The sequence below is a fragment of the Podarcis cretensis genome, assembly GCF_951804945.1.
Source record: "Podarcis cretensis genome assembly, chromosome: 6".
Classification (NCBI taxonomy): domain Eukaryota; kingdom Metazoa; phylum Chordata; class Lepidosauria; order Squamata; family Lacertidae; genus Podarcis; species Podarcis cretensis.
The window spans coordinates 48216327-48288415 of record NC_137175.1 but is presented as its reverse complement, the minus strand read 5'-3'; the positions used below and the strand labels follow the sequence as shown (position 1 = coordinate 48288415).

The window sequence follows — 72089 nt, the reverse complement described above, 5'->3', positions numbered from 1 at the left end:
CAAGGACTATAGGGGGTGACAGGCAACGTAACACTCCTACAAACAGCAAACCCACTATCCCACATTATATTTCCCCAGGGAGACAGTCCCAAAGTATCTTCCAAGAGCTCAAAGATTTATCTCTCTATCTCCCACTGCAGCGTCCTCCGTCTCAAAAATTGTGGCTTCTCTCACTGTCCCCCAACCTGCTCCTCTCATACAGAGATCTGGCTTACGTCATCCTAGCTGGAGAGAGTTATGCCCCTACTGCATTCAAAGAAGACCCAGCTATTTCCTGGCTCCTGGAAAAATACCCTTCAGCCATTCTGGGATAGTAGCCAAGCAATTTGCCTGACAAAGGTATGACCAGGCCTAGCTGACAGATTTGCGCAGCATTCATAACAATGACTTGCGCAAGTGATCGGTGGCTGGTTAGTTCAGTCACATTCTTTGGGGAAAGTAGTAATCCTAAATGAACCTATCCCCATCTTTCGTGTTGGGGGCAGAATAGACACTTACAGATTAATCCTCTACATGCCTACTCAGGAATAATTCCTATTGCATTCAGCGGGCCTTATGCCCAGGTAAGTGAATGTATGATCGCAGCCTTAAAGACTTACGAGGCTATAAGGATTAAATGCAGCGCTGTGGGTTAAACCACAGAGCCTAGGACTTGCCGATCAGAAGGTCGGCAGTTCGAATCCCCGCAATGGAGTGAGCTCCCGTTGCTTGGTCCCTGCTCCTGCCAACCTAGCAGTTCGAAAGCACGTCAAAGTGCAAGTAGATAAATAGGTACCGCTCCAGTGGGAGGGTAAATGGTGTTTCCGTGCGCTGCTCTGGTTCGCCAGAAGCGGCTTAGTCATGCTGGCCACATGACCTGGAAGCAGTACGCCGGCTCCCTCGGCCAGTAAAGCGAGATGAGCGCCACAACCCCAGAGTTGTCTGCGCCTGGACCTAATGGTCAGGGGTCCCTTTACCTTTACCTTTTTACTGTTCAAATGTCAGAATGGAGGGAGAGCACTAAGGACATTTTTTGTTATTACTCTGAGTCACAGGACTTCTCTAGATGTCATGTTTATTCAGCATCCATCCTGATTTGCTTACACAAAGTTTACAGGGTGGTTAGACTATGAGCATTTATTCCGATTTGTTAATGGGGCAGTTATACAACACTCATGAGCATTTGTTCTGATTTGCTTGTGGGGTGTTTACACATCTTCCCATTCATTATTTGTTAATCCCACACATTTCAGTGGACTTCGCATCATTTTTCTTAAAGTTGTTTTTAAAAATGGATTTGTTCTGGTTGGGAAACCACTTTAATTCCACGAACCTGGTATGGATGTGAACGCCTCCCACAAAATAAGGACAATTGTGGGAGTCATAAAGCCAAGGCAGAGGCTTGTAAATACCACAGGGTGCCCCCTGACCTCGGCTGACCAGCACTCTGAGCTTTACAATGTATAGGAATGTATTGACCTTAAATAGAGTTGTGTTTCCTTATATGGAGAGGGGAGTGTCAAACCATTACCAGGCATTTAACGTGAGACATTGCAAGATGACCATGCTGTTGGTGAGGACAAAGGATAATAAAAGTTACCCGGGAAGGGAGAGGTTCGAAGGAGCTGCCCCTCCATTATGAAAATACTCGCTGCCTCTCTGTGTCTTCTTTCTATATATACTGTACTATGCTAAGCACCATCTATGACGGCAGGACTCCGACAGACAATCTGGAGGCAGCCATGCATTTTCAAAGTTCCATCTTGTTTTCTCAGTACTGAAAGGTGCTGAATCAAACAAGCTGTTCTGCTTGTTCCCATAATGCAGCAAGTGATTGACATGCTCCTGCGTGGCTGCCCTGCAGACAACACTGCTCCTGTTCCTACTCACCTGGGGCCAGCTATTCGATTTCTGCAGCTGCCCTCACTGAGAGCTGCTTTGCTCCCCTTAAACTATTGCACTCCTCTCTCCTTAAGCCTTTGCCAGGTCTCCTCACTATTTGTCAGGACGAGATGACATTTGCCTGTGCCAAAGAACTCTCCCCTTCTAAGTCTTCTTTTGTGCATGCGTACCTGTAGGCCCATTCATGAGACACACACTCATTCTTTCAGGTGCTTGTTTCATGACAGGGGAATCTGGGCTCCTACTTCAGGGCTGACCTTTTCCAAATGGTGTAAGAGACGCTTGGATGAGAGCAGTGATGCTGCAGGCGTTCACATCTCTCAACTCAGTGAAGCATCGGTTATTGTCAGGAATAAATCAACACTGCAAAGACCTGTTCAGCATGAAGAGCAGTTTCCATAGACTCACCTAAATGTGATTTTCCCATGGCTAGCTTCCCAGGGCTTCACCACCTAGGGGCATTTCCAGATGATTTTCAACAGCATATTAATTGCACTCTTGTCACTTGGTAGCTGTCAGGGATCTATTGCCCCCCCCCACCCAAAAAAGAACCCCTTTGAAATTTCTCATGGGGAAACTGCATTTTCCTTTCTCCCAGCCACATTAAATTGACCCTGGGAAAAGGCATTATTGAACAGTCATTCTGATTTGCTTGTGACATGTTTATACATCTTCCTGAAAGTCATTAATTCACCCCACACTTTTGAATGTATTTCCTCCTCACTTAAGAAAGTGATGTCCAGCTCTTTGTTAAAGTGGATTTGTTGTGCTATATGGCGACAAGGTCCTTTCATCCATTTTAAATGAGCAAACCTAAAGTTCTGGTATACATTTGAATCCATCCTGCAAAATAGTGATGGTCTAAGGGCCCCAGGTGGCGCTGTGGGTTAAAGCCTCAGCGCAGGTGGCGCTGTGGGTTAAAGCCTCAGCGCCTAGGGCTTGCCGATCGAAAGGTCGGCGGTTCGAATCCCTGCGGCGGGGTGCGCTCCCGCTGCTCGGTCCCAGCGCCTGCCAACCTAGCAGTTCGAAAGCACCTCCGGGTGCAAGTAGATAAATAGGGACCGCTTACCGGCGGGAAGGTAAACGGCGTTTCCGTGTGCGGCTCTGGCTCTGGCTCTGGCCAGAGCAGCAATGTCACGCTGGCCACGTGACCCGGAAGTGTCTCCGGACAGCGCTGGCCCCTGGCCTCTTGAGTGAGATGGGCGCACAACCCCAGAGTCTGTCAAGACTGGCCCGTATGGGCAGGGGTACCTTTACCTTTACCTTAAGGGCCCCACAAGAGCTTTTCTGCCATATCAAGCAGCCCAAGAAAGAAAGAAAGAAAGAAAGAAAGAAAGAAAGAAAGAGACAGGCACCAGCAACACTGAGTTTCCACTTGCAACGAAACTCTGATGCTCAAGATCTTTGTTAATTGTTTCCATTGTTATAGTTCTTTTCATGCTGCCCACTCCATCACTTCCTAATCCATTTCCACTGATTTGAAGAGGATCTTGTCAATTTCACACTCCCTTGCCTTCCTTGGCACAAGTTAAGCTGACAAAGCTCCGTTTTGGGAATAAAAGTGGGCACAGCAGCAGGGCAATCCCAGTGAAGGAAGTCCCTCCAAGCCAGATATTCCTCCTTCCCCATCAATATCCCAAACTGCGCAGACAGACAGAGCTGCATCTGGAACTGGGGTGTGTGTGTGTGTGTGTGTGTATGTGTGTCCTGGAAGGATCCTGCAAAACAGTGGCCAAAGCTCCTTCCAAGATCATATGGGTAAGCTAATCATGAAGCCGATGTTGTGATATGAGGCAAAGATTAACATTTCAATGACTTGAAAAGGCGAACAAAGCAGGGGCACTTTTCACCGAATAGGCAGAATGAGTAAGATCTCCTTGATAGATATTGAAGCAGGACACCTGACCAAGTGCAAATTAACCATTTGCCTTATATTTGAAACCCAGCCAGAGACAGCATGCCCAGAGCATGGAAGTATTTCCATTCTGTTCCCCAGAGCACATAATGATTTGTTCAGTGGGAGGTCAACTTCATTACCTCCTGTCAACAGATCAGGGCACACCTGGGGAACAAACAAAGCACCCATTAACCCAGCAGCACAACTTTCTCAAGCTGCTTCTAATGTTACAAAGTATCCCAGGCAGGTATTAGCATGGAATCTGCACATAAAAAGGGCCCTGATGAATCAGCCCAAAGTCTTCTCTTGTCACAGCATCATAGAACTGTATAGTTGGAAGGGAGCCCTAGGGTCATCTAGTCCAACCCCTTGCAATGCAGGAATAGTCCAACATCCTGTTTCTAATAATGCTCAGCCAGATGCCTCTGGAAAGGGCATGAGAGCAATAGCCTTCTCTTGTTGTTCCCTGCAACTGGCATTCAGAAGTCTACAGTCTCTGATCCTGCAGGTATAGCCTTGATGATTCATGGCCATGATTTTTTTCTAATCCCCCTGTAAAGCCAAATCTACAATGAGATTGTGTGTGAGGTCCACTTGTGACTTCTTCTGATCTATGTCTTCATGGTGAAGATACATCTAAATCACTTTCAGGTGAAATGACTTGGGCAGGGGGGTCCATAACAGGTCGTACCCTTTCCAAGAAAGCTAGATCGATATTGTGAAGGGCAAGCATGCACCCTTACGGCACCAACAGCACATAACATTGTGTGTCGGTACATACCCTTAGTATCTTCAGAAAAAAAACAAAACCCTGCTATAAGCATTTGGAGCTCACAAATATTTTAAAGTTCATTGCTGACCTCCTATGTTGCCAGAGAATTGTTATGCTTTCCAGAACTAATGAAACAAACCTGAGTCTACTCTAGATAATGCATTTGTTGAGCATTCATCTTGATTTGGTTGGACAAAGCTACACAGGGATTAGATTCTATCTGACCTGTATCGAGAATGTATTCTGATTTTCATTTTTTGTTTTTCAATGTATTTTGATGTCACTTTCCTAACTGCAAACAGTCTGTTTTTTAAAATGTGGATTTAATGTGCCAGAGTGACCGAGCCCTTTAATCCACCTTAACTGTGCAAACCTAACATTTTTGTATGTTATTGAAACTATCACATGTAATACTGGAGACATCCCTGATTGCACCCCTTTAACTGTATCTTGGTGTATTTCTACAGCAAGGGTGCAAAAGGCTTCCAGCCTTCCAACAATTGCTTGGAAACGCAAGGCTTTTCTCAAGGGTTTGCCCTCCCCGTATTTTTTCAGCTTCCATATTCACATGACACTTGCACAAACTCTCTCTCCTCTCTAAACATCATTTCAGATTCTGCTTTTCCTCCAACATACCCTGGAACTTTCCAAGGTTCCTTCAATTGGGTATCGTCCAAGTTCACACAAACCCATTTAATCCCGTTGTGATTGAACCTTAATAGGGAATCTTTTGGGTTTTTTTGTGCAATGCAGAGCACATTTGACCCAATGGCTACCTTTGTGCATATCGAGGAAGTATGTGGGCTTGTTTGATCCTTGAACTGTCTCTGACAACTACTTTAGAATCACACCCTGCAGACATGGAAGGCTGTTATTACATAATAGATAAGGGAGGTTTGATTTTAATCTCAGCTTTTTATATCTTCACCGTCAGTATTACTGCTGGTGAACTGGGCGAGTTCGATTAAGGACATGACAAAATAATGTCAACTTTCTTGACAAAATAATGTCCATTTTCTGGATGGCTGTGGGCAGTCCCAGGAATGGGCCATTTACCTGCAGGAGTGGAGCCTGAGACTAGCGCTCTGCAGTTGAGCAGGTAAGGAAGTACAGTTTGGAATATGGTACAGGAACAGAGCTAAGAGTTTCCAGCTAGAATTAGCTGGAAATGGGGGGGGGGGGGTGCGCGCGCATCTGGGTGCATGTGGCTGCGTATGTTGTTCCATGGAGATCTGCTGCCTGCTGAAGGAGTGCCTGCTTGCCTCCACTGTGTCGTGCTTCTCTGTAAGTAAACAAAATATACTCTCTCTCTCTCTAGCACTCAGTCACCCAAAAGAATCCAAACCCTGCAGCATGTCACCAGCACAGGGGTGCAGAACCCAGTGCCGGATTTATGTATAAGCTAAACAAGCTATAGCTTAGGGCCCCACTCTCTTGGGGGCCCCCCCAAAAAATTTAAAGTTCAACAATTACTTTGATAAAATACATAATATGTTATGTGCAAATGGCTTTAGATACATATTAGGTCCATAAATTACCATATGACATATATTCAACACAAAAAACAATTTGTTGTTGACAAAGGACAGCTGCACATATAAAGGGCCCCATTACCCTCAGTAGCTTAGTAATAATAATAATAATAATTTATTATTTATACCCCGCCCATCTGGCTGAGTTTCCCCAGCCACTCTGGGGCTTAGGGCCTCATCAAACCTAAATCCATCCCAGGCAGAACCTGTTGCCATCCAGATGTTGATGGACTCCAACTCATCAACAACCCCAGTCAAAAGGGCCTAAAGTGAGGCATGATAGGAACTGGAGTCCAAAAACATCTGGAAGGCCATAGATCCCACATCCCTTCCTGCTCTGTGACTTCTCACCAATCAGAAACCAGGGGTGTATAACATTGTTTAGATCCTAAACTTTAGGGCCTGTAAATGAGGAACAGACACATTTGGGAGCACTTCTGATGGAAATGATACGACCCAGAACATCTTTGTGAAGAGGTAGGTAAGATTCAAAAGGCATGAGCGAGTATTACTCAACAGGAGCCCATCAAGAGATGAAAAGTTCACAGCTCTAGCCTTTGGGACTCCGAGAAATCGAGGTGTGGGGATGAAATGGCATAACTTGTGAGAGGAGATGAGAAGCTTCTTGCATGTCTGGCGACAGGCCATGGGCCAGGTCTGCAAGCAGAATGACCCCCCTCACCCCCCCAAGGTGGCCACACGCTGAGTCTTAGGGAGTGTCAGAATTAGTTAAGCTTTCTTCGTAGTGCAGGAAAACAAACAAGCCAGTTTCCATGACAACCCAAGCAGACGATGGTTTCAAATGACAACAAAACAAGATAAAATTGCTACCAGAGGAGAGTGGAAATATCTGAGGGAGGAAGAGTGAGGGGGAGTGAATCAAAGTATTCCACTAAACACACATACACGCACGTACATACATGCCAACAACAAAAATGGGGTCCTGTCAACCATGTCGATTGAATGCATGTTGAGTTCTGTTGTGTAGCCATCAGCTTTCTATAGCACTCCTCAGTTCTGGGGTTGCCAGAGGCCTTCACATCACTCGTTTCCCTGTAAATGTGAGTCAGAGATAAAGAGAAATATGACAAACTCCCATTTAGGCAGCATTTCCTATAAGAAACTGCTTTGTTTCGAGTTGAGCACAGAAAAGAGATAGGAGCTCTTTGCCAATTTGGCTCGCCAGGGGTGCTTCCAGACAACTTCTTTATTGAGCCTTCATTCTGATTTGTTTGCAGGGAGGCTAGCCAACAGCATCCCACACTTTCCAGCATATTTCCCTGTCACTTTCCTTACAGCAAAAAGTCTGATCTTAATTGGGGAGTAAGTTTGCTGAGCAAGCTCTCCCCTGAACTAGAATTGCACAGCCTGAATTTGCTGGTATGTGATGGAATCCCACCCCAAAACACCAGCAGTCTGGAAATGGCCATAGCGTAATTTTCAAAACTGCAGGTCTATCTGTAGTGGGTCTTGAGACTCGCAATGCCACATACTTTTCTAGTGGGATCTTTCTAGTTTTCCCTTCATTTCCCCATAGCGACCTGAGTTGGGTTCATCTGAGATCAGATACTCCCTGCAGAAGATGTCCTCTTCTGCAAATGCTACATGCAACAAATGTGGGTGCATGTTAAAGAATCCTTGCTCCCAACAAAAGACAAATGTGAGATTTTGGGTTATCTTGGGCCAGTCACTGCCTCTCAGCCCAGCCTACCTGACAGGGTCATTGTAGGGATTAAGGGAGATAGAGGAGAACTATGCTGGGACACTCTGATCAGCCAAAGGAACCAGGAACAACAAAGGCTATTCAGACACAAGCACTGCCAAGGGAAGATTAGCCTTGCCTTGAATCCCAAGATGGATTTAAGTGCCCATTTATAGCTCACCAATGCATTCTGGCCTGAGTTGGGCTGATCTCCTTCCTCTACCTATACTCTCCATTCTCCTTCCTTTGTGCATCTTTGTGAGACTGATGGCAGGGCCTGTCTCTCCGTCTCTTTCTCCTAATGGATCCGAGCCACTTTGGGAGACAATAATTGCCTGCAAAGCGGGAGAAAAGATTACACTAAATAAACAAACAAACAAACGAGATCTCCAGCTACCTGCCCCATCTCTCATTAGCAAAAACAAGCAGCTTCCAGGGCTGGAGCTCCCTGCGGCAGGAGCGCAACCCGGCTCTGTGCTGCGTTACACTAATTTGTGCTGACCAGACACTTAATCCGCAGTGTTGCTGTGAGCCTAACACAGCCTGACTCTGATGCAGTGGCTGTAAAACACATGTTGGCACCGCTCCCAGGCTAGAGCTCTATCCTTTGCTTGACAGGGTCGGACTCTGCGCAGAGGGGCGGACCAGGGGATTAATAGGTGTGAACAGTTATTTTCTCAGCTTGTCTCTTTCAGGAATAATTGACTTGACTCGCCTCCCAACAAAAAATGGTCCCTGCTTCATAGCATCTCTGGCACCACTTAACACAGTTGGGCAAGGGCTAATGAAGCAGCCTGACCTTCCTGCCCAGGAGGATTGCGGGAGCTTTTTTGCCTGCAAGGAAGCTGCAAAATGGGGAGAACATGGACAGTTGTGGTGTTCCCATGGAAACATCACTGCCTGTGCATAATGCCACCTCCAGACACAACGAAGGTGTAACTCTTGTTTTAAAGCAGCGGTGGGCAACCACTGCCCGTTCAGAGATTGCCCCAGTTCCCATCGTCCCTGGGCACTGGCCAGGCCAGCTGGCGCTGATAGGAGCAACATCTGGAGGGCCCCTCCTGTTTCTAAAGCAACTCCAGAGTTGCCAGAAAATAATGTTTCATTTCATTCTACTACTAAAAATCCAGTTACCTTGTTTAGACAACATGGTTAACTTGAAAACCATGGTTAGCTTGCAAATGGTTTGCAAGCTAACCATGGTTTTCAAGTTAACTATCTTCCCTATCTTCATGAGAATCCTGTGAAGCATCATTCCCATTTCACAAATAGGAAAATAAGGTTCGGGGATGGTGACCAAAGGAACGCAGGAAGCTGCCTTGTGCTGAGTCTGACCATTGGTCCACCTAGTGGTCTGCACTAACCGGCAACACATCTCTGGGGTTTCAGGCAGGGAGTCTTTCCTAGTCCTACTTGGAGATGCCAGGGGTTCTCCATGAAAAGCAGATCCCTTATCATTAGGCTACAGCCAGTCTCAGACCACACAATGACAACATTTGTGGAGGGTAGCTTTTGGAGTCAGGTGTGTCTCAGGTCTAAGCAGACCATTTATCCATAGAAATGCACATGTAAGGCCTTCTGATTATCACTAAAAGTACGAAGCTACAGTGGTACCTCAGGTTAAGTACTTAATTCGTTCTGGAGGTCCGTACTTAACCTGAAACTGTTCTTAACCTGAAGCACCACTTTAGCTAATGGGGCCTCCTGCTGCTGCCACACCGCCGGAGCACGATTTCTGTTCTCATCCTGAAGCAAAGTTCTTAACCCGAGGTAATATTTCTGGGTTAGTGGAGTCTGTAACCTGAAGCGTATGTAACCTGAGGTACCACTGTATTTGCTTGTTGCATTGCAGCCTGGACACTCACTCCCCCCACCAATACACACTCTCTCTCTATATATAAATGCATGATTTAAAAGAAACATTAAATGTTTTTAAGGAACAATTCTCTGGCCATTTGGGTAACTGCCTTCTCTCAAGCCACAGACCTGCAATCCCTGGACCCCCAGTGCTTGCTGTGAGGTCTAATCATGAGATCTCAATCATTTTCTCCCCTGGTAAGTGATTAGCTTATTTTAATCAGTATTATCTTTCATAGCCTTCTTCCGCTAGCACTGCTTTTCCCTCCTGGTCTTTTCATATATTCAATTTTCCAATGAAGAAAATTAGCCCTCATGTCATTAAAGGGGGAAGAAAATCTCACTGGGCACAATCTGACAAAATGCTTCACTTTGACTGGATCCTGCCGGTAATGCATTGCCAGAAAGCCAAGGCGCAAAAGAGACACGTGTGCGGCTGCCATTATCATTCACACGCAATCCATTTGCACATTCAATTGTAAACGCTTTTGCTGGAAAAAGTAGCATGGGAGGCAGGCATAAGTTGGGCATGAAGCCCTTGGCAGTGGCTACAAGCCAAGACTGAGCTGTCCACTGGAGCCCACTGAAACTGTAGCAGGAGCCTTCAGGGAGGGAAGAGCGTGAAGATGGCCAGCAGTTTGCTGAGCAGACAGAATATGGTCCTCCCTGCTGTGCTCTGTCAAGAGTGAGATCAGGCACTCTCAGCCAACCCACTAAGGCCCTGATGACCCTGTGAGGGTCCAAGGCATTTACGCCACCCCCCCCCCCACCATGGAAACATCAGGTAGATGCCAGCATCATCCTGGGAGGGTGCCAGATAGAAGGGATGGCATTTGGAAACCCACCCATCAGGATCTGACCTTTAATAGAGAGCAAGGCTGACATTTTTAGCATGTCAGAAGATATCAAGCCTGCTTGACTAAGTGCAGGCAGGGAAGACGCGGGCCGAAATGGCAAAAGAAGTGATGCTATGGGAATGGAGAATGAAACGGGTGGGCACCTGCCATCTCCAGGCCCGGAAGATGAGCATTAGCTTACACAGCAGGGAATTTCAAGGCTATTATGACTTCTGGTGCCACGCAAGTGGGCTCTGATCCTGTGTTCTGCAGCGGTCTGAAGACAAGTGTTTGATATCGTATGAGCAGGCTCACCCTGGGTCCCCTTGTGCTTATTTATTTCTGATTTGATCGGAGTAACCTTCTGCCGAATGTCTCATTCTGCCCTGAAGTGCTCGTTTGTCCTGTGATGACACCTGGGTAGGTGGCAGGGCTGGCTCAGGATAATGCCAGCTTCCCTGAGGGATTCCCTTCCCTCTCACAATATGGATTTCCTGCACGCAAAACACTCCCATGTAGAAAACAGCACAGAACCTACCTACGTGCAGATTGTAAGAGCGAAAGAAGAGTCCTGGTGGATAAGGCCACAGGTCTGTCTAGTCCAGCATACCCTCCAACATTTCTCTGCAGAAAATAGGGGTGTCCTAAGGAAAAATGGGACATTCTGGGATCAAATCAGAAACCGGGATGGCTTCTGTAAATCTGGGACTGTCCCTGGAAAATAGAGACGCTTGGTGGATCTGCCATCACATACCGGGAAATTCATGTAGATTAAAGTATTTGGGCACAACAAGTTGACCTTTTAATTTTTTAGGGAGTTTGCATGGTAAGGAAAATGGCAGGCAAATGCTCTAAAAAGTTCAGGATCATATAGCCGCCACACCAACAAATCAGGATGCATGCCCAGTAAACAACAGATGTCACATAACCTCTGGACAGGCTTTGTGCGAACCGAATCAGGATGGGTGTTCAATAAACAGGTCACCTGGAAGCTGACAAACAGGCATTTTAGCCAGGTTCAGCAGCACAAGGAATGCACAGCAGCAGGACACCAATGAGACACCAAGTGGTGAGGAACAAAGAAGCATCTCAGAGCCAGCATTCAGGATAAATGCCCATCGATCTGTCCGCGGATGGCCTTCCTGGCCCCTGTAAATTGCTTTGATGCCTCTTGCTTTTGAATATAAAATTCCTTTGTTGGATGACAGTTAAAAGGGAAAAGAAAAACCTGCTGTTAGAATGAGGTTTATAACAAGATCACAGAAAAGCAAAGCAACAGAGCCAGTACATGTTTACAGCAATGGTCTTGGAAGATCAGAGTTCGAAGTCTACTTAGGGTGCCATCTCTAAAGCACCACTCCCAGCTAGCAAGCCACATCCACAGACCAACCTTCCATGGCAGCAGCAGAAGAAGAAGGTGGAGTGGAAGAGGATGACTGGGCCCGATTGCTGGTAAACAGCAGGTGACAGCAACAAAACCAGCTCAAGATCCAGCAGATACTGGGCTGGTTTGGCACCCCCACCAGAATACCCGGTTTTGTAAGAGAGCCTGCTGGGTCAGGCCAATGGCCCCTCCAGTCCGGCTTCCTGTTGTCACTATGGCCAACCTGTGGAGAACCTGCAAGAAGGATGTGAGCACAAGAGTGTTGTCCCCTCCTGCAGTGTCCAGCAACTGGCTCTCAGAAACAGACTGCCTCTGACTGCGGAGGCAGAGCACAGCCATCATGGCTGGTAGCCACTGAGAGCCTTTTATCTTCCATGAATTTACAGCAAGGACTTTTTTTCTGGCCTCCGTTGGAGTCTGGCTTAGCTGACGGAGCTGAGTGGAAAGGCACGAAATGCCGTTGGTGCTGGATTGCGATACCAGCCATGAAACTCACTGGGTGGACCGTTCACTGTCAGCCTAACCTACCTCACAGGGTTATACTGAAAATAAAGGCAGAGGGGAGGACTAGGCACATGACCCTGAGCTTCTTGGAGGCAGGCTGCAACAAGATGTTCCAGCCAACCAGCCATGGCATCTTCCAGGAAACTCCATTTCTCCTCTCCCTCATTCTTCCGTTCCCCCACCCCTCCAACAGGCAACCAGCAGTGGTCACTGACCGTGCTGACCGTATTGGGCAATTCTGGAGAGTTGCTCTCCTTTAAGGTTTTATTGTCTAAATACTTACAGTACTGTTCTTTTGCAAGGTTGGGAGAACCTCCAGCCCTGCCCAGAGCTTTCTCTTGTGCATTGATAGTTCTGTTTTTGGTTACATACGGATCCGTATTTGGAGAATGGATATATAAGGTTTCCCCTCGTTTCTCAAGCTCAGGACCAACCTGTCTTCTTAGGTCTGCCCCCTGTGGGCCAAAGACAGAGAGCACTCAAAGCCTGGACCATTGCCTGACAGCAAGCAAGGAGGACAGTGAGTTTTTCTCCCTGGGCAATGGAGATTAAAAATAAAGTTGGATACATATAACATCCTATCAAGTCTCATTAGCTGGAATGAGAGTGCTACTTGGGCTACATTAAGCTGAAGGGTAATGCAGATTTGCTTTCTTTTCTGCCTTATTTTGTTCATTCCAACAGGATTTAAACTGCCTTATTACATTTTTATTTTGTTTTATACCATGCATTGCATCATGTTTTTCTCAATGACAATCAATGGCTATGCAAACCCAATGTGATGGCAATAAATTTTCCAATCCTGGCTATGTTTCATCCATTGACAACTGTTTTGGGGAGCAGTGAGTAGGGGGAATTAATTTAGTGGGGAGAATTTGTTCCATCTCTTAGCACCCCCAGGTTTTTCTTCTTGGCAATAAGCAGAATGGCAGCTAATGCACAAAACTAGATTGATAGAGCCTGAGTTGTTGTTGTTGTTGTTGTTCACAAAAAATATACTGAAGTGGCTGTGTGATTGTTAAACCCTGGGCTGATTTATTTATTGCATTTATTTATTGCATTTCGATCCCACCCTTTACTCCAATGAGCTCCTCATTTAATCCCAACAACCCTGAGAGGTAGGTTAGGCTGAGAGGCAGTGACTGGCCCAAGTGGGGATTTGAACCCTGGTCTCCCAGATCCTAACATTCTAACCACTGCATCAACAGGAGCCTAAGGGGTTAAATGCATATTACAAGCAGTTATGTGTAGGAGAGTCCTAATGCCCTTGAAGCTGCTTTGGGAGAATTCAGAGTGAAGGAGTAAAAGGACAGGGGACCTTATTCCCTTTCCAACTCCCCACTGCAAATTGCCCCTCCAACCATTTTAACCCACCATGGGGTTATAGCCATGGATATAGTGGAGCCTTCTCCTTGTCATGCAGCTTTCTATGATGTCCCGTCCGCCCCCCATGGAGCTGCATTGCCCCATTTGCAACCTGAAATTCTACAGTCCAAGCAGGGGTTCACCACCTTTTCTGCATTTTGTGAGAATGGGGCATGAAAATGGTTTTGAAGGAAGTTTTCTGCAGGTACCTCCAGAAGTTGTCAGAACTGGTAGCTGCTACTGTCACCCAGAGTCTGAACTGCTAGGGGCTACCATCACCTGGACGCTTCTTGCAACATGGTGCATTGTTCAACACTTTCTGTGTGACCCCACAAACTCACAAATAAGTATTATATAAAACAAAAAGATCACCATGTGTTTTGTACCTCACTGTGTCCTTCAGGAGAAATATGAACATGTTGTAAGGTGGAGACTACTCCTTTGCACCCCCATAATACTTTTTTGGGAGAAGGGGATAGAACTAGAAAGAATCACAAAATTGTAGAGTTGTAAAGGAGCCCAAGGGTCATCCAGTCCAACCCTCTGCAATATGGGGATCCCAAGTAGATCATACATGACAGATGGCCATCCAACCGCTTCTTAAAAATCCCCAAGGAAGGAGAATCCACCAACTTTCAAGGGCGTCTGTTCCCCTGTCAAACAGCTATTACCACCAGAAAGTTCTTTGTGATGTTTAGCCAGAACCAATAACTTGAAATCATTGGTTCGGGTGCTACCCTCTGGAGTAGGAGAAAACAAGCTTGCTCCATCTTCTATGTGACAACCCTTGAGATATTTGAAGATGGCTATCATATCTCCTCTCAGTCTCCTCTTCTCCAGGCTAAACATACCCAATTCCATCAACTGTTCCTCATAAGGCCTGGCTTCCAGACAAACATGGGCTGAGTATTGATCTAGGTGTAGATCTCTGTACTGAAGCAAACACTAACTGCTGAACTCTACAAAAAATCTACTCAACTTGTATTCGTCATACGTTACTCACATCACACGAATTAGCCCCAGATCTGCTTACATTACCTGAGGCATTAAGTGAGGTGATCCTTGAGAAATGGCCAACTCATTCTTGGGCATACCACATAGGAACATGATAAATTAGGTGTTAGACCACAGGCCCTTGGCCAGTCTATGCAGCTCAGCTCATGATTCTGCTACATGGTACAATCCCTTTTCTTCTCTATACGGAGTTGTCAAACCCACAACTAATGTCATCTGCTCTGATGATCTTTCCTAGTAACACTTAACCCACTTTGTGCTTCTTTCCTCTGAAGCGACTCAATTTAAATTGTCACTGTGTCTTTGCTCCTACTTTGACTCTCTCAAATAAACAATTAATATTACATTGTTCTCTCTAAAGCATTCATCTCACTTCCTCTTTATCTGACACTGGCCTTGTACAAATAATCCTTTCTTTATAAAATGATCTCCGCTATGCCAAATGAAAGCAGTGGCAGACATCTAATCAGTTATGAGATTAAAATAACATGATTTAACTGGTCTTCCATTTTCTCACTGAATAGCTCTATGTGCATACCTTATTAGGCCCCCATCTCACACTCATCAAATGTACAGCTGATGGGGGGCAGATGGCAGTGAGGGGAGACTCAACTCTGCCTCAATGTGTGATGGGTGTTTAGATGGAACACTCCTAATGAAAGTTCTATATATTTTTTAGGATCAACCAGAGTTCACAATGAGGTGAGCAAGCTTTTGAGTTACACAGTGTTCTCCTCCAAGTTACAGAGTGTTCCTTTCTAGGCTCAATGTGAAAAAGATTATTCTGGAGGGAAAGCAACCTCTTAGTTATTTCCCAGAATAGCTGTCTCTGTAGTAAGACAAAAGGGACAGAAAGCACCCACACATTTTTCAGATTAAATGGTTTGCTACTCCGGGGCAAGGGATTTCTCAGCATCCAGTGGGCCCTTTTCCCCACATGCATGACCAACACTTGACCATTGCAGCATCAAGTGGAAACTTGAAAAGATGTATGAGCACAGATGCTGCGAACCAGATCCACATCGTTGCTCAAACACAACAGCGTCAGCTCACAGATTCAGCTGCACATTGAGTGATGAAGAATCAAGTTATATACATAAACATGTGAACTACCCATACCTGGCAGACCTGGTAGTGCCTGGGGGAGGGTCACAGATTACCGGGTAGGTGAAATTCAGTAGGTGAACAGCAGCACACAATCTTACCCAATTCCTTTCTCTTCGAACAGCAAAACTGAATGCTTGGGAAGACCAACCTTAAAGATGGAACAAAACAGTGATAGGCTAAAAGAGGAGAGTAGGCAACCATCGCCAGACAATGCAATTTGTGAGTCCAAAGATAAGAGCAGACAGATGACACAGATATGGAATGAAATGGGTTGAAAGTGAGCAGGATCTGCTTTGCAGGAAAAAATAGAACGCACCACCATTAGGCTGGCAAGACAATCAAGCCTGCAAACTCAGAACACTCCAAGGATACATCCAGGTAGATGTACAAAAAGATCTCAACAGAGGCACCCGACCAGCAACAATTGCAATCAGGACTGCTGGGGGGCGGGGAGAGACATTTCAAAGTGGAGCCTGATTTTTTCTGTGGGGGTATTAATTAGATAATTCCAGAGTGAAGCAGACCATTAGCAATCAATTACAACAAAGCACTGGCAATAAATGCAGATAATTAGGCTCCCAAAAAGTAATTATGTTTGTTCCACTCCACTGAACTTTTTATTTTAGTAGTAATTAACTTAGGGTGGGGGAGAGAAAGTTTGAGTGACCTGCTGTGCCCGGCCCCAGCACACATGAAAAACGGAAGGATGGCCAATTCTAGCTGTGAACTCATCGGAATAGACCTCTTGGGCAAAGGAGGAAACTAATGCCTTTTTGGCTTTTAAACGGTGATAAATCAGAAGGGTTTGCCACAGTGTAATAATGACTTGCCTGGTTCATCTGTTCAACGATGTTTAGATCTCTTGTTTGGCTGAATCATACTTTGTGTAATCTCTGACCACAAATGAGATCAATGGGAACTGCTATTCTGAGCAAGGAAATCCACGGTGAAATGAACCATTACCAACTGCAGTGGCTACGTTTAAGAGGCAACCCATCAGTGGGTTCATCCTTCCCATCAGAGGCCCTATTGAATGAGGCCACAGCCAGGCCGCCAGTGCCCCAGAACTGTCTTTAGTAAGAACACTTTTACGTGCTGCATTAACGTCTCAGACCTGCCTGAGGAGCCAGTTGGCCTTTTGCTGCTGCAACATTATTGAAACTAGGCTGTGGTCCAGGATCACTTGAGAAGACCAAGCGACTGGCTCAGGGAGGTGTCAGATCACACCCTTGGAAAGCCCCAGGCTATACTGAGTACTTCTCTGCAACATACCCACCTCATTGGCATAATTTATGCTGACCTAATGCAAAGACAGAGAAACCAGACTTCCCTCTGGCCCCCAAAGATGCTATCCTCGCATGCAAATCACCCTGGCAAGACTCCCGTGAGGGAAGGCAGTTTGAATTTCTACTCTCCTCGCAATTCTCTCCCATCCAGACTGTGCTTTTGGAGTGCCCAGAATTTGAGCTCAAAGTGGTAATTCTAAAACAGGGGTCAGGAAACGTTTTCAGCAGGGGGCCGGGTCCACTATCCCTCAGATGTTGTGGGGGGCTGGTCTATATTTTGAGGGGGGGGGAATGAATGAATTCCTATGCCCCACAAATAACCCAGAGATGCATTTTAAATAAAAAGACACATTCTACTCATGTAAAAACACGCTGATTCCCGGACCGTCCGCGGGCTGGATTTAGAAGGTGATTGGGCTGGATCCGGCCCCCGGGTCTTAGTTTGCCTACCCGTGTTCTAAAAGGTGACAGAACTAAGCATCATAAATTGGGGAATTCATGCTTCAGGAGAAAGGGCAGAATTAGACTGAAACCTCTCAAAAAGAAAGAGGAAAGCAATGGGAGATTGATTCAGGAATGTGAGGAAGTTCTCAAAAGCCTCATCGCTCCTCATCCACAAACCCACCAAGAATAAAGATCAGCAACAAGGGATGGTTTTCTCTTTTAATTAGTCATGTTAAACTAATGACCACCAGGTCGCTGTCTCGGAGGAAACAACAAAAGGCACACACACAAAAGAAAAAAAATCAAATCAGAATGCCTGAGAAAACAATTCCAGGTTAGGGAAGCAACTTGAGAGACACTGCTGGGTGCTTGAATGGTGGAAAGGCCCTCACCCTTCTCATGCCTTCTGGTGCCTTCATTGGACGGCTTCTCTTTCTCGGCCCAGGAGGAAAAAACAAAACAAAACAAAACAGAGGTGGGCGCAGTCTGAAGCCTGATGAGAAGAACAGCAAAGGTTGGCCCAACGCAAGGAGAGGACCTCAGCCTAAGGGAGCAGATCTGCCCCGAGAGGTCAAGGCTTGGCACGAATGAGGCTGCGCCTGCTGGCTGGAAGAAACGGTTAAAATGAAAAACATTCTCCATTTCCCCAATGAAAATCACATTGAGACAATGGTGGGAGAGAGATAGAGGAAGGGAGCTTAGGAGAGAAGCCATCTCCTACCTCCTCTGAACAGTTCGGAAGCCTTGCAGCAAGATGCCCATCTGTCTTCCCCGCTGCTCAAGCAAAGGACTAGATTCTCACTAGGGCTGGAAGAAGGAAAGCCAGGAGTTGCTGGCGAGGACCCTTTTCCTCGCTACAGCAATGTGCAAGGGAGACTTGCTACAGCAATGTACAAGACTGGTCTCCGCTGCTGCTGCACTACTTGAGAGCAGAGGGCTGCCATGCTTGTTATAAGGGCATGCTGGAGTGTGGAGGGGGTAAGGTGGGTGCCCTTCAGGTCAACTTCCACCTGGTCTAAGGTGCCTGTTCCAGCAGAACGTGCCTCTCTCTTCAAACCCTTCACTTCCTTGGCACTGGAGGACGTGCAATGCTGCTTCACTTTGGAGTCAAGTTTTCTGGACAGAAACAAAATGCTTATATCAGGGGTTGGGGGTGGAAATGAGCTAGTGCAGATGTGCCGACAGCTCTGACACCCTGGTGACCGGGGGACGCAGCAGGCCCACTGTTATTTGCAACCTAGGCAGCTTTATATGCTTGGGACGCACGTTATAAATATAAAATCATATCTGCTACAAACAGAAGACTTATATTGTACATCTTTTACCCATATACACAAGAACACAATATACACATAATGCCTTGGAGGAATGTCATTGTCACAGAAAGGATTTCCTTTTCGAAGCACAGCTCCCCCACCCTTACGCCCTCCAGTTCAACACACACAGTAGATCAGTCAATCAGTCAATCAATCAATCAATCAGTCAATCAAGTCAATCACAGGAGGCGTCCTATCACTTGTGTCATTCCCAACTGTGCGTGGACAAGACAGCCTTTGAACACATACGAGCCCCCGTATGCAGAGAGGTGCGATTGCGCAGGAGTGGAGTGTTACGCTAGTGTGTGTGTGTGTGTGTCTCTTGTTAACCTTTTGAAATGGTGCACTTCTTCAGACATGTGGAGTGAAGCTAAGCCCTGAGAGCTTCTTGTGTCCAACGGCACTGCCATCCCCTGGGCAGGACTCTTTGTAAGGCATCTTCATTGGGGACTTTGATTGAACAGCATCTGAAGAAGGAGAAGAAGAACACAGGCCCAGCTGGGAGTGTGTGAGTGTGTCTGTGCTTAGGCGGGTTAACAAGAGGCTGCAAGGCTTAGATGACCCACGCTGGAGCTTGAAAAGGCAGTCAGAGACTCAGTTTATTCTTACAGCCCCTGCCCGCCCACCCTGCACCCTGGGCTCAGGTCACCGTCACAGCACAGGACACAAATGGTAGTTTGAGTGGCACATCCACGCACAGAGTGGTAGGCAGGCACACGCAAAAGTTAAGACAGAGGTCCAATGTGAGCTTTTTACAGCAGAGTGGCTCCTGGTCAGTGGCTCCGAGGACTCGGGTGATGTAATGCCACAGTGATTGGGATCGGGCCAGCATGATGGGGAGCAGAGGCGGATCCCTGGCCCCTATCGACGGTAGTGATTGGGCGCATCTGCAAACATGTACTTGAGTCTGTAGGCTTCGGCGAGGAGGAGTCCAATCTCTTCGTTGCCCCAGTGTATCGTGGGAAGGTTTTGTAGCAACATTAGAAGGCCCTGAAATTAAGACAGAAACTTGGGTATGCAGAGAGAAGCAAGATGTGGCTCTTGGTTTTTTGTGTTTGTTTGTTTTTTTAAAAAAGCAAAAGCCCTTTTTGTTCTTTTGTGGTTTCACGTGTTGAGATCTCTACAGCTATGGCAGAAACCTATATCTGTGCAGTCTTCTTTCAATTAAGTATGAATCACAGCTACTAATTTACTGATTTTCACTTTAGGGGGAAAGAAAAAGTGGTGATTTTGACAACAGGCAGGGGAGAATGTAGTATATTTCAAATATCCAAACACAGAATACTTGGGTCTTCCTCTAACAGGTGACGCACTAAGTTTACTAGATCCTCAGTCAGGGAAAGCATTTTTTAAAAAAAGCCTGGATCTCTGGATTGGGGAATTTCATGCCCCTAATCACATGCCAGAGATAGCGTTGCTCATGCTGCCATCTGTTGCCTGACTCTAGACAGATACATCCTCAAGCAGGATAATTATGCCTCATCCTTTCCCAAATGTAGCTGCCTTCTAAAGATTTACCTGGAAGTCCTCTTCATCCAAGATCTCTTTCCTCCACTTAATCAAGAATGCAGCGCAGACATATAAATGGAAATGAGAGAATCCCTCTGGCTCAGACTGGGGGAAAAAGACACTTGGGGTTAAAAAGAATGGTTAGCATGGATTTTTTTTTATCACAGCTTCTCCCCAGTTTTATGGGGCTGTATGGATGTGACAGAACTCTTTTATGTCTTCACATGAGTATGCTGCCACACAAAACCTGGTTTGTAGTGCCTGCTCCCGTATAAGACTTTTTCTGGGAGAATCCCTACTGAGCACCATTCTCCAACAACAAGGCTGGACAGTAAACAAGCCAACCCACCCTTACCTGGTAAGTGTCCCAAAGGCGGATGGTGCAGCGAAGAGGAAGCTCCCGCATCAGTAAGTTGTTCATCCAGCGGAAGGCGAACTGCAGGTATTCCACTTCATACTTCCTAAAGTGATTGTGTACCTGCTCTGAAACAGCACATGCCATTTACACGTCTGAATATGGAGTGTGGCTCATACGCCACGTCTCAGGAAGCTCCACTTTCAGCCACAGTCTCTGTTCCATCCAACCAAATCCCTCCCACATAACAAGCCCACACCAAATGCCTCCCGCAGGCAGCGTTCAGATGCTTCAGCCCCCTTCTTCTGATGAATCACATATTCTCTTGTGTGCCTCTCGGCTCATGGCCTCTCACCCACCCCCTTTCCCCAGCAGTGTCCCATTTCCAACATCCCTTAATGGCATTAAGCTAACAGATTTGACCCCCTGGTCTGACTACCACCTAGCGCTGCTGCCTGGCTAAAGAAGCTTCCAGAAGCCTGCTTTCCGCTTTGTGCATTCTGCTCTCAACGCTGATGTGAGCCCACAATCATTGCAACTCGGTTGGAGATGTGAACAATTAAGAACTTGGCAAGTTCGACTTCCCCTCTGGTAGCCTGAATTTCACCTACCATCGATACGGCTGACAAGTTCCTCCAGTGCTTTGACTTTCTTTTGGATCCCCGGCTGTGCAAACGTGTAATTGTCCTGCAGCAAAACACATGGTGAGTTTAAGAGGAGCAAGTCCAGCAGATACATGAGCCATTGTTTCTCTTAGCCCAGTGTCGTACACGGTGGAAATGCCTTCTGAGGGCAACAAGAAATGCCAAGAGGTGGAACCTGGGACCTTAGATATGCAACTTTTCCTCAGCTAGGAAACACAGGTGCTAGAAATCTCCTGCAGGGTGAAAGAACCATTTGGATGGGAGCAGTGGTTCCTGAAGGAGAAAAAATAAAGGGGGGGGGGCAGTGACAACCATTTTTCTCTCCAGTAACAAGCCCATTTTCTGAGGAGTTTGTTGAAGTAACACAGCAAGATAAAAGGAAGGAGAATGAGAGAGGCAAGGCTGATTTGGTTTGGGGGCAAGTCTGCCTGGAAAGCTCCATTCCTCATCAGAAAGTGAGGAAGCTCTTTTCTGTTGGCAAGCGACCTCTAGATCTACAAAGAAAGGGAACCATTACAGCTTCAGAAAAAGCCATTTTGAGGTGGAAACATGCCCAATCATATGAAGGAGGAAATCTATGCCAACGTTTGTGAGAGCTTGAGGAAAACGACGCAGAGCTCACAGAGCAAAATTTCATTTGGATGAATGCATAAATAGGAAAAGGAAGCAGGAGCCTTTAGCTTGAAGCTTACTGGGAAGGGGGAATCCTCAATGAAAATAAAGGGAGGTGTTTTGGGCACTCCTGAAAAGTAGGCCAAGGAAGGAAGGTTTAAAACAGGGATGGAGAATCTCTGGACCAGGGCTCAAATATGGCCCTTCAGACCTCTATGAGGCCCTTGAGGTTCTCCCTAGACCACACCCCTCACTGGCCCTATGGCGGACACTCTTTGAGTGTTTTTGTCTGGCCTGGGTGCATCCCTAATAATCCCTAAGCAATAATACTTGTTGCTTCCCTGGATGGAGGATGGGGGGTTGTGTGAGTGAGCTAGAAACTAGCTTACTATACAAAGGGAGAAGTCATGTTTGGATGCTCCTCCTGAAGTGGAGGAGAAGGAAACATGATTGGGATGATTAGTACTGAGATGATGGGAATGCAAAGATGGAGTTATCAAAAGATGGAGAGATGCAGAGAGGCAAAATAAGTGGTGCATAAGAGGAAACTCCTTACCTGTATCCCATCTAGCAGTTTGCTCATACACCAAAAGCTGTCTGCTTCAATGCTCCGCATCACATCCTGAGACAGGTTTGTTACATCAAAATTTTCCACGTCTTCTTCTGAAAAACAAAGGGAGGCAGGCTTTGGGGAGAGAGCAAGGCCTAGGGATTTTTTTTTTAAATAGCTACCCCACTCTTATTTATTTAAAAGGTAAAGGTACCCCTGCCCGTACGGGCCAGTCTTGACAGACTCTGGGGTTGTGCGCCCATCTCACTTAAGAGGCCAGGGGCCAGCGCTGTCCGGAGACACTTCCGGGTCACGTGGCCAGCGTGACATCGCTGCTCTGGCCAGAGCCAGAGCCAGAGCCAGAGCCAGAGCCGCACACGGAAACGCCGTTTACCTTCCCGCTGGTAAGCGGTCCCTATTTATCTACTTGCACCCGGGGGTGCTTTCGAACTGCTAGGTTGGCAGGCGCTGGGACCGAGCAGCGGGAGCGCACCCCGCTGCAGGGATTCGAACCGCCGACCTTTCGATCGGCAAGCCCTAGGCGCTGAGGCTTTAACCCACAGCGCCACCTGCGTCCCCTTATTTATTTACATCTAACCTTTTCCTCCAAGGAGTTCAAGGTGTCTTACACGGTTCTCCCTGCCCCCCTCATTTAATCCCCACAACAACCCTGTGAGGTATGTTAGGCTGAGAGTGAGTAACTGGCTCAAAGCCCCCCAGTGAGCTTCATGGCCAAGTGGAGATTCAGACCCTAGTTTCTCCCAGGTCCTAGTCTGACACTCTAACCCAGGCTTCTTCAACCTTGGCCCTCTAGATGTTTTTGAGACTACAATTCCCATCATCCCTGACCACTGGTCCTGCTAGCTAGGGATCATGGGAGTTGTAGGCCAAAAAACATCTGGAGGGCCAAGGTTGATTTCTCTAACCATTCTGTACCTGAGGTCCCCAGATGCTGTTGCACTACAATTCCCATCATCCCTAGCTGGCAAGGCCAATGGTCAGGGATGATGGGAACTGTAGTCCAACAACACCTGGGGACGCAAGGTTGAGAAAGGCTACACTACACTGGCTCTCTTCAGCTGCAAAGGCTTGCAGAGTGGCTTAAAGACTATATGCAGGGGGAAAGCAAACTCGGGTGCTTATGTTTTAAGTTACATAGAACCACCCTGGGATCTTTGGATAAAGGGCAGTATACAAACTTAGGAAATAAAATTAATCATTGCAACTGACCAGCTGGGATAGAAACAATTCTGGGAGAGGAGCCAAAAGGAGCTGGTCTCTCAGAAGAGCAATAAGGTGCCCTGCTTCCCATATCTGCTTTTGCCACAGCCTGATGAAATGCTTAATGCCAAATGCGGAATATCTGTCTTCTTTGCTTTTTAAAAAAGCATATATGAGCTGCCAGCTGAGAGAGCCACCCAGAAGTTTGATCCAGAGTTACAGCATGATCCTGAAGGAAAACCCTGAGTAAAGGGAAAGGTGGTGGACAGAGACCAGTAAGGAGGCTAAGAGAGGATTAAAAGCTAGGTGTGAGCTGGAAGGGGAGGTGGAGTCAGTGAATACAGGGAAAGGGAGGAGCAAAAGGGAGGGGTTTTTGAAAAGGGAGGGCTGAGACTCAGGTGGTATCCGAGTGCTGCAGCTACAATTGGCTAATCCCAAGGTCAGAGCTGGAGGCTGAGCAGGCAGAGACCATTTTAACTGCATCCTGACCAGGTGAGACTGCAAGAATGGCACTTAATGCCCCTTGGGGAGACAACTCAAAGTCTTGCGGGACTTAAAGTGGGGCACACAAAGGGTGCAAGACATTAACTGGGCTCAGTCTCCCCTGAAATGTGCCTGCATTCCTGTTTATTGGAATACCTCTGTTCAGTTGCTGGGCTGCACCAATCTTTCTGCATCCATTAACTAAGCTCAGGCAGGGAAACCCCTGCTAAAATGAAGGTGGTTTTTCCTCTCTTTTAGTAAGGGATTCTTGAATCAAGAAGAGGTCTGCACTGGAATCCCCTGATAAAATTGGGGAGACACACCTTATAAAGCCCTAACTCCAAAGCATCTTACACCTGATGTTGTTGTGATGTCAGGTGATTGACAGGTGGGCTCACCAGACCAAGCCTGATAGGGATCTGGCCTGTGGAGCCCAAACGGTTTTTCACCCTTTTTCCAGGGACCCCAGATATTGAGCTCTGTGATGTTGAAATGTCACCTCCTCAAACATGTACCCCCCAGGTCCAGGTTCACTGTGACACGCAGAACTCACATGGTCCTACCTGTGACCAAAGTCGCCCTAAGGCACACAACAATATGGCTTCCTAGAGCATTTTGTACCAGCAATGGTCAAACCAATTCCATCATCACCATGATGGAAGCTCCAACTCAAAAGGTGGACAGAATGGAGTGCACAACAAGTTCACAGGGACAGCTCTGCTGCCAACTTCCAAATCTCTTTAACACACTAATTCTGCACTTGTCATCTCTCCCACACTGGTAATGAAGAAAAGTGAGACAACCCTGGGCTGCTGATAGGGGGGAATATGGACCAAGGGTCAGGATGGTATCTGTGTATATTCACTCTTTCAAACAACAGCCATGGAATCCGGAAAATCTGAACTTTTATTTCCAATAAAAGACAGAGAAATTGAACTTCAGGCACACCTACTACTCTCACCTTCTGATCCTCCTAAATTTCAGGTGCATATGGGCTGGGCTCAATGTTATTGGGGAAACAGACTGTAGGTGTTCAGGGGCTCTCTTTTTTATTACTTCACATATTCCAGGATTGTAGTATGGCATTTATGGCAGGTTTCCAGCCTGAGCCTTGATGAGTCATGATTACAAAGCAAATCTGGAATGCTGCGGTCAGTTCCTGCTAAAGGCATAAAGTCTAATCTCATGTGATTATTATTTTTTTAAGGCTCATGAGAACTCCTGGAGTTACATAAGTTTCTGGAAGTACCGGATAAAAGTTGCATGTACCTGATAAAAGACAAATAGCTGTACATAGATCAAGTTTTACAGAAATAACTCTGGAGTGCATAGGTCTTTCTTTAGAGATGAATGAGGCAGGTATAATCTTCCTTTTTTCCACTCCCCAATCACTCCTCTTTCTATATAAAACCTTCTCATGCTATGGTTCTAAAGATATTATCTTCAGCAGCACTGCCCAGTTCTGATTCTCAACAGGGCTGGTCCCTTTCCCTTCCACATTCTAAGTTCCAATTTTCCATTTCATGCCCGGGGGTGGGGTGGGAATGTAGGCCAATGGTAAAAAGGTAAAGGTACCCCTGCCCGTACGGGCCAGTCTTGACAGACTCTGGGGTTGTGCGCCCATCTCACTTAAGAGGCCAGGGGCCAGCGCTGTCCGGAGACACTTCCGGGTCACATGGCCAGCATGACATCGCTGCTCTGGCGAGCCAGAGCCGCACACGGAAACGCCGTTTACCTTCCCGCTGGTAAGCGGTCCCTATTTATCTACTTGTACCCGGAGGTGCTTTCGAACTGCTAGGTTGGCAGGCGCTGGGACCGAGCAGCGGGAGCGCACCCCGCCGCAGGGATTCGAACCGCCGACCTTTCGATCGGCAAGTCCTAGGCGCTGAGGCTTTAACCCACAGCGCCACCTGCGTCCCGCAGGCCAATGGTAGCCGAAACCAAATTCTATAATACCCCCTTCTCCCAAAAAATATATCCAAGCAAACCAATATGTTGAAACACCATAGTGAAATGATAATGCATCCTTATACAGTGGTACCTCAGGTTAAGTACTTAATTTGTTCCAGAGGTCTGTTCTTAACCTGAAACTGTTCTTAACCTGAAGACCACTTTAGCTAATGGGGCCTCCTGCTGCTGCCGGAGCACGATTTCTGTCCTCATCCTGAAGCAAAGTTCTTAACCCGAGGTACTATTTCTGGGTTAGCGGAGTCTGTAATCTGAAGCGTATGTAACTTGAAGCGAGGTACCACTGTACATTTTTAATAGCAATTGATTTTGTAGTTGTTTTGGAATTGTTTTTTTTTTAAATAGAGTTCCAAATTCTTCCTACTTTTTAAGGGCAGGATTCAAGCCAGAAATTGACATTCCTTGTCAATCAAGACCTATTGCTCCCCACCCCCACCTCCCTCTTGCTCCATCCATCTGTGCAAGCGTTCCGTGGTTTCTCTGATGCCAGGATACAATTGTCAAATCCATTAAAAGGCAGCAGAGGAATACACAACTGGCCACTCTCTGCCTCAGTGGTGGCTGCCTTGCTAATGGATATCACAGAACGTCCCTAGCAAGAGATGCTTTGGCTGGCAGCATTGAACAGGAGGTTACGCTTCACCCATGATTCTTTTGAAAAGCCAAGGACAAGCCATTCAAACCTCCTACAGTGTTAAGAGCTACTGCTGAGCAACTGGCCTAGTTCTCTGGTTCAAGGAATTGAGGGCTCTGAGCCCAGGAAGGGCAGCTGCTTTGGGATGCAGATAGGCAGGCACCAAACTCTACAAGCTGAAATCAGAGCAGGATTTGTGAAAGTCGGCTTTGGGCTCTGGTTTCTTCCATTAGAGTTCGCAGCCCCATGGGAGTTAGTTTTGGAATGGATTAGCCTCCATTTCAAAAGATAAAATCCTTGCAGGAGGAAATGCATTGAGCTATTCCTTTAAATGGTATGCGGGTGGTGCTGTGGTGTAAACCACTGAGCAGTTCAAATCCCCGCGATGGGGTGAGCTCCCGTTGTTTGGTCCCAGCTCCTGCCAACCTAGCAGTTCGAAAGCACATCAAAGTGCAAGTAGATAAATAGGTACACTCCGACGGGAAGGTAAACGGTGTTTCCATGCGCTGTTCTGGTTTCATCAGAAGAGGCTTAGTCATGCTGGCCACATGACCCGGAAAAACTGTGGACAAACATCGGCTCCCACGACCTATAGAGCGAGATGAGCGCTGCAACCCCAGAGTCGTTTGCGACTGGACTTAACTGTCAGGGGTCCTTTACCTTTATTCATTTAAATAAGCTGCCCTCCTCCATAGCCTTAGTTACCCTCTAACCTAAGAAGGCATTTTAATCTGGAAAGTCCATTAGGATAAAATGTTATTTAGAAAGCACATTTCAGTAGCTAAAATGCAAGGTTTCTAGACATCCATAATTTTCACGCTTTCCAAGAGGTTAGATGGGAGAGCCATGATAGGATCTTCCATTTTATTTTTACTTACGTGCGACCACATAGGGATCTTCAAATTTGATCTACGCAGTGGTGCAGGAAGAAGGGAAGTTCAATTTTGCCCTCCTGTGCTGTTTTGCTTATCTAAATCAGCTCCGGCCCCAGCCACCTTTTGCCTTTCTTAGGAAAAAATGGATACACTACTTCTGTTTCCCCCTGCTGTAGGGCAAACAGGAAAACAATGATGAAGGAAAGGGCTAAACACTCTTTCCTGCAGCTGTCAGTGAGGCCACTGTGGCGAGGTCCTACAACCTAATTTACAGGGCTGGGCCAAGGTACCATATTTTTTGCCCTATAGGACGCACTTTTCCCCCCCAAAAATGAAGGGGGAAATGTGTGTGTGTCCTATGGGGCGAATGCAGGCTTTCGCTGAAGCCTGGAGAGCACCGACCCCTCTTGCTCTCCAGCCTTCAGGAAGCTATCCGCAAGCCTTGGGAGGGCTCCCAAGGCTTGTTGATAGCAGCCTGTTCTGGGGGCTGGGGTTGGGGGAAGCTCGGGCTTCCCCCGCCCCCAGCCCCACAAGGTCCGAGAGCAATGGCGAGGTTGCGCGCAACCTCGCCACTGCTCCGGGACCCCCAGCCCCGAGGCTGAAAATGAAGCAAGGACAGCTAGCGGGATCCATCCCGCTTGCTGTCATGGCTTCTTTGCTCTTTGGGGCTGAGGGGGGGGGATAATTTTTTTTCTTTATTCCCCCCCCCAAAGAAATAAGTGCACCCTATGGGCCGGTGCGCCCTATAGGGCGAAAAATACGGTATTTTGTTACCTGTTGTGAAAGGCAAGATGGTGCCAGCTTCCCATTCCATATACAGAAATCGACTGGGTGGGCAGCTAAATTTTCCTTCCAACACTGGCAATTTGGATAGCATATTTCACTGCACTTGAAGGTCAGGACAGGGTGTGAGGCTACAGAAGAATATGGCTGGGGAGGGGGTTCAGGGTGAATAGCTGAGGAAAGCACCTGAGGAGGCTGCCTTGCCTAACGGTAGGACTGGCCCTGGAACAATGAGTAAAACTGGAATAAGTTTGGTATGGCATGAAGGAGCAACGGTATTATTGATTCAAGAAGCAACATAGGAGTGTCAGAAGCTGCCTTATATAGAGGCAGACTATTGGTCAATCAAGTTCAGTAATGTCCGCACTGACTGGCAGCAGCTCTCCAAGATTTCAGACAGGGACCGCTAACTAGCCCTATCTGAAGATGTCTGGGATTAAACTTGGGGTCTTCTGCATAGAGATGCTCGATGGCAGTATTTGGAGCTTAAAGCTATTTGGAGCTTAAAGTATTAATTGCTGTAGATGGAGGGCCACAAGCTTTTGTCTTTACCCTCAGACCAATACCTCTCCCAGACACCACCATTCCAGCTTCAGGGTGGGGGTGGGGGCGGGGGTGGGAGCCATCACTGAACAGCAGGAAGGCACCAATGCTGTGGCAGCCCAGCAGCAAACAGCGTATGAGTCACATTAGGGTAATGGAGATGGCAGCAGGCGACTAACTGGCAATGGCAGTCAGGGAAGGAGAGATGGGAGATTCTCCCAGGCAGCCCACCCTGAGTCTTTGAAACACACATTGTCATCAACACTAATTGCAGCTTCACGAAAAGACTCTGCAGACTCTCAAAAGCATAACAGCTCTTAAACAGTTTCTTACCCATCAAAGGTCTGAAAGTTAAATCTAGCTCTAAGCAATTAGTGTCGGCAGTGATGATGGACTGTCTTCACATAAAGAGACCCCTCCGCTTCCCCCATCAAACCTGAAAGGAAAGCACCATTCACCGCAACCAGCCTAGCGGCATTAAAGGAATCTCATTGAAACAGGCTCTTCCAAGTCTTTTCAGCTCCAGTTAATTTTGGACCCCAGCAGGAGAGGAGAGCCCTTTTTGCAGAGTCAAAGGGAGCAGTGCTAGCTCAAGAAAGGAGTGTGGCTAAATGCATGTCTGCTGTGAGGTAGGTGGGATGGTTTAACTTGCGGCTGCCTGCCATTCAGCTATGCACTTGATCAGTTGACTGCCTTTTAATATTATCAATACAGCACTATAGGTGCCATTCTGAAAGCCGAAGCACTTGAGAGATAACATACACTATGATTTAATTCAAAAAGCCTACCACTCACTGTTAAGGAGGGAAGGACATTTTTAATATTTTCTTTTCCATCACCTAATACAATAACATACCTGAATCAAAGTGGTCTCACAAAATTAAAAAGTGCACCCTTTGCTTACAGTTCCATGGATTAAAAATCTACTCCAATTAATATTGACGCCCTCTGAATTATTAAAAAAAGCTCCCATTTAAATCAAAATTCTAGGGCGGAACAAACTTTGGCAACTTCACACTACAAGGTTTATTTTAATCAGCTAAGAGACTGAAGACTCTTACATATGTAACACAGGAAATGACCAACAGTATTTAGGAAAACTCTCCTATTCTTTTGAGAAAAGGCTGGAGATGGTAGTAAAACCTAACAGAGAAGGATTCTGGGCAGGATGTTATTAAAAGCTGAACTTCCCCACTGGATGATTATGTGTTGATCTCAAGCAAATCACAAACTTCTTTGTTTCTCATTCTTGGTTTACACTCTATACTCTACTGTACTTAGCTCATACTGTTTCCTCTCTGTTTATTTGTGAAATAAAGAGAGCTGTCATGGTGAATGAGAGAGAGAATATTGATGTGATGCCCTATTTCAGACTGAAATGTCTTATGGAAATCATGCAAAAGCTTTTAATTTACACAGATCTCTGTGTTTGCAGTTTTCAAGTTTGCACACTTAGTTATCAAGTAGAACTTCGGGCATCTTAAAATTTGGTTCAATTATTTCAATGGGCAGGACCCCACAGTGGTTTAAGGGCACCTTGTTGAGTCTGGGACCAAAACCTTTGGCTGTTGCTGGTCAGATGTTCCTGCAGAATGAAGCCAGACTCAGGTTAGTAGTTAGTGCAGTGGCTAAGAAGCAAATGATCATTCTATGCCAGCAGCACACCGAAAGCATTCTAATACCACTTTAAGAGTCACAGCTTCCTCCCAAAGAATCCTGGGAAATGATGTTTGTTAAGAGTACTGAATACAATTCCTAGCACCCTTAAATGAACTACATTTCCCAGGATTCTTTGAGGGGAAACCATGACTGTTAAAGTGATATAAGTGGCTTTCAATGTATGGTGCAGATGTGACTGCTATTTCTAGCTCTTTAAGGTTGGAGTAGATTCTCAGTTGCCTTGTGGCCTACTGCTGGTAAGCCTCCCTGTAGAGTGGCTTAAAAATGACTGATAAGGTGGTATATTAGGTATGTATTTGATAAATTTTGTAATTAGACAGTGCTTTTTTCTTAAAAAAATGTTTAGGGGTACTCTCTTTTTGACTCAAGAAAATACCATTTTATAGTTCAAATCGGGGGAAATAAATACAGTAAATGGACAAAAGTACAAATACTCACAAAATGTTTAGGGGTATGCGTCCCCCCAGAAAAAAAGCACTGAGCTAGAGAGTAAATAATTTTATGTACTGTAAATCTAGATATGTAAGAGTTTCATTGCCTTCTCGCTGCTATTACCATTTGTATACCTCTCTGAAAAGTGATGCTACTGTTTAAGCTTAAAAATTCTAATTGTTGGGGGGAAATAAATAAAACAATTGATCGCATTACAGAGTGTTTTTCTTACTTGTCTGAAGTATATTTTAGACTTTAGCAGAACAGTTTGTAAAATTCCATAGGCTGAAAAGAAATGCAAAGGACTATGAAATGGGTGGGAATGAAGCTAGTTCCTTTCTGGAGGAGGGGAACTGGAATGGGAACTAATTCCTTTTTAGAAGAGGTAAAGTGGAACCAATTTATTTTTAAAACGAACTTTCCAAGCACTGCTCAGCAGTTACACTCACTTGTGGGACTAATGTCAGGAGCCCCACTGCCTGACATAATACACACCAACAATGACACGGCATCAACACACCCCTGGCATCCTCTTTGCACAGGCATCTTCTTTGCACAGGAGGCTCCCTTCTTCAGACATTTGTGCTGCATACAAAGATGCCAAAAGGTAGGAACTAGCTGGTATGCAACATAGGAGCCAAGGCTATTCAGTGCAACCTCACTTTCGTGCACTGCTCTTTTGAATTGAGTATAACTTCTAAATGGGGCTTCAGAAGAGGAAAAAGTTGTACCACCATCCTTTAGGCATCATTTAAAAGGGTCAGGGCCGCAATACTTCAAGGACCACCTCTTCCCATATGAACCGACCCAGATCCAGCAATCATCTGATGACCACCAAAGGTCTGGGCCTTTTCTGCAGTGGCTGCCGGTTTGTGGCATATTCTCCCTAGGAAGGCTCGCCTGGCACCTTCTTCATATATCTTTAGGAGCCAGGCAAAAACATTCCTCTTCTCTGAAGCCTTTCTATGGCCTTTTAAACTGTGTGTTTGGGGTGCATTATTGTTTTGTTTGTTATTATGTTATGTAATCCTTGGATGAAGGGCAGTGCATAAATTTAATTAATAAATAATACACTCAATCACAACTATTTATACAGGCAAATCCAAGGTTAAAGTTAAGTTGTGGGCTCTGGCAAACTAAAGGCAAAGAGGAAAACTATATCTGGACAGTACCATTTCAGACTGCAGAAAAGGAAACCAAATGATGGAATGCTCCCTCCATGCAAAATAAAATGGCAAAACCTTACACAGAGAAAGCTAGCATGCCCAGGAATATTACCTCCAACATGCTATGTACGATTGACAAATATTAACTTTAAAAAAATAATAATGAAGGAGCAAGCATTTCATCATGTGAGCCCAACGGTAGCCTGAAGTAGTTCAGTCCACTGCAGCTTTACTGCCACATTTATTGTCTGTAAGAACTGGGCCAGAAAATAATCAAGGGCTGTTTTCCCACTGCAGCATCATTGGCCAAGGAATGACATTGGTGAACAGATGATGCACGCTCATAGCTTATTCCATTAACCCATGTGACAGGGACCACATGGCACTTTGTGCAATATGCACCCAGCGCTCTAGGGTCCCATCTCTCATCTAGTCCTCTGACGTGATGTGTGGAAGAATGTCCTGACAATCTATGGGGAGAAAGACCCCCAGGGGTGCAAATAAATCACACGGTATGTCTCCAAGTCCCCTGTGCTCTGTGGACCTACACTTGCTACTTTACTCTGGGACCCCCAAAGCTGGGGTGCAGCTTATCAATAACCTGAGTGAAGGTAACAATCCTGAATTAACAAGCCCCGTGGCAGTAGGACTGTAAAGCTTAGATAGGCTTCACATGCCCTATGTGGCTGTTGAAGTATAGCAGAATTTGTCATGGAAACAAGTAACACATAGGAGGTGGGAAGTGATGCTGCGCATCTCCAAACGCTCCATGAACACTTGACAGGGAGCCACGGATGCTCCCAGTTCCCTAGTGCGTATCTACTGCATCTCCAAGTGTGCAGGGGGATGTGTGCCACATTCCTTAACCCTTTATACACACATTACATACATAGAGACACGCACACAAGTGGAGCAGCCCTTAATCTCAAGAGTCCACCCCTATCCAGAATCTCTTTCTCTTAATTCAAAAAGTGGAGGCAGTGGTTAATTAACGGATTTATTGGCTCTGCATTTGGTAAGGAAAAGGGTTTCTGCGCATTCGCTTGTTTCTTCATGAGTTTTAGGGTCCAACTCTGGTGGAAGCTTGGATCATATGAAGCCTTCTTCAAGTGCACAAAAGTTGCATGCCAGTGTAAAATAGTGGCAAAGCATGAACTAGGATGCCCTGGTTCAAATCATAGCCCGGCCACAAACCTTCCAGGTGATCTCAGGTAAACCAGTCTCTTTGGACCAGATTCAATTAAATAGTTGTGCTAGCAGGAGCCAGCACAAGGAGTCCCACTAGCGCAGCAGGGATTCCCCTGCCCACCAAATCAGCTCTGGAGTGTTTGCGGAACTGGTAGAACAGGTTGTGGAGGGAGGAGGTGGTGACAGTTCTGTCAGACAAGCAGAAATGCTAGCATGGAGTGATCTCCTTAGTGCTACTTTGAATTCCATGCTTAGTTTTAACCACTACCATCCCCAATATGAAATATGGGGATAATATTACTGAGCTGCAGTTGTAGGGAGCACTAAGAGCATTCTAAATCACTATTTTTAAAACCCAATAATGTTCAAGGTTTATAATAGTCTGCACTATGGTTTACACAACAGTTTATTAATTCTAAATAGAGAACTGCCTTATTTAAGAATTTGTACACAAAAAATACAGCTATAGAGGTGACTATAAATAAAAAATGTTCAGTATCTTAGAAACTTTGGTTTCAGAACTCGGAATAACATCTTAAACAGGAGTAGAAGCAGCATTTTTATTTATTTTCATTCCAGCTGCAAATGGTTAAGACATACTGATTTCTTTGCTACTACTTTGCATTTTATACTTTCCTGGAAACAAAAACTTGCACAGAGACACAAGCCAACAATATGGTGCATTGGCTCAAAAGGCCAACGCTATGCTAGCCTGCATTAACAGGAACATGGTTTCTACACCTCAAGAACTCGGCTTCACTCCATTTGTCACTGTTAAGGCTTCATTTGGAGTGCTGTGTTCACCATAATGGATCACAGTTTAACAAAGGCGTTGAGAACTTGAAAATGTTTCAGCTATGAGAAAGCGCTAGAAAGAACACTGAAAAGAAATGAAGCCATTTTCCTTTTACAGTCTTTTCAGACTACTTAAGCAGAAAGCCTGAGAACACAAAAGAAGGTTAAGGAAAGTGGCTTGGGTGTTCAGTATTTAAGAATCTCAGAGGAAGAGGGGTAACAATTGTTCTCAAATGTTGCTCTAGTGAACAGGAGAAAATGAGTAAATTATAAAGCAGATTTACATAGACAGATAAAGATATGCATGTATGCATATAACCTTCTTAACTGTTAAGGAGAGCTCTGCAATGAATTAAAATTCCCAGGGAATGTGGAATCCCTTTCTTCCAGACTTTTCAAGTTTGTCAGAGCTGTATCAAACACAAAGTATTACGTCTCAAAGAAAGGGGTTTGACTTCAACTGCCAACAACATCTAGAGGGCCACCCCCGATTTAATGGATCACCTGTTAAATTCAAAATTCCTCATGGTAGTAGGTAAAGAAATATCCTCTGTATCAGTTTAGAAGATGCCTGCCCAGAAGCTAAATCTAAGAATGTGTTGAACAGGACAAAAGAAACTGGAATGTGTAGTGTGAAAATGAACCATTAGATCAGAGGTGGCCCTCCAGATGTTGTTGAACTCCACAGACCTCTACCCACCATGGCCAATGGTCAGGGATGAAGGGAGTTGTAGTCAAACTGTGCCTTGGAGATTTAATATCCTGGTTTGTTCCAAATCCAGTAACCAGGGCTTCTTGATTCAAATTACTTCCTGGTTTGATTCCTACAAGCGTCAAGGGGAGGAGAGGTGGGGCTGCATATGTAAGCAAAAATGTTGTGCCTATCTTATTCAAACATGGCCAGTATCATCTTCTTCATCTTAATCAATGGAATCATCTATCAAAAAAACATAAATGGACCAGTTATCAGTACAAAGAGGTAGTCAGCAAAACAAGGAGGTACATGGCTGTACTACACCTACGGTGGTTAAAAACCCACTTCATGGGTTGAGCTTCTAAACGTACAATAGGCAAACCATTACTTGGAGAGCTCCTTGTCTGGTTTCATTTTCTCTGCTCAGAATGCATCTTTGTTCAGTTCACACCTCTCTCTCCATGATGCAGTAGCCTCTCGAGACAGAGCATGGGTCATAAATGTGGTTTGTCAATGCTTTGTGAATTCAAATAGAATGAAAACCACAGTTCATGCAAACCAGCATTTGCAAACCAGCTTCAAAACATGACTTGATATCTTAATTTGGTAGCCATTTGCAAACCCTGGTTTGAGAGCCGAAGCCAACTTGGACCTTTATCATCTGCTAGGGGTTCAAGGGCTACTTGTTTGTGCATGTGAGTATAAAGGCAGGGAGATCTACCTGTCCAGAACGGATGTTACTGGCTAATGTTTGTTACTTTCAGAACAGGTTGCCTCAATTTGCTTGCTTCTAGCTTTTTTGTATTGTGTCTTTTAGATTGCAAGTCTGCAGTCAGGGACTGTCTTTACCTTCCAATCTCCACCCAGCACTTAGATGCCTTATTCATGATATACCACCATGGTTTGGTGTGAAATCTGAAAGTAGGGACAGTGATGTTTATGGAAGACAGACAAATGCTGCAGTTCACTTCCATCTGAGCTCCCCACTCCCCAACAGAGGCCATCAGTGCAAAGAGCACAATCAGCATTGAAAAATCTGAGCCAAGAGTCCTGGCAAATGAGGAGCTTTGGAAAATTCTCTCAAGCATATTGCTCAACACGAACATCTGTTCTGTAAGAACCTTCGACAGGTCCCACATAAAGAACCTGGATATCCAACATATGGCTCCGACAGGAGCTGAAAGGCAGCCAACAGCTTTGCAGCAGTCACTCGAGGCTGGCATGAAGAAGTGTCTAATGGGGCTGTGATTGACACCACATCACAGGGCACGCTGCAGCCAGGTTAGGAGTAAATTAGTATCCGCATCTCTGGCTCACAATGTACGTGGCTGCCAGGGAGAGGAAAGCTCTTTGGACTCAGATTCAACCAACAAGCCCAAAGATCATACTGGGAACTAGCAAGTGGAGTTAACTGACACTAGAACCAGAGCCCAGCTTTCTAAAACATACAGGGCATTGCCAAAGAAAGGTTGTACTGTATTTCTTCCTGCCTTACCGGGAACGCATCCACTGCTCATTTAGACTATGACATCGCCACAGATACGTATGTTGTTTTTAAAATGATCTTTGCATTTTGAAGGCATCAACTCAGCTGGCTTTGTTTACTTTCAGTTCAGCACAAAAGTGCTGAACAAAAGTGATGGCTCAGGATGCTGCCAGATGGGCAGGAACCGAGACAGCGATACAGGCAGGCAAGCTGTCATTCTAGTATTAATACCTGTCCTGTACACCAGCAGCAGATAGTTGTGCCAACCAAGGCACCAGAAAGAGGAAAAGGACAGTAGAATTTGACTTTTCAAATGTAATTCAAGAGTGCTCAGATTCTAATTATAGACACAATTAGGTGGTTAGAGCAAACTGGAGGTAACAATGAGGGTAGAAATGCATAATAGGAAATAATTTCCATACACTAGTGTCCCTCAGCTTCCCCCCACCCCACCCAAAAACAAAAGATCAAATCAATGCAACATTCTCTTCTTTATAGCACTTTGACTGGGGAAAATTTTTTATTTTATTTTTTCTTCTCTTTTACATTCTCGCATCTTGCGCGGTCTCAAATATTTCTTTTTTTTATAGAGACATTGGAGAATTTATGGGATCTGGAGTCAGGGGAACATGGACCACACACAAAAAGCCATTAATTCTCAGCTGCACTGGCATTTAATTATTGTAAATTAAAAGGGCATTAAGAGAGTCCTGATTCTTTGAATTGTTGCTTTGGGGGAAGAAAACCTGGACATTTTGTACTCTTCCCCAAGGATCAGACAGCTGAATTAAGTGAGTGTTACATTTAGGCACATTTTAAGACATACAAAGAGCCCTGCTGGATCAGGCCCAAGAGTCATTTATAGTTCAGCATCCTGTTCTCACAACGGTCAACAAAATGCCTATGGGAAGCCCACAAGCAGGAGCCGAGTGCAATAGCACTTTCCACACTTGTTATTCAGATGCATTCTGCCTCCAACAAAGAGGTAAAACAGTTATGACTTGTATCCATTGGTGGTCTTATGCTCCACAATTCTGTCTGATCATCTTGCAAAGCCATAAAAGTTGGTGGCTGTCACTGCATCTTGTGGGAACGAATGTCATAGTTTAACTATGCACTTCCTGTATTTTGGTCCTGAATCCTCCAAGATTTGGCTTTACTGAATGACCCTGGCATCCAGTATTAAGAGAGAGGGAGAAAAACATCTCCCTATCCATTTTCTCCACACCATGCCTAATCTTATGCACCTCTATCATGTTGACTCTTAGTTACCTTTTCTCTAAATTAAGAAGCCCCAAATGCTGTAACCTTTCGTCAAAAGGGAACTGCTCCAACCCCTTGCTCATTTTGGTTGTCCTTCTGTGCCCCCTTTCCTACGCTGCATGATCCTCTTTGAGATAAGGAAATCAGAACTGCACACAGCATTTAAAGTGTGGCCTCAACATAGGTTTGCATAGTGACATTGCCGCTTTTGTTTCAAATCCCTTTTTAAACAATCCCTAATATGGAATTTGCCTTTTTCATAATGGGTTTCACAATGGGTTGACATCTTAACTGAGCTATCTACTGAAAACCCAAGGTCTTGTTCTTGGTTAATCACTCCCACTTCAGACTCTATTAGCATATATGCAAAATAAGGGTGGGGTCCCCCCCAAGTGCATTACTTTACACTTGCTTATAGTGAATTACCATTTGCCATTTTAATGCCCATTAACTCAAGTCCTTGATTCCCACCAACACACACATATCCCAGCAGGCCTACCTTGCTTTTGCTGGGCAAGATGCTGTCTGTGCTGGAGATCACTTGTATATGCCTCTTTAAGGCAACCCTAAAATCTCGTCCAAATGACCACTATCCTGCTGGTTTAGGACCTTTGGCAGCCTGCACTAGCTCAACCTGTAGGATGCTAAATATCCTCTGCAGCTGCAGCCCTGACAACTCCCATAAGCCATCCTGTCAGACAGCACTAGCTAAAACAAGCAGTGCTCAGCAATCTTCGGCTAAAACCATTGATCTGATGGGAGCATCAGACACTCCATATATAGATCTGTCCCTGGCAGAGGCCCAGAAGTGCTCTGCCATCTCACAAAGACAGCTGGGCTTGTGCAGCAAGCAAATGGTGTTCACCTTTGGAAGAGGCAGGATACAAGAGAAAGAGGAAATGTGCAGGGGACAGAGTCAGGTCAGTGGTCAGGCGACTCACCAGGAATCATGGAAAGGCAATTTCAGAAAGGTGAAAGCAGCCATGGCCACTTGTCTACATTGTAAGGCAGAACTTCCTAGAATCCTTTCCGTGTGTCGTGTCTAAGGACAATGGCTCCATTGCCTTGTTCCGGATCTTCACCGGTCCTTTTTGGAAGAGGGCATCCAGATGTGCCCAGTTCTCAGTGCAGAATATCTCACTGATAAAAGCTCCACAACAACCAATATCTTTGGGTGCTTTCCAAAATGCCATCTTCTGTCAACTGAACTGTGTTGCCCAGCTGTGTGTGCTTCAAACTCCTTGTATGGCTCTTGAATGACTGTCCACCCACCAAAAAGCAACAGTTGGCCATACACATGTATTGAGAAGCAGACCTTTCCGTGAGACACTTCTCAATCCATCACAAAAATTGGCTGAGGACATCAGCTGGGAACACAACACTTACCCCCAGCAGTGGGGGGTTAATGAGTGGCAGTGACCTGGCAGACCAAGGTTAATGCATTGCTGAGGACAGATGCTACGAGAGACCAGTAAATCCAATATTAAGAAGCACAGGTGTCAGCACAAATGCATAAGCAAGAGTTTATTTGGAGATAAGGGCTTAAGAACTCCTGCCTCCAAACAAAGCAGTCATTTCCCACACAAAATGCTTCCCCGGGGAGATCCTGCTGGCTTGCTGACTCAGCCATCTATGCTACAGGCTGTGCCATTAGGGGATGGATGTGTACAGAAACAGCTCAAACCACAGATAAGAAGCAACTATTTAAGGAAGCCTGTTACAGGAAAGAGTAGCCAAAAGAAAAAAAGAAATGAAAAAGTTGCTACTGTGAGCTGCCAGGGAAGCGGCTGGTACAGTGGTGCCCCGCAAGACGAACGCCTCGCAAGACGGAAAACCCGCTAGACAAAAGGGTTTTCCGTTTTGGAGGCGCTTCGCAAAACGAATTTCCCTATGGGCTTGCTTCGCAAGACGAAAATGTCTTGCGAGTTCCTGCGGGGTTTTTCCCCTTTTTTCCCCTTTTCCTAAGCCCTAAGCCGCTTATCAGCTGATCCGCTGATAAGCCGCTTATCAGCTGATCCGCTAAAAGCTGCTAAACCGCTAATAGCGCTAATCCGCTAAGCTGTCAATGGGCTTGCTTCGCAAGACGAAAAAACCACTATACGAAGAGCCTCACGGAACGGATTAATTTCGTCTTGCAAGGCACCACTGTATTTAGAATTTAGGAACACCAGTTTGAATTCTGATGCTATGCATGCAACTCTAGATGAGAATAAAATGGATCAACAGAATCAATCTGGTTTCAGGCCCGGATCAAGCACAGAAAGGCTTGGGTTGCTTAATGATGACCAAATTGGGAGAGAGACAAGGAGAATGTGACTGTTAATTCTTCTGGGCCTCTTGGCAGCTGGATATCCTTCTAGACAGGCTCTCCAAGTTGGGTCCTGTCAGTGCAGTATTCCATTGGTTCCATTTATATATGGAATGCTGATTCTAGAAGGTGGTGCTGAGGGGATACTGCTTGGACCTACAGCATTAATGCTATGGGGTTCCATACTGTTCTATTTTGTCTCCCATGCTTCTCAACATTTATATCAGGGATGAGGAACCTATGGCTCTCCAGATGTTGCTGAGCTACAACTCCCATCAATCCTAACAATTGGTCATGTTTGCTGGAGCTGATGGGAGTCAAACAATATCTGGATAGTTATGAGTTCCTCATCCCTGAATTTGGAATGAGTGAAGTCAGCATGACAATATAAAAAACAGGGAGGAAAGAACAGAATAAAAACCTGAAGATGTTTTTAGTATCCACATTTATAGCATTAGCAATCAACAAGGGTGCCTATTTACTGTATGGCCAACTGCACCAATAACCATGGAACTTGGTTTTTGCCGAAGTTACCAACTCCCCTGCCTTTACTTACCAAACAGCAATTTGTGAAGTTCCATTTCCATTTCATATTCTCCTCTGATTACAACTAGGGTGGAGTATCTAACATGGCCTCAAATCCTCATCTCTACCAATATTCAATGGCCTCATTTGTGCTCAGATGTTTGCACAATATTTGCAAAATACATAATTTATTGCTCTCACTGTGAAGCTACAGAAATTGGGTTTCCAGGTTATAAAAGGCTAGTCTTTTGTGTGCAGCAGAAGGTGGTTCATAACAGCTATCAAGACTAGCAGGTCAAGGAGGAGCCCCACAAGCAAAAGTACAGGGAATGGCATGCAGTCGAGCCCAAAAGGGGTAAGAGTACCGGTCTAGCATGGCTTTGTTGTCCCAATATTTCTTAGCCAGCTCCTTGCTTCAGATGCAAAACCCAATCTAGCGTTCCTACCCTCAAGCCTTTAAAGCAGAAATTCTCAAACTGAGGAGCTCAAGCCACAGGTAGGTAGGTTCTGATGGGTTGTAGGTGGGTCACACAACATGGAGGTTTTCCTTCATTTTCAGAGGCTTTCCCCCTTCCAAAAATTATTACTGCTATGCAACCTCTTTAACTTATTTCTAAACTGTATTTGGAAAGCTTCACACACCACATAATCAAAGAGTTCTTTAAATGGTGTACATAACAGAATTTTAGATAAAACCGAGCTAAAACTCACAAACCTTAAAAAGCAAATAGATAAAAACTAATTATCACTGCTACAGAGAGGTAAAACCAGTAAATCTTTCAAAACAAATATAGGTAATTCAATTATATGATTGGGTAGACTTGCTGAAATAAAGACGTTTTCAGTAGGCATCAAAGACAATATAGCAAGGATGCCTGCCTAATGTCAATAGGCAGGAAGTCCCAAAGCACAGCTGCTGCCATGCTAAAAATTAAGAGTCCTCATAAATGCTGAACGAACATTCTGTGGCACTTGTAAAAGTCCAAGTTTCACTGATCAAAGCAGTCGAATGGGCATGTGTGGGGCAAGACATGTTACTAGACAGGCTCATTCACTCCTTTCCTTCATGTCATGCTTAAATTTTAGGATACAATTCTTAACACAATAAGGGTTCCCACAAAATAACTCTATCACCAACAAAGCCCAAATATTTATTAATGAACACACTTTTATGTATTAGGATCCTGTTGGTGGTTGAAATGTATAAATTCTATTCAAATACCTACACCTCTAGATTTAACATTAAAAATGATTTTAGCATTGAAAATGGATGTTAACTACAAACATTATGATGTTCTTTTGTTGCTTCTGCAACAGAATGTGAAGGCAAGGTTCAAAGGTGGCGTTAGTAGTACAGAAGTGGTTCCTGAAGGTTAAGTGTACAGGAAGGCCCCCCTTCAAAACATTTGAAAAACATGGCTTTAATTGGGTTTTTTGGGGGAGGGGGCAGACAACACATTCTGCTCCTAAGACAGATCATGGTAACTGGCTAACCATATGAGGTGGTTGTACAAGACAAAATGAGTTAACATCTACAGGTGTCACAATATAAAAATGCCTGGGATGAAAGTATGAGAGGTGCATAAGTATGAAAAATAATCTTGGCCATTATGTCATTTTGTCAGCTTTCTAAAAATTACAGGAGAATGAGAACGGCTTGCCTTGGACCACAGAAATGCAGGCGTTTCAATGCATAATGCATCCTGATTGAAAGATCCTGGCATCCTTGGCAAAGTATTTAAATATTTTTGACACAGCTTAGCCATTACTCTTAGTGGCGTTTCGGACACTAATGGCTTGTTTTGCCCTTCTAGAAATCCCAGTTAGAGATGCATTCAAAACCATACCTGTTTTCAATGTTAAGCACAGTATACAACTGACAAAAGCCAATCCAGGGCAGAAGTGAGAACAGATTAATATGCACTACTAGCTTCTACAGCAGCCAACAGCAAAGCAGTTCTGGCATGACAGAGCTTACCCAATGATGACAATTTGAGTATTTATCAGCAAGCACTAAGAGCACATTGCAGCCATCCAGCATCGCTTACCAACATATTCAGAGAGGAACACGACAAAAAATGGAGTGACCAGGTCATTAATCCCCTGCACGTAGCCGCTGGCTGGGTGTCGGATGGCCCAGATAAACAGGATTCGTTCAAAGATCTAGAGAGGGAGAAGGAAAGCCAGGTGCTTGAGTTAGCCATGCCCAGGGGAAAGACAGAAGTGGAAAGGCTGACAAGCACAAGGGGGGAAGAGTGTGTGATAAAGAGTTAGAAATGCACACAGCCTAAGGTGCAGAGAGACCCAGTATGAAGTATAGACTACAACCAGAGTGGCTACACTTTTGGGGGCCCAAGAACCACATGTAATCTTGGGTAAACTCTCCAAAAACCACATACCAGTGTTGGATATGACTACCTTAAACTCCCACATGTGTGCACACACAGAGGACACAGGGTTGTTGCTTCTTTTTTTGCCACTGCCACTCAAACTGCTGGGATCTTGGGGGGGGGCAGAAAGATTGCTTGGGTAGCTAGGTAACACCTTCATGTTGGGGGTTTGCCAGCCAGGATATACATGAACCAGCATAAGATGCTGCATGTAGCCAGTGGGAAATCAGAACTGCCATCCTTTACATGAGAGCTCTCTGCCCTGAAAACAACTGCAGAAAGATGTTTCCGTTTATTGCTCTGCTATCAAAACAGAGGGGAACGAGATGCAGTCTGGGGATTATCTAACTTTGCTTTCACCATGTTCACATAGTGGCAGATGGTAGGCCAGAAGTTTTTTTCCTTCCCTTTCTCCCCAAAATAACTGTGGCCACAGGGAGGAAAGGGAAGCCCTGTGCCCCTCCCAAAGATTTAAACTTTCAGTTCTGCATAAAGAAAGCATTGTAAGTTTCCATCTCTTAAAAAGGAAAGAGAAACATACAGACAGCAGTTCATCCAAGCACAGAGTAAAAAGGGAGCTTCTATTTATTTATATTCATAAGCTACCCTTTATCCCATAGGATCCCAGGGTGACAAGCATAAGTAGAATAAAAATTTCTCCAGTGTTGCCCTGACACAATGCCACACATTTTTTTTGCCAGCTTTCATTTATTTGATTTTCTTCAAGATCTCCTTCATATCTGTGGTCTTGCTTGAAGGGAACAAGTGAGATGTTACCCAAATTACGGGCTATTTGAGACCTCATGCTCCAGCTGGAAGCGCTTGCAACAGGTTCATCCCCGTTTGCATAAGGAAAAATGCCATGGATAAACAGGATTTCAAAGTGCAGTTTTATTCGTAGCCCAGCAACTGGAGCAGCTTTTAGCTGCCAGACCTTACAGCTTTTGGATGGATTAGCTTGCTAAATATGCTTTGCCAAAACTAGTTAAAGGGTGCTTCTAGTAGGTGGAACTGGGAGGAAATCAACACAGCATCACAGCAAGTGTTCCATCAGTGCAACAGCTTGCCAGATGGAATGGTCCCCTCCTCTTTCCCCCTGCATGTTGCTCTGGGGTTCTCCTGACACCCACAGAGCCAATCTCAGGGGCTGCTGGGGACACAGGAGGAGGGGGGGAAGCCCTGTTGCGCTAGTGGGAGCCCTCATTTCGGTTTCCACTTACGAGATTCAAGAGCTGAATCCACCCACTACCTAGGCTTCCTCCCTCTGATTTTGCTAAACATAACATGCCACATTTTTCTATAATTCAAACCACTCTGTTGCAGAAAATATCTTGAGAGATGGTTAAACTAGAGAAATGACTACATGCCACTGTGATCTGCCACTGAGTCAGTCACTGGCACCTCCAGTTTAAAAAAGGATCAGGTAAGCAAGTAGTGGGAAATACCTCTGCCTGAAACCCTGGAGAGCTGCTGTCAGAGAAATAATGCCCAGTGAATAAAAAGTCTGCCCTGGTAAGCCCAGTGTTCCCAGTTCAACACACTACACCCTCCTCTAGCATGCAAGTCAGCCTTACCAAATCACTGCCAATATATTTAGGGCCATACTGTATTTAGCTAATTTGCTTTGTTAGCAGAAGCCACCACAATGGGACTTCAGGAGAACCCCCAAGACAGTGCAGAGGGAGAGGAGAGGGGAGATTGTTTTGTTGGCTAAGCAGTAATTTGTTGTACTGGTGGAGTTATCTCATTGGCACTATGATGAATACAACCCTTAGTCATCTGCTACCACACGTGTCAAGAAACACAAGTCCAAGAAAACAGATCATTTGAGTGAGAACAAATCACAGCAAAGTTACAAAAATTACACCTGAAGATGTTCTTTTTGTATGTTTTATTCTGAGCTGGCTACCTGAATGCAAAGGGCTGTAACGGCAGGAATCAGGCATGGCTAAGGAGCAGTAAGTGTTATGGATAATGGAATGTAAGAAGGTACAATGGGGAACGGGCAATGGGGAACTAGCAGCCATACAAGGTGTGCATTCTGAACACTGGAATGGGGTGGGGATTTTGTTTTCTTCTTGTTTTTAGTTGCCTTGGCTTGCAGTTTTTGAAATGTTATGTCCACAACCATGGGCAAGGAACATGCTGTTCTTCACTTAAGAAAGCTGAAATCCACAAGAACCTAAGCTATGGTTGAAGTTTTGTACAATTCCTATATGTGCACTTCCAAAAGATGAGGAGCCCTGCCTTCAGAACACTGGTGGGCTGCTGGCTGGAGCACCTCATTCCATTTGCATCCACTAGGATCAAAATTTGCAGGCAAGCAAAATGTCAGATTTAAAGACTTGTCCTCTAACACAGTGGCGTAGCGTGGGGGGTGCAGGGGGGGCCGGCCGCACCGGGCGCAACATCTGGGGGTTAGGGTTAGGGTGCGCAAATCCATGGGTTAGGGGGCTCAAATCCACGGGTTAGGGGGTGCAAATTACTTGCCTTGCCCCGGGTGCTGACAACCCACGCTACGCCACTGCTCTAACAAAACACAAGAGAACAGATCCAGAGGGCATTTGTCGCTATTTGCAAAAAAACCTTGCAAAACTGTTATAAGGACGGGTGCCATCCTCATTACCTTGGAGCCTGCATATATTCATTTTACAGTTTAGCAGATTGGTCTGCAATGGCGTTCAGCACAATTACAATAGACAGCTCTCGTTAATCATACTCTGAGCATGACAGTTTGCTTTACAGCACTACCACCTACGTTAACAATGAAGTATTCTAGGTTTCAGGCTGAACAATGCTTTAAGCCACAGGCTGAACAATGCTTTAACCCCCAATCTATGAGCCATTGTCCGCTAGAAGGAGAAAGGAGGCATACACCAGCAAACAAGCCATATTACAGTAGCAATGACAATGTAGCTCAGAACAGTCATGAACCTATTAATTTCAAGACAACAGCACAGGACTTTGTTGAGTTTCCCCCCCAATGGGACACAGTGGGCTTCTGTGCTCCAAAAACCAGAAAATGTGAATCAAGCTTGCATGATAGCAGGGCCTGTGGCTTTAGACATCAATTTTCATAAACTCCAACATCAGTCAATTACCGGTTCTTTGCAAACCCTGCCTCTCCGCTATGCAGAAGGGACTTGGATTAAGTCCACTCAGACTTGACTGAACTGGCATGCTCTGCAAGCATCAGTAAATATTCAACAGGATTAGGTCGGTCAAAGGATTTTGAGCTATACTGCAAAAGTCAGTTTTCATTATTAATTCCTGCAATTCTGTCTGGTTCAGACAGAAGCTGTAGCTCATTCCTGGCTCTGCCACTAACAAACTATTTAGCCTCTGGCAAGTCACATTGTTGCTGCGAAACTTCATGCACAACTCTGCAACACACACACTGATAGTGTGCCTTTGGGACTGAGATGATCTCTTGCCATAAGCACACTTGGCGCAACAGGCTGGCAGTCTCTGTTCCTAGGAGACATCAACTCAAATTGTGGAATCTTATGAAATTGAGCCCAGAATTACACATTATGGGTACTGCATACCTGCAGATGGAAACAGCAGTCCCACATTTTTCCCGCCTCTGTTCCCTGCATCATCTAGTAACACAAAATATAGGACATGCTGTCACCATGTTATGAGTTTCTACATCCCTGCAACCAGCATCCAATGATGTGTAGGGGGATAAGGAAAAATAATGGGGTGAAGTCTTGTCACATATTTTTTATTACCAGATATTACCAAAGAGAGGGAAAATGAGATTCAGGGCTGAATCTCAGGCACAGCCACGCATCACCTCTAACGTCTAGTTCTGTCGTTTCCAGATAGGTGTGGATCTCGCAGGAAAGGGCAGTTCCTGCCACCCCTAGGGAACTGTGAGTAAAGCATGCAAACTGAGCTTGCTCCTGCAAAATAAACTTGCATTTGATCTGAGAGTTCAGCTCGAGCACAGAATTTGCACAAGTTACCAAATTAAGAAATGGGTGGCAACTCTGCTTTTGGAATGAAATGTACAAAAATTTCACTGCTGAGGTTGAAATCAGCTATGACTTTCTTTTTTAGAAAAGCCCATGCATACAGCAGAAAGCAGCTGACTCTGGGGGGAAATGCTAGATATTTGGGGGGGGGGGAGAGGAGAAACTTCCTGCCCATCAACACAGGCTGGCAACTCACACTGCAGGAAAGCTAAAAAGAAAAGGCCCCTTTTACCTCCTGTACTAGTGGCTGCTGGAACAGAGGGATGAGGGGGTTCGTCCGTGGAATGTCTATATGGATCTGAAAGACAATTGTAAAATATATATGTATCAGAGAACATTAATGTTTGCCAAGCTGATCAGCACAATTGCAGCACTAGAGGCAATATTTCTCTGGCTCAAGCCAAAGCAGAACTATGACTTAAGATGGAAGAGATGATATTGACTCATTCAGAAATCCCGAAGAACTGTTTTGCTCCTCCTTCTTTAATAAAAAAGAACATGCTAGCCTATCATCCAAAATCCTTTCAACAGAGGCTGCATTTAGAACACAAAGCAGAGTATCTGGAATGCTTGAAAGCAGAACACCTTTTAAAGGCCACTTCAAATACCTGGGTAAATTTTAAAAGTATTTCTTCTCTAGGATCTCTTGGCAGGTCAAGAGTTAACATCTGCTCACTTCTGACCACTAACACCCACAAACACTGTTTTGTGTAGGATGGGTCTGCCACGGTAAGAGACGAGGTTACAGGTAAAAAGCACACTGTTGCCACTGTTAGTGGAATGACTAAGCCCTGTGCCATGGAATCCTAATGTACCCCAGATGCTAAGCGAAAGAAAGGGCAGGCAGCAGGAAGTAGGGGGCTGGGTACCTGCCGGTATGTATCTTGATGGTGCTCCTCATTTCTGGAGTCGTAATACTGCTCAATGAAACCAAAATACTCTTCTCGTTTGCGCTGCAAAGTCAGCTTCCTCCGCTCCATGCTGGCAGGGAGGTAACCCTGTAGGAGAAAGAAAAGCCTGTCAAGGCAAGTCTCCTTTTGTTCTGCTGTGCTCAAAGTCCTCAACTTCCCTACATACATGAATGCTTGAAAGTAGCTTGCAGGAGAACTGTTCTAACCAGGGGTGCAGGATTCAGTAAAAGAAAAGTTGGAGCCCTGTAAGAATGTCATAAAAGGTTAAGCAAAGGCAAGTCCTTCCATCCAAGTGTGGTGGAAGAAGTGGCACCTGCCAGAATCCCCCCATCACTCTTAGGGACATTCAAGGCTACCTTGCATGGAATCCAACAACCTTAGTTTTAACACTTGCTGCTACAAAAAAAAAAAAAAGTTTCTGAAGCCAATCATCGTATCTCACTTTTTGCAGAAGCGGCTTTCTGGAATCCAGCAGCATGTTTGTTTTTTCCAGGTATAACCAGCACAATGTACAGGCATTGTCTCCATTGCTTTGATGTTTTTAAAAGGTAATATTCTCTCATGTTTATGGGAGGGAGACGTTCCTCTCCAGTTAAAGGATCCCAGGTGCCTAGGCTGAAAAAGACCTGAAGAACCAGTATAGCTGACATGTTTCCCTAGAGTCCAGCTCTGTCATTTATATGTATTCTATAGATTGCAAATGTACGCATGTTGCCCCAACTTAGGGAAGCAGCACTCACTGATAGAAGTCGCCACGTCACAGGCCGGACCTCTCTGGGGACCCCAGGCCAGCTGCATTTCCTCAATTCATCTGCAAATGGAGAGCAGTTAAGTTTATTCACACGCAGTATCTTGGCTGGCATTTCTACACTAGGGAGGAAAAGCAACTCCTGTCAGCTTGGCAGGTTCCAGAACCACGAGAAAGACTTTTTTGCTAGATATGTAGGTTTCTATGGTGATGGTGTCTATGATTCCTTTTTTCTTTTTCTTTTTTTTGTAATTATAGGTTTTTAATTGTATTTTTATCAAACATTTATGTAACTTGCACTGCAATTCCATGTGTCTACCCAGAAGTAAGTCTCATTGATTACAATACAGCTTTCTCCCAGATAAAGGGGTGTAGAATTGTGGCCTAAATACATGGCATAAGCAGCCTGGAGCACTGGAAAAGTTTTTTTTTTTTAAAAAAAAAGATATATATATATATATTCCATTGATTCAGAGTTGCACTCCACTCTTTAAACCAGGGGGAGCCAATATGGTGCCCTGCAGATGCCATGATACTTAACTCCCATAATCCTTGACAACTAGCCATACTGACTAAAGATTATGGGAGCTGTATTCACGGGTGGCGCTGTGGGTTAAACCACAGAACCTAGGACTTGCCGATCAGAAGGTCGGTGGTTCGAATCCCCGCGACGGGATGAGCTCCAGTTGCTCGATCCCTGTTCCTGCCACCCTAGCAGTTCGAAAGCACGAAGTGCAAGTAGATAAATAGGTACCGCTCCGGCAGGAAGATAAACGGTGTTTCCGTGCGCTGCTCTGGAAGCGGCTTAGTCATGCTGGCCACATGACCAGGAAGCTGTACACCGGCTCCCTCGGCCAATAAAGCAAGATGAGCGCCACAACCCCAGAGTCAGCCATGACTGGACCTAATGGTCAGGGGCCCCTTTACCTTTTTATTCCGCAATGCCTGGGATGACTTCCCAATTTAGGCAGTGCTTATTATCCACTCAACAAAACAAGACATGTGTCACACTTATCCTAGTTACTGAGTACAGTTTCAAAGCAAAACTACTTCTAAACAAGAGAAAGGAACCAAACAGGGAGCACACTTCTCTCCCCTCTGGTGGTATCCCTGAAACTAACAGGACCCTCTGAGTTTATTGCCTGGACTCACCTAGATCTGTGTTGTGGCTAGACAGAAGCTGCCGGAATTTCTCCAAGCGAGTTTTCTCACGCACCGTCATGGGAGGAGCCCCTGAAGCATTTTGGTCAGAGATGCGAGCAACAAGCGGAATGATGGGTCGGAGTGGGAGGGATTGCTGTTTGTGGAGGGGGTTGCGCACACAGGCATCCTCTAAAAGAGTTTAAAGAGGTCCATCAGGCCATGAGCATACTGGGCAGCGGCAAGCACTGTCTGGAGCTTCCAGAATCCACTACCATTCCCAAAAAGGTCTGCACACCTTCACAAACATGCACGACAAAGAAAGGCTCCACACCTGTGAAGTTTCTCCCCCATCACTGAATGGGGACAGAAGTTCCACCAACTGAATTTTTTTCCTGCCACGCTATTATTAAAAAGATACAAATGCAACCTCAACGAGCAGGAAATATAAACTCATGCACTCCTGCTGGGAAACTACTCTGCTTCAACTGCGCGTTCTGTGGAACAGAAGGAATCCCTGGGTAGAATTTCCTACCATTAATGGAATATTTGGACTTTCAGTTCCATTGGAGCAATGCTTTAGCAGCACAGGATAGTAGTGATCCAGGAGTCCTGCTCACTTTTTCTGGGCTAATAAACAGTGGTGAATAGAAAACGCCACATTATCCAGAATAGGCATCACTCAGTGGTTTGCATGGATGGCTCTCAGACCATTTTTGTTGCATAATTACTGAGGCAAAGATTCATCTGACCTGTCCTCCAACAATAAACACAGCTAGGCTCTCACTGCTCTCCATCCATCATCTCCTCAAGGTCAATCCTTTTTCTCAAATTTTCATGCTCTCCTTCCTTCCTTCCTCTTCTAACATGCTGGACAGACAACTCAACATATGGGAGGAAGCAGAAAAACACAAAGGCAGTTTACTATCCCAAATTCCATTGACACCTCCATGCCAAGTGGCCAGTTAGTTTCCAGCAGATAACTGGAGGTGAGACATGGACTCTGGAGCCATCTGGTGGTGGTTCTGTGATAGGAAGGCTCATTCTCAGAGCTAAAAAGTAGAGTATGCTTTGCTTACTCCACTAGCACCATCACAAAAAGGTCTGGTCCTTATTATCTAAACTATTTTGAGTATGTCTTGCATGCCTGTTCCAAAGTCCTCACTGCAAACATCTAGGTCCCACCCACCCCCATCCAGTAAACCCTATTCAGATTGGTTCGTTGTTAACTAAGAAGGCTTACTCATAGAGAGCTTTCCCAATCACTTGCAAAAAGAGTAATACAAGGACTTTGCCCAATAGTGGGCCTGATTTGACAGGACACTAGGCTTTTATCCCATGGAAGTATACCAGATCTGTGCATACTCTGCAAAGGTATATTGTGTTGTAAAACTACACCAAGGTAACCTATATAGTCTGTGCCAACGAAAGCAAATTTCTACTAGCTGAATAAGAAGGATGCTACTAGATCAGACGAAGGATTCACCTATCCCAGCAACCAACCAACAACAGTGTCCACTAATGAGAGTTATGAAAATCAAGAGAAGTCACATATTATCAGTATTAATTTATTCTGCTCCTGCTAAAATGAGGCAAACAGGGAGCTCCATAAAGCACTAACTCAACCCTTCACCAGCTTTCAAGGTGTCAACAGGAATTCACCACACATATTCAAATCTATTTTTTCAGCCATGAGAAAGAGAGATCATCCACATTCCTTGGCTAGAATTCAAGATCCTCAGAATGCTCAGTTCTGCACTTGACTCCCAAAGTGACCCTTGTGCAGACCTGTAGAACCCACACAGCTTTGACAAGATCACATAGGGTAAAAAGGCCAGGGGGCCCTTACCAGGCGCTCTGGACAGCTGGGCCTCACTATTGGACTTGATGACCTTACAATTGGTTGGTGCTTCATTCAGAGCCACCTGGGGCCACTCGGGTTTCACACGCAGCCTGCTGTGGTTCTCCAGCACCTGGGCTGCTGTGGCCTTGGCCACCTTAGAGTTCAAAGTCTGGAAAGATGGGAAGTCCTCATCTTCATCGTCCCCAATGTCCCAGGCATCACTGGTGTCGCGGGCAAACTCGTGAAAACTGCTGGCCTTCTTATTCTTCATGGGTAGCGCGCTGATCTTTGACCGTTCCTTGATGAAGCTACAAAATAAAGGAAGCTGGCATTAATGCAATGTGGTCAAGCTCTGCATCTCACCTTCCCCTGCCTATAACCTAATTTGCCCTACAGTGGTACCTCAGGTTACATACGCTTCAGGTTACATACGCTTCAGGTTACGGACTCTAACCCAGAAATAGTGCTTCAGGTTAAGAACTTTGCTTCAGGATAAGAACAGAAATCGTGTGGCGGCAGCAGGAGGCCCCATTAGCTAAAGTGGTGCTTCAGGTTAAGAACAGTTTCAGGTTAAGTACGGACCTCTGGAACGAATTAAGTACTTAACCCGAGGTACCACTGTACTTGATTCCATTTCCTCTGCAGGTCAAGCCCCCACTGCCACTTCTCCATTCCATGGTACAGTTCCTTTCTTGTCTGGTCAGGGTAAAGAGAAGGAATGCAAAGTCTTCCTATAAGCTCTCCACCAAGTGCAAAGTTCAATGTCTGAACCAGTGAGCTTTGCAGTCTTGGCACATGGGACAGTGAGGAGAAATGCTTCTGCCAAATGCCTTGATGAAGAAAGGTTGCCAGTCTGAAGTATTGCTTGGCAAGCAAAGCGAAGGAGGAGACTGGATTCAATTTCAGGGAGCACATATGGAATCCTGGAGAACAGTAAAAGTGCAGGCATACAATTTGAAAGTAGCCACAATAACATACTGCTTTGCTATCAGGTTAACATATACATAGAAGAGAGGCATAATCAGGCACAACTATTCTTTCATAAGCTGCATTTGCTTTGTTCTCAGTTAAATGAGTCAAAGTCCTTGTGCTATAAAGAGAAAGTTCATGTCCGAACAAGAAACTCAGAAAGCACATGAACTCCAGCAAGGTTAAGGAGACCAAGAGAGAAGCTGAGAACAAAGAAAATGGAAATGTCTCAAAACTACTTCAGAAAGCCTGGTCAAGAACAGCATGTTCAAGAGGTAAGCCAGACAAAGGTAATACAGAAAAACTAATGCTATTCCTTGAAGATGTCTTTGTTGAAGGGGACCACTTACATCCAAATTACACCTTTTCTTAAAATTTTTATTTGCAAATGTATCCAAAATAATAAAATATCATCAGCAGAAGCTGACATTAAGAATGTTTCATTAACTCTAATTTAAATTTATAGATTTATATAGTCAGTCCAAATAGGCACTGAAAAGAGATTAATGAGTATAAGCCATACATTCAAATGCAGAAAGAGCAGTGAGATCTTCAGACCCATGAGATATGCTTTGAAAATGGTAAAACTTTCATAAAGTAATGTTTCTGATGAAGGGGATTTTAGTCACATTGGGAAGTAGTAAATCAGGACAAAATCTATTTGCATAAGAGGCTTGAATGAACTCAGATGCAACAATACTAAGCCTACCCTAGCTGATCACTAAAATCAACAGCAGTCAAATTAAAAACAAGGCCTCAAGGGAGTGTGTGTTCCAGAATTCAGGGGCCACCCCAGAATAAACTCTGCTCCTAGCTGACAACAATCTAATGTCTGAAAGAGATGGCACCTGGAACAGGGCTTCACTGGCAGATTGCAAAAACCCCTTCTCCACCCCCCAAGGTAGGAAGGGGATACACTCTTTAAAACAACAGAAATTTAAGATCTAGCATATTCTCATCAAAGGTTTTTAGTCAAGATACCCAGAGAAGTGGTCTTCACTCCCAAGATATCCCTCCATCTTAACTGGCACTAACTAAGAAGAATCTATAATAGACAAATGACTCCAAAGTTGTTCTATAATTTTATATTCATCTTGCAATGGCCCCCTTCAAAAACAAACAGACTGGGCTAGAGTGTCATTGATTTGAATGAATATAGGATTGTGATAGTCAACAGTTGAAAACCGCTATCAAAATGCATCAGTATTAGCAAGCATTGTGATTTAGGGAACAATGTATTTACAAACTCCACAACAGCATGACGAGAGCGAGATGTTCGGCACAGGAGAAGGCACATGTTAGATTTATAATTGTAAACTGCCACAGTTGCTTAAGTATAAAGAAAAGGAACACATAAACTAGGGTAGCTCTGCATAGCTTGGATAGCAGCATTAAAGTCTTTGCCCTCCTTTTCCCCCTTGGGGAATTCCCTCTAGAGACTGACAAGGAGGTTAGATTCCATGACTCATGAATCCCTTGGGATATAACAGCAACAATTGTGATGGGAATGCCTTCCCATAGTGACTTAATAATGGGGCCACCAACTCATTACATGCCCAGTACTCAAGGGCCAAATTAGAGAACATGACTTGTTGTTGGCATCCGTCTGTCTCAAGAGACAATGGAGTGCACTTCCACGGGTGACGTCAAACCGCTGCATTTTCAGCACCTAAGTGACCTTCCTGGGGTACAAGCCTGGGCAATGCGTATGGAGATCCTGGGCTGCCCAGATTACAAGACTCCACAGAGCAATACGTTTGACACCAGCTTGGCTGGAAGGAGTACAAGGTGCCATCCAACTGTCTTGGGAACTCCACTCCAGATTTGTATAGGGTTTACTCCTTAGCCTTGTCTTCTCCTGACTAAGTCTGTTAATTTCAGTGGGTCTACTGTAAGTAAAACTTAGCAAAATTCCAACAACACAGCAGTGTATGTCATAGCTGTCAACTTACAAATTTGAAAATAAGGGACCAGCAGCCTTGAAAATAAGGGACCTGCAGCCAAAATAAGGGACCTGCAGCCTCACCTGTTCCAGGCACTCCAGTCTTCCTGTCCTCCTGCAATCTGGTCAAACTCATGTTGGTAGCTTTGAGAACACTGTCCAACCAACTTTGTAACCAGAGGTTCAACTGAATAGAATCTGAATTACATGCACCACAAGGCCTACGCAGCCTCAACTTAAAATGGCTTCCTGGCCTGGCTTTGCACTGCAAAGTTTGCAGCAGCACGTGCAACAAAATGGCGTCCAGCATTCAAAAACCCCCTCAGCTTGCATTAACTAGCCACGCACAAGGCATGCAAGCTCCACCCCCCAGTCGTTCTTAGACTTCTTATTAGTTGAGCAACACAGCGAAGCAACACAGTTGGAGCCTCCCTCCTCCCTGGCTGGCAGGGAGGGAGGGAGAGGAGCTGCTTCCTTTGAAATTTAAGGGACATCATTTAAGGGACATTTAAGGGACATCCATCAATAAGGGACAGCAGCGGTACATGGCGCTGGAATAAGGGACTGTCGCTTCAAATAAGGGACACTTGACAGCTATGGTGTATGTTAAGCTATTAAATTTCACTTTCACCATTTTTGGTGCTGCTCCGTTTCTCTCCATCCCACTTTTCTCTTTTTGCAATAGCTCCTGTGATCACCAACTAAACTGAGACCTTGGAGGCTGGTAATCCACAGGAGAGAGCAAAATAACTGGACGGACAAAACAGACTTCTTTCCAGGGCAAAGCAGCACCATGTGGTGATGAGTGCTAAAGGTCTGAGAACCAGGGAAGCTACTCACTTTTTAGTAAGCCGGGGATCCAGTGGAGGATGCTGAGCTCCATAGACAGGTTGAATGCTAAAGGGGAAACAAGAGACTCAAGTGATTTGTGAGCAAGTATTCTAGTCTCAGCAGTGAATGTATCAAGGGCCACATACAAGCAATGTCAATAACTCCCAGGTATCAAAACCACAGGAACAAACACAATCTGCTACCTAGAAAAGCAAAAGCAATGTTGACAACCCACCCTCCTAATTCTTTTCTTGGCATCCCCTTTGGCCAGTCCAAAGAACACACATGAGAAAGATTTCCCATTTCGATAAGCAGCTCTTTGAGAGTTTCCTCTGCCCTCTGGCCCCGGTCAAAATATCTCCATCATTCTTTGCAGACTTAACAGAGGCCAAACCACATGACTACATACAAGCTTAGTGCTTGTTCTTTTCAGCATGGATTATACAACACATGGGGTGAAGAACGGGTCGTAAGGGCTATTGGTCACAAGGACAACTTTACTTGCACAGGTTAGGAAAACTGTACTCCTAACAAACAATTCAGACAACTGAGCTGGGGGGAAAGCTATGTGGAGGGGGCCCCAGGACTTAGCCCTCATTTCACTCATCTTCTAGCTACATGTGCTTCAGAACACAGAAATAGGTAGAGGGCAAGACGTGGGCTACAGGCTATTTAAATAAAACAGTATGTGCACCCACCTCCCCCTTCCATTGGCCTGAGCTATCACAGCAGCCTATTGACTGGCAGGCAATGTACACATCAGTGAATAAAGCTTAAGTTCATTGGTTGGGCTGAAGTTCAAGTTGGATCATTTCTTTTCCCAAAACCGGTTTACCAGGTTTAGTCAACTTCACTGTTTAAATTAGCTATAGATGGAAACAACATCTTGATTTAGAGGCAGAAACACACAAGTGAGCAAGCAGGATGTGGCAATGAGATAAGAAAGTTAAGATAGTGAGGCACCAGCACACTTGCAGAAATAATGTTATTTTTTTTCTTCCCAAGTACGTATTATAAGTCCTTTAGCTGTACTTTTCCCACACATCCAAACTACCCCAGAAAGTTGGTAGAGTTTGACAGGCGGAGAGATGGATGACATTAGAGGGAGAAACAGAGAATTAACTAGCCTGGCAGGATTTAAAGCCAGCTAAGCATTCCAGAGGCCTCGCGGTGGTGAACTGGCTTGGGACAGCACGGTCAATATGAGGTTAGAGAGCATGCGAACAATATAACACAGGGGTGAGCAGAAGATAAATTAGGATCTACTGAGAAATCTGAAGTAGATCAGCAAGGATTTATGACTCCCAATTGTTTAACAATGGGAACAGCAAAATGATTCTGCATTGCACTGCTGAAGGGTGGGGTGGGGGGTAACCACAAGTGGATTTTTGTGTGGAAGGATGGTATTCCAAACAAATTCCTTAGCTCAGAGTTATTTAATCCCAAGTGTATAACTTTTGCACTTAACTCTGGTTGTGAACCTTGGTATTCTAGAAAGCTTGAAGTCTAATGCAACAGCCTCATGAATTATACAGCCTTTATCCCAAACCTGAGGCCAAGATCACCTCTTAGGTCTTACCTCACTTTCTTCAGGGGCACATGCTCCTGAATCATCAAAAGAGGAGAGTTATCGCTCAATCTCATTCAGAGTGGTCAAACAATTGTGCAGTTTCCTCAAGCTTTCAAGTGCCTTCTTAATGAGTGAGGAAGGAAACCTAATCAGAATTGAACACTAAGTATATAGAGAAAGAATGTATTCCAATATAATTAGTGTTAAAAGTATAAGAGTTTGCACATGGGTGGGATGTGAAATCTCTCTTCAAGGCTGATAGCAGATCATCCCAGCTTGGCCCTGTCCAACAATAGCCAGAACCCTCCGCCAACAACAGTTTCCCCAGCAGCCATGTTTCCAAATAATAAAGTGATTGGAGCGGTGCTGAAGAGAAACATACGAGCCTTTCAGGGTCAGACCTATCTAGTCCTGCATTCTGTTCCTGGTGGCCAATCAGATGCCTATGGGAAGCCCAAGGAAGAAGAGGAGGAGTTTGGATTTGATATCCCGCTTTATCACTACCCTAAGGCAGTGTTTCCCAACCTTGTGCCTCCAGCTGTTTTTGAACTACAACTCCCATCATCCCTGACTAGCAAGACCAGTGGCAAGGGATGATGGGAATTGTAGTCCAAAAACAGCTGGAGGCCCAAGGTTGGGAAACACTGCCCTAAGGAATCTCAAAGCGGCTAACATTCTCCATTCCCTTCCTCCCCCACAACAAACACTCTGAGGTGAGTAAGGCTGAGAGACTTCAAAGAAGTGGCACTAGCCCAAGGTCATCCAGCAGCTGCATGTGGAGGAGCGGAGACACAAACCCAGTTCCCCAGATTACGAGTCTATCACTCTTAACCACTACACCACACTGGCTCTCACAGGACAAGAGGGCAAAGATACTCTAGCATTTGTCTTCCAAAACAAGTAGAATATGACGCATGGTCCCTCAGATACAGGACATAAGTTATAGCCGTCACTGACAGACTTATCAAAAGGATGCACAGACCACCATGGTTTAAACTATGGAAGAATTGGGGGGGGGGCTTTTATAAAATCCACACACCTTACCTCTAACTTCATCCATTTTAACCAAATCACACACATCCCCAAACAATGCTAAAAGCAATAAATATGGGAAGCATCCTGCCACACTCCACTGTTGGTTTCTGCTCTCTTCACTGTGCAGCGAAAGGCTTGTCACAAGACAATGTTTACATTCCAGTCCTCGGATTGCTCCCCCTCGCTCTCCATCTCCTCTCCTCCCTGCGCTCCCGCTGAGTCCCTGACATTATTATAAAAATTCTTTTCACTGATCGCGGGGGGGAATTCACTTCTCAGCAGTTTGAAGCTTTTCTGACTGAGAAAGGAATTCAACACGATTTGTCTAGTCCTCGCTCGCCATGGCAGAATGGACTTTGCGAGAGGGCAAATCAAACACTGCTTCAAGGGTTAAAAACCTTGCTGCATGATGCCAATCTTCCAGAGAGTTATTGGGCCGAATCCCTCTCGTGTTTTGTTTACAGTTATAATCGCAGGTTATCTTCAGCAATTGGTTGTACCCCCTATGAGAAGATGTTTGGCAAAAAGCCATACATCAAACAGGATGACTGACTCTAAGACTATTAAGCTCACTAGAAGTGTTGAGTACAATGCCAAGTGGGGGGAGAATGTGGGAATTTTCCAATGTTACCCTGATGACAATGATGAGACTGAGGATAGTCAAAAGCAACTGCAGCAACCCACACCCACTGATGAAAGTTCTGATTCTGAGTCTGAAACTGAATCAGGTGATTCAGAGGATTTCAAGAGTGCGAAAGCCTCTATGCGACCCTCTGAAAGCTCTGATCAAGAATTGGAGGAACCATTGTTCACAATAGGTCACTTTTCTCCCAAGAAAGAAGAGGAGAGTGTTGAAGACCTAAGGCTAATTCGCAGGTCACAAAGAGCCACAAAAGGCAGACCTCCAAAGAGATTTGCTGATGAGTTTGCCAAGATAGCAGTAACAGCTGTTAAAAGCTCCAAGAAGGTATTTGAATCTTCAAGTTTCCAAGAAATCCAGGATTTGGATTCAAAGGAAGCTGAGCCATGGTTAAATGCCATGAAGGCTGAGCTTGATTCCTTGGAAAGGAACAAAACATGGGAACTTGTTCCAGTAGTTCCAGGAATGAAACTGCTTGGAAGCAAATGGGTCTTCAAAGCGAAGACTGATCAAAATGGCAAGGTAGTCAGACACAAAGCCAGATTGGTAGCCAGAGGTTTTGCACAGGTACCAGGTGAAGACTATCACGAGACCTACTCACCCACAGTGAGGTATGAGAGCATTAGGCTTATGCTCAAGCTAGCTGCAGAGAATTTACACATTAGTCACCACGATGTGAATACAGCTTTTCTGTACGGATCTCTAGATGAATCACTTTATATGCTTCCACCTGATGGCGTACAGGTAAAACAGGGATATGTTTGTGCTCTGAAGAAGTCCCTTTATGGTCTCAAACAAAGTGCACGGTGTTGGCACACAAAACTCACTGAAGTATTGTTTTCTCTAGGTTTTCAGCAAGGGAAAGCTGATCCTTGTGTATTTGTCAAAGAGGAGGGGCAAAAGAAACTGTATTGTTTGTTTTATGTTGATGATTTATTATTCTTTTGGAAAGATGTCACAATGTACAATAACGCCCTAGCTCAACTGAAAGAACACTTTGACATGAAAGATCTTGGTGAGGTAAACAACTACCTATCTCTTGAAATACAGAGAGATCAAGATGGTAACATTCTAATACACCAGTCACGGAAAATTGCTGATGTGTTAAACAAACGAAACCTGATGGATGCTAACCCCGTAGACACACTGATGATAACAGGTTATCAGGTAGATGACACTGAAGAAGCATTTTCTGACACTACACTGTACAGAAGTGTGCTAGGCAAGCTAAACTTCATTGCCAGATGTTCTAGACCAGACATTGCTGTTAGCTGTAATTTGCTAAGCAGACAAGTCAACAATCCTACTGTTAAGGATTGGAAAGCTCTGAAACGCATAGCGCGGTATTTGAAAGGCACTATGCATTACAGACTGAGATTTAACAATCAGAAGTCTGGTGGTCTTGAGATATTTGCAGATGCAAGTTTTGGAAGTGACACCACAGACAGGAAAAGTACGTCTGGAGTTTGCTACATGTACAATCAGGGTCTATTTGATTGGTCATGCAAGAAGCAAACAACAGTTAGCTTAAGTACTTGTGAAGCTGAACTGAATGCACTGTCTTATTCACTTAAGGATTGTGAATGGTTGTTACAATTGTGCAAAGACATGAAAATTCCTGTCAAATGTCCAATCCAGGTTTACCAGGACAACAAAGCATGTTTGGCTTTGCTGAATTCTGAAGGTTGTAAGCAAAGCACGAAGCACTTGCAATTGAAGTTGCAACATGCTAGGGAACGTATTCAGAAGGGACTCGTAACGGTGTCCTATATGCCAGGTAATGAAATTCCTGCTGATGTATTGTCCAAGATTGTATCAAAGGATCAACACTGTACCTAAGTGCAGAAGTTGGGTTTGTACTGATATTGTACGAACACGCTGCCCAGTGATGTTCACAGAAAGGGGGAGGATGTTGGTTTCTGCTCTCTTCACTGTGCAGCGAAAGGCTTGTCACAAGACAATGTTTACATTCCAGTCAGAGGTACTGTTGGAGTTTCTCACGGGAAAGGGAGACTGGATGTGACGTACACTGGTTTCCTGTTTTTCACTGTTCTCACAGGTGTTTCTCTCTCTGCTTCAGAGGAGAGAGGATGCTTTTTCTGCTCCGGCAGAGGCAAGATGTTTTTCTGTAATCTACCAGCTTTGAAATGTAAATAAAGCAATATAGAGTATGTGCACGTATTCCTCATCATTCCGCTGTGCACGGGACACTGCAAATTCAACATCCACATCACCCCTTTGTAATTTAAGCACTGCAAACTCCCTGTTCACCAGCTTTGGGGGTGGGCACATTAAGGAGAAATTGTCTCCGGAATATGAAGTCTAGGACTTCTGCTTTCATATTTAGAAAGCCAGCCTTGTGTGTCCTGAAGTTCTCCAGAGAGTTTTCTTGGTATAACAAAGCAAAGATTCTCAGTTGCCGAGTTGCAATAGGCGTAATTAGTTGGTGTTTGCTTTTTAAAGCCTGGTTAATTCTCTTCGCCACCCGGTTTTGAAGTTCACTCCTATCTGAGCGTTTAGCGGCAGTAAGCGCCAGCACGATAAGGAAGCCCATACGGACCCACGCCGATTAACCTATGTAAATGAGGAAGTGACTTCGGCTCCTGGGCAAAGTAGCAACCCAATGCACCTGTCCGCTGAGCAACCTGGCTGGCTCCGAAATACAAACGGCCCCGGGACAAGGGAGGACGGAGGCACCCGCGAGTCTCGTCATTCCCCACGGCGGGTTTAGGAACATGGGAGCCTAGCAAAGCCCATTTGCCCCACGATCGCCAGCCGGCTGGCGATGGGCTTCTGACTGCAGCTGCTGCTGCTTACTAACCGGGCCAGCCGGCGCCGCAGCGGAGAGCAATCGTGGCGCGACCGCAATCCCGAGCTTCACCTCACGGGCATCGGGGGACCCACAGAGGTCCTCTCCCCAATTGCCCTGCTCCCTCTAGATGCGGGGAGGCTGCTAACCGGCTTCAGGAAGGAGAGCCGCAAGCCCCCACGAAGCACCTCCCTGCGATGAATGGCGGCGGGGAAGCACCCGCTGGAACCGGCGCCGCCAACCGGCTCCCGCCTTCCCGGGGCACGGCTGCTTGGTGGGCGCCCACCCCGGAGACTGAGCCTCATGCGGCCGCTCACCTGCCCGGCAGCTTCGCGCTCCGCTTCCAGAACTGCTTGCTGCTTTCCGCGGCCATGGCTGGGGGGCAGAGGCCGAGCACCCCGCCGGCTCCGGGAGGGAGGGGACGAGCCGGAGCGGTGGGGCCCAAAGCCTCCGGCCGAGGCCGCTTCACCGCCTCCCTCCGGGAGCCCCGTTGCCAGGCCTCAGCGCCGACATCTTGGAGTCGGGCGGGCGCGGCCCAGCCATTGGTTGCCTGAGCCACAGTCCCCCTAGCTGGCCAATCCTGAGTCAGATTCCTAAAGCAACGTGAAGCGAGGTGGGGGGGGGGGCGCCGCCAAAGGGAGAGCAGGACCAGGAGCCGCGCGCAACGCGCGAGAGGCGGGGCGATTCACCTAGTGATGCACAGAGGAGGGGGCGGGGGAGGAGGAAGGCTGCGGCGAGGGGGCGGGGGGAGCCACGTGCAGTTTGGTCGAAGCGGGAGGCGGTTTAACTGTCAAAAGTGGCGGTCCTCGCGGAGAAGCGGGAGCGGAAAGCCAGTGAGGGAAACCAAGGCAGGCTGGGGGCTGCCCCCTCTCTCAGGGAGGAAAATAATAAACAACACTTTCAAATCTAGGCAGACTTTAAAAAAAAAAATCATTAATTATTGGGAGACTGATGGTTCGAATCTTCTATTAAAAAGAGGACAATTTTTGCAGAGGCGCTACTTTTATGTGCTTTCTTCAGCAAAGTCACCTTCAGCTCCTACCTGAAACTCCTCAGAAGCCCTCAGATTGCCCTCCCTTTTAATGTAGGTATGCTGTTCTTCACAAGGATAGATTTTAAACTGCACATTGGTGCGAACAGAACACCCATCAGATCAAAATGAGTCCGGCTTATTCAATAGAGAGAGAGAATGCAAGAACTTATTTAACTTTGGCATGTTCATTCCTTTAATGTCGTGGGCACAGTCACGATTTATGTTGCTGATGGGCAACCTGTCATCTGCCTGGCTCTGTCTAGCAGATTCAGAATGAAATGTCTCAATGACAAGTTGTTTTAAATTACTTCCTTTTGCCCCCAAGTGCTCTGAAAAATCTGTCAAATTTTTTTCTACAATTTCTACTTTTAGTTAAGTATTTGTATTTATTTACTTGAGGGGGGAGGCAGCTGTCTAACCACTTGGACAGATAAGGTATCAGCATACAGATATTCCAAGTGTGTTACTCCTTTAATGTTTCTTCACAGGAAGCTTGCTATAAGTGGCATTGTTTTCTGATGCAGCAGTAATCCTTGGAAGAGATAAACAACTGGGGTCACAAGAGATCAAGTGAACAGACTCAAAATGGTGAGAGGAAATGTGCAGTATGATTTACCTTTGGCAGCAGTTAACATCAATGCAAGTACAAGTACAGAGCAAGTACAGAACATACCAAGGCTGTGTACCTGCTCCCTTGTGCTCTTCATGCAGTGCACTTCTACTGCTTGTCAGAGAGGGAAGTGGTGACCACATTGCCACAATTCAGTCATGTGTATTACTTCAATTGGGAAACACATTTTTAGCATTTATCTTCTTCCCCATCAATGCTGCTATTCTATGCTTTGCAACCACAAGCCATTCAAATGTTTTGAACTGTATCTCCCATTAACCTCAAAACATGTACATGGCCACCGGCCTATCCTGTGGCCATAAAATGTGCTTTTAAAAATGAAAAATAAAGGATGATTATACAAGGCCTGTCTGTCACCACACTAGCAATCTGCCACTGGGCACAGTGGGACTGGGCTGGACTGCAGGGCACTGAACCTCAGCCTTGAGACACAGTCCTAGCTGCACCACTGAGAGTGATTGATAGCTGTTCTGTGCAACTGCAACACTATTTTTAAGGACTAATAATAATAATAATAATAATAATAATAATAGCAGCACTGAGGCAGTAACACATAACCAACTATTTAGAAAATAAGGTTCAATGAACTGAACTAAAGAGAGCATCAGTCACCACCAGAGGTGAATAGAATCCTGTCACAGTGTCTGGCACCTTTTCATTTCTTCAGCTGTATTCCTTGTGCTTGTCCCCTTTTTATTTTTCTGCCAGAACTACTTCTTAGAAACAGTAAGATTTCAGTCTGTTAAGAACAATATAGTAATGAAATGCTTAAATAATTAATAATTAATTCCTATTTGACTAATGAATTTCTTAGTGATTTCTCTCCCCCCCCCCTTTTTACCTTTTTTCTTCTCCCTTTCTAACTTTTATTGGTTCAACATTCTTTGCTGATAACTAAATGATAACAGCAAGCTTGCATTAGTTACTTTTCTGGATTTTATAATCATGTGTGCTGAAAAGAAAGCAGAAAATGTACAAATGAGATGGAAGCACATTTTAAGACTGGGGGAAAATGCAGGCTTTCAAAATGGTAAAACAGATTTTAAAATAGAGAAAGTGGCATGCTCAGTACTAGAACAATTAAAACATTTTTTTACTAAAGAATTTGAAGGTGATTATTTTAAAAAGCACAAAACTATTTTAAAAACTATAGAGGAAAATGGATTGCTGTAGAATAACTTTATAACAAATTCGTTGAAGGAAAGAGACAAGGAGATTATCAATAAAACAGTAAGTCTGTCAAATTCAGTAAAACAATTAGAACCTAGATTTACAGAAATAGAGAAGAGAATTAAAAATCACACAGAAGAAACAGGAAAATTAGACCTGACACTTCTAGGAATCTATTGAGGTTGTGACCCGGATACACTCCAGAGTTTGGTATCCCAGGAGTTAATACAGGCAACAGAGATAAATCAAAAGTCAATTTTATTATATCAAAAGGGAATTAGCTGATTGCCTCAGAAAGGAAACAGCACATTTACTAAACATTTTAACAAAATCAATAAACAGCACACCAAGAATAGAATGAGGCTTGGGAAAGTTAAAACCATGCAAGAGGTATTCTTAGAAGCATTCCTAGGAACTCATAGGAAAACTATGATGTGGTCAGGGAAAGAGAGTTGGGGGGTTGTGTTGGCTGAAGAGGTTATGGTTGTACTAGAATGTGGGGGTGGGAGCTGGCTTGAGCTGTTTATTTGCAGGAGGGAAAGGGGGGTCAGAGGAATGATTGCGAAGGGCTTTGGAGGAGTTTTAGGTGAAAATCAGAAGAAAAATGGAAGACTTTGGGACAGTGGCTGAGATTACTGAGCATAGGGAGATCTGAGCTTTTGGGTGAGAAAATTAGGGAGGAAGAAATAGCGTGACAAAGGGAAAAAGGAGAGACTGGTATCCCCAAGAAAGAGAGTCTGATTGCTTTTCAAAGTGTAAGGTAGAAGGGGAGGGAGGTGTTGGACAGCTGATGGGCTTTCTTTCTAAAGTTTAATGCCTTCATTATTTTGTGAGCCTGAGGTTCAGTGTGTTGAAGGCAAGAGTACCTCTTCAGCAACAAAGGGGATAGGGGGAAGAAAAAGTGGGTGCGTGGGGGAGTCCATCAGAAAATTTCTTGACAGTGAGGTGAGATCCCTTTAGTATCCAAAGGATTCCTAGCTAGTAAAGTGAAAAGCATTACCTGTTATGCCTGAGTTAGTCTCAAAAAATTAGCATAGAAACAAATTCTCTCTTCCTGATAGTGAATGGGCAGTGTTTGAAACTCCCATTGTTCTAGGCCATTTTACCATTTTGCAACAGGGAATTCATTATTGTGATCAGTTTCTGAGTTTCTGGGTGCAGTACTGCGTCTGAGATTTCACATTAAAACTGCAGAGTAGAAGGAAAGGACGACCTTTTTCTGCCTCCCCACTTCAGCTAACCGTATTCTCTGAAGACTGGAGAAGACACTCTTAGGAGTATTAGGGGTGGGTGGGCAGGGGAAGGACTAGACCACATAAAAAATGAGCATAATATTTAGCTGCTGTTCATATCATTTTCAGCTTTGTATTCTTGTTATAAAAAAGTGCACCTAGACATTCCATTGTTATGCCCATAATCTAGGTTTAAGGTACCATTTAGCTCCTAGCTTTCATATCTCAATTTCTAACACTGTGAATGGGTGTTAAAAAAAAGAATTATGTAAGCCAGGAAGGCTTGTTTTTAAAAAGTTTGCAAAATGATTTCAAGAAATGCATCTTATTCCTCTGCTCTGGTGAGATGGAGCTTGACATATGTTTTGGACTTTTCAAGCAAAAGCCTCAGACTATTGAAATTTATTGCTTCCTAATTTAAAGAGAGAGTGGGAGGTTTGATAGCTGGGTGCCAATAGCTTAGTTTGATTTGTCTTTTACTTACTTCTGATTTACAAATGATAAAGAATGGCAGAGATTTACACTAAGAGGAAACAATACATATTAGAGGTGCTCTTGCAACTGGGCTGGTTTGGATATGTGAGCCTGACTTTCTGTAAGGAAGACCTCTCCAGGCCGAAATCAAAACTTATATCTGAGTTGCAGGCTATCATAGCAAAGACTGGATATTTTTAGAGGTGCTACATAACACTTGGTGGGATGGTTCTGCCTCTGCAGATATCTATGCACTCTTTTACTGCAAACATGCAATTTCATATGTTGCTGTTCTTGTGCATCCAAGGTCACCTTCATGTGACCTGCTTACTGAGCCTTCATCCTGATTTGTTTGCACAATTTTTGTGAGGCAGTTATAAAACATCCATTGTTCGTTGCACATTCATTCTGATTTCTTTGCTGAAGGTTATACAACATTGTGTTAAGCAACTGCTATTATCCACAAGTTCCCATCACTTTCCTTACAGCAAAAGGGTGAGTGTGTAAGTGGATTTGTTGACAAAGAGTGCATAATGTACTTAAATTGTGTAACAGTATTTCTGGTAAACATTGAATCCCACCCACAAGACAGGACAGTCTGGAAGCAACCTAGGTGTGCATCGATATATTTGCATTCTCTCCTACTCTGATGTTTTGTATTCATCTCTAGTTTGAACATATCTTTAAACTTTCTCAGAGAGTTCTGGAAACATTTTCCATATCCTGCACTACTAATTCAGTTTAATTGCCTTTCAGGGGACTTTGGAAGTGAGAAGATGATGATCATCCTGTTTGCAGGTGGTATCTGTGGTGTAGCTCCAAAAGCAGGATCTCTTCTAGCTGGTGTCTACATGATTCTGACAACCAATATGTACTGATCTTTGAGGCTGGTCACCTAAATCGCTCCCTAACTCTGATACAACTGCATCAGGAAGAAAATTATTCAATTGGACCGATGTGGGTCATCCCATATTACTATTACACTGCAATCGGCTTAGCTGTTATAACTTATCCTATATGTTTCTACTTCCTCTTATCCATCCAGAGGCGAGACACTGTAGGGTTGTTTATCTACATTGTTTGGATCATCTTCTATGATCTAGCCAACATTGTTCTCGTAGTTCTAACAGCAAGGGCAGCTCTTTATTCAATAAGTGACTTGGAATGGTTTGGATTGGCCACCAGAATCCCCACAGACTGCTTTTGGCTTCTCTTTATCATAACATATCTTCTGATGATTATTGAAGGCAGAAGCACAGGGAGGATGTCACTGAAGACAAGGCGGATATCAAGACGTGTGTCAGAGCCTCCCAAGTTTAGGCTGGGTATCAATGCTAGGAGAGTTCAATAAGAGTTGTCAGGTAATTTGTGCAAACTAGCAGGCTTGCAATGCTTGGGACATAGCAAGATGAGTACAGTTCATCAACCTTGTATTGCTGGCCACTGGGAGCTTTAAAAGCCTCTGGTTATTGTTGCCTGCCTGGAACTGCAAGAACAGAGGGATTGTCAAACACTCAGCAGGGCCACAAAACATGGGTTTGTCTTGCCAGAGTTGCAAATCTGGTGTATAAATTCATGCATTCTAAGTGGTGCTGCGTGTGGTTTGACATTTGTTTTGTTTTGTTTTTTTAAATTCTTATTACCTTATTGGATTGACTTGATGTCCTTAATAAACATATATTTCCTCTCCATTGTATTGTATTATTTCCCCCCCCCCCCCCACATACACACAATCTTGTTTTGCATGATTGAGTTATGAAGACATGTGAACTGTATCATCAGAATATTTGGGCAAGGCAATAATTTTCTTTCTAACTCCTATAATCACAATGATATGGCTGTGGAAAACTGGGATCATGAAATTCCGTGGAAAAAGCTGATGTCTCTAACAACATATGTGCCTGGATGTGAAATGTCACAGTGAAGATTATTTATTGCTAGATTATTATTTTTAAAGTAGTGTTTGCTCCCTTTCTTTGGCCAGAATGACACACTGCCTCAAGGTTACTAAATACCGTATTTTTCGCCCTATAGGACGCACTTTTTCCCCTCCAAAAATGAAGAGGAAATCTGTGTGCGTCCTATGGGGTGAATGCAGGCTTTCGCTGAAGCGTGGAGAGCGAGAGGGGTCGGTGCGCACCCACCCCTCTCACTCTCCAGGCTTCAGGAAGCTATCAGCAAGCCTGGGGAGCTCGGGGGAGTTCCCGCAGGGCTCCCTAGGCTGCGGATAGCAGCCCGCTTGCCTGGAGCGCGGGGCGCGCCGAAGCAGAGTGCCCCGCGCTTTGGGCAGACATCCGCAGCCTGCTGCATGGGGCGCTGAAGCAGAGCACCCCGAGCTTTGGGCAAACATCCGCAGCCTAGGGAGCCCTGCGGGAACTCCCCCGGGCTCCCCAGGCTTGCGGATAGCAGCCTGCTTGCCCAGAGTGCTTTATTCCCCCCCCCCAAAAAAAAAACCTAGGTGCATCCTATGGGCCGGTGTGACCTATAGGGCGAAAAATACGGTAATACAAATGCAGAGATGGGGACTTTGCAGGGGGAAAGCAGTTGGTAGTGCTTAACCACTCACAACTCTTCCCCAGTAGCTGGCTTGATTTTAGCTGGTCCCAAGATTGAAAAGAAACCTGGTGAGGCAGAAAAGTCAGCCTAGAGAGAGTTCAGGGAGAAAGTGGTAGGAAGAGGAAGTATAGAGCATTCACACACACACACACACACTCCTTCTCTGGCAATGCCTACCTCACAATCCCACACTCACGTTTTTCAGCAAACACACTTTGGCAAAGTTTGGTGTAAGTCAAGTAGTTGTTTTTCTTGAGCTTCTTTCATTTCCTTAACCAAAACGGATTTGTGTGTGTGTGTGTGTGGCTGGGGAAGGAGCGGAACAGTGGTTGAATCTCTGGAGGTAAAGATTTTCCCCATCTTTTTCATAGACATGGTTTTGTTATCAAATGATGTTTTTGGGCAGTCAGGTCCACTTGCCTTTTCACAACTGCCGTTTTATTTGGCAACATTTTAGCAACAGTGTTTAAAAAACCAATATTGTAATTGGCACTGAAAAATAGGAAGGTGACAGTTCAACTTGGTTTCATACCCAAATAATTCATCTTAATAGTTGTGGAAATTAGAGCATAATTCAAAAAACAAAAATATAACCACAAGGGAGATGTTTCTCTATTAGTTACTACTCTCTAGTGTATGGCTAGGAAATCTCAGGCCTGGGGGGCCAACTGCAGTCCTCCAGGATTGTCACCAGACCACATCCCTTCCCAGGCCCCACTCCTCACTGGCCCTACTCCATTCACTCCTTGTGTGTTCTCACCTGGCTGGAATGTGTCCTCAAACTGCAGTATACAACGGCCAGAGGCACTACAACTCGCCTTAGCCCCATCAAGCTCAGCCAATGATCAGGTTGTGGAAGGTTCCTTTACTTTACATCAAAACAAGACAGAGAGGTACAACTGTGTGTCATTTGCACACTGATGGCACCGTACTACAAATGCCTAGACAACACAGCTCTCAACTGGAAGACCTGCACCCTGCCTTGCTGGCCCTTTCCCATCTGGCCTGGGAGAGTGGAGTGCTGACTGACTCCAGCTACAAAAGCTGAAGCCGTTGAACAGATTATTGGGCTGGAGTATTGTTTACAGGGGGTTGAGAGAGCTGTTGCTGTTATTGATATTGTTGTATCTTTACTTTTAGATCTTACAATTTACGTGGAAATTGTTTCCATTTGGTTGTGTACTTTTTGATGTGCTTTATTTATTGTTTATGACTTCTGTTATCTTTCTAATTGTGTAAATCTTGTCATGTTGTAAGCCGCCCTGAGCATAGTTTCAACTATGGAAAGGCGGCATACAAATAAAATGATGATGATGAGGTTTCAGATAGGTGTCTGATAGCATAGGACATAAAATGGACCTTGTAGGACCCCCCTAGTACTACTTTCTGGTTATGACTCTGCAGGTAGGGGTTAAACCACTGTAATACAATGCCTGCAACTTCCATCCCCCCTGGGTTCAGAAGGAGACCATGGTCAATGGTGTCAAAAGTCTTGAGAGACTGGGAAGAACCAACAAGGCTATGGTCCCAATTGTCTCCTGATATTCTGTCATTAGTCGGGGGAACCGGGTGTTTTAGTGGTAAAAGGAGGCTGAAGCCAGATTGAAATGAATCTAGATAATTGCTTTTCCAAGCATAACTGCACCTGCCAGTGGCTACACTGTCAGCCACCTTGCTCAAGAAGGGAATATTAGAGACTGAATAGTAGTTTTCTTAAAACCCTTGTCTCTTCAAGTACAGGCCTTACCACCACCTTTCCTTGGGTGGTGGGCATAATTCCCTCTCATAATGAAACATTAACCAATACCTGGATTCATCCAATCAATCCCTGCCACCATTGTTTTTAGCCATCATGGACAGAGTTGGAGAGAACAGGTAGCTGACCTCACTGGAGTGTTCTGTCTCTGTGAGCAGGCTGCAACAACTGAAACTGATCTGGCAGTTTGAAACACTGCAGCTGGCTGGCAAGAAGAAACATGAAGGAATTCAAATGCATGCATGCTGTTTGCATTGTGGGGTGATGATTTTAAAACTGTGTCTGTTTGGGTACTAGCCTGCTCCCACCCACCCACTCCAGCTCAGCCTACAGATTTGTAGCAAACAGATACATAAAAACACAAGTCTCTAGCACTCTCTTCACAAGGTAACTCTATAAAGGCTGTCTATGAAGTTTCCTATATAATGCAAAACACCACACAGCACCAAAGTTGGTTACATTATGCTTCCATAACAAGCCAGCAGATGGTGCTGTTTCCATGTAAAAAGTTAAGATGGGTCTGCTTTTTGTTTTGTTTTGTTTTAAAATCAGCTATGGAAAGTGGAAATAGCAACAGAGGAGGGAATTTTGATCAGGAAAATGACGCAGGGTTAGACATCACCTCCCCCAGTGCTGTTGCTTATTTCAAGCTGACAAGCAACCCACAGCTCCATTTACATAAAATAAAAAAGAATTAGGTGGTCCAATCATGAAACTCTCACATATAATTTGACACACTGCCTATTTGGGAAGCTGCTTTGAGAATAGTAGGTTCATTGCCGTGCTGACTGATGAGAAATGTAGTTTTGGAAACATTAAGGTAAAGGTAAAGGTACCCCTGCCCGTACGGGCCAGTCTTGACAGACTTTGGGGTCGTGCGCCCATCTCACTTAAGAGGCCAGGGGCAATTAATTTTCATATATTGTTTCATGTCCTTGTGGGACCCCAGTCCTCATCCAGCACTTATTTTGCTTGTCTGAAAGGCATTTTAAGAACCTGTCCTCTTTAAATTTTGTTCGTTTAATGGATATACAGCTGCCACTGTTCTATAAAACCAGCACTGATCATCCTAGATTGATTACTAAGCAAAGATGGGAAAGGGCAACACTCTCCATTCCCAATTCATTGAGAAAATAAGTTGAGTTAGTTCTTGTATAGAATTGCAGATAACTCTTTGCCTGTTCAAATGATACATAACAATGTTCAAATGACACAGATCTGGGGAGGAGTATGAGTCAGTGTTGGGCTCATGCATTTCTTCCTTCCCTGCTGAAAGAATCTCCCAAGCAAAGCAGGAGATACTGCATTTCTTTGAACATAGGCCCTCCCTTACTCTGTGAGATCAAACATCCTTCCATGAGGTACCCGCCCTTAGCAAAATGATACATATGGGAGTATGTCTCACAAAGCACCTTGGGAATGTGAAGACTCCTAACACCAGTTGCTATGTAACAGTAAGCAAACACCTTGCATGGTGCTAATGCTGGTGCTTCTATTTCCTGTACATGCTTGTCAACACAAACTGCATTCATCTCATAGTGATAGCAGTTGCATCTGGTGGTGTTTGGCAGTATGCTTTCTGAGAGCGGCTGTTTCTCCATGAGTCTTATAATAGTGGCAGGAACACAGGAACACTCAAGAGCTGGAGAGGGGCTTTAGCATCCCATCCCATCAACATCTGCCTTAGCCACCCCACTACTACAAGTTGAGTCAGGAATCACCTATCTGGACCAGTGATGAGATGCCCCAGCCTTTGGATGGGCATAATCCCCCCCCCCCCATGATTAAAAGTCACACACTAGCAAGCAGCCATATTTT

The 72089-nt window shown here is 45.0% G+C and overlaps 2 protein-coding genes across 3 annotated transcripts; one reads left to right on the top strand and one right to left on the bottom strand.

Annotated features, from left to right (window-relative positions):
- Positions 1-17786: 17786 nt before the first annotated feature.
- TBC1D22B (TBC1 domain family member 22B) lies at positions 17787-62006 on the bottom strand. Of its 2 annotated transcripts, none has more exons than XM_079980618.1 (13): positions 61737-62006; positions 55375-55431; positions 51630-51931; positions 49793-49972; positions 48633-48703; positions 47851-47979; positions 47214-47279; positions 42660-42774; positions 22574-22680; positions 21373-21448; positions 20762-20889; positions 20416-20511; positions 17787-19887 (listed from the first exon to the last, which is right to left on the bottom strand). In XM_079980618.1, the coding sequence occupies exons 1-13, from the start codon at positions 61790-61792 to the stop codon at positions 19759-19761; spliced, it is 1512 nt and encodes a 503-aa protein (XP_079836744.1). In that variant the 5' UTR covers positions 61793-62006; the 3' UTR covers positions 17787-19758. The 2 variants fall into 2 exon arrangements, with proteins under 2 accessions (XP_079836744.1, XP_079836743.1); XM_079980617.1 differs by lacking the exon at positions 61737-62006 and adding an exon at positions 56945-57024.
- A 151-nt stretch (positions 62007-62157) lies between these two features.
- On the top strand, positions 62158-67650 carry TMEM217 (transmembrane protein 217). The gene is given in 3 exon segments (XM_079980637.1): positions 62158-62514; positions 66729-66832; positions 66835-67650. Coding segments are annotated over 3 exon segments (585 nt in total). The 5' UTR covers positions 62158-62509; the 3' UTR covers positions 67311-67650.
- Positions 67651-72089: the final 4439 nt, after the last annotated feature.

Coding starts and splice junctions, on each gene's coding strand:
- TBC1D22B (XM_079980617.1), bottom strand. CDS start 57,009: ATGAGATTGAGCGATAACTCTCCTCTTTTGATGATTCAGGAGCATGTG. Junction 22,681..42,659: donor GTTCCTCTCTGAATATGTTG/GTAAGCGATGCT, acceptor TTTGTTTTTCAG/AAGAAGACGTGGAAAATTTT. Junction 20,512..20,761: donor GCCTTTGGGACACTTACCAG/GTAAGGGTGGGT, acceptor TTTTTCCCCCAG/TCTGAGCCAGAGGGATTCTC.